The sequence below is a fragment of the Somniosus microcephalus genome, chromosome 3, assembly GCF_052327205.1.
Source record: "Somniosus microcephalus isolate GS21.2 chromosome 3, FLI_Smic_1.0, whole genome shotgun sequence".
Taxonomy (NCBI): domain Eukaryota; kingdom Metazoa; phylum Chordata; class Chondrichthyes; order Squaliformes; family Somniosidae; genus Somniosus; species Somniosus microcephalus.
Window position 1 is genome coordinate 20,962,462 of NC_140989.1, and position 72,089 is coordinate 21,034,550.

Genomic DNA, 72,089 nt, shown 5'->3' on the forward strand with positions numbered 1-72,089 from the left:
GGGAGGAGGCGGGTGGGAGGGAGGCCTGGGAAACCCGGCCGGCTGGTTAAAAATAGAACCATTGGTGTAACCGAGGGCAGGCAGCCTCATATAATATTTAAATGACCAACCCGCCTCCTGCGAACGGATTGGTTGCCCGTCCCTCGTCCCGCCTCCGTTAAAACCAAAAGTGGGTGAGTTGAGGCGTGTCGGGTTCCGGTTTCAGATTTTTGAGCTTTTTGACCTCCCACCTGAACCAAACCCACCTGTTTTTGGTGATTAAAATCCCACCCCCCCCCCTCCGAGTGTCCTCCCTCCACATTGATTCTGGCAGTCACTGAGCTTTGTCAGACATTTTCGTTACCTTTGAAAAAGCTGAAACATACATGAAAAACATTAGCAGCCTTCGTACAGGTTACCGGGATGTCTATCCCCACCTTTAAGGGCTGATTACTTGCAAAACGCTGCCCCCCCCCCCACACTCCCCACCCCCCTTGCGTGAACTTTCCCAAATATAAGCAGGAGGCAATGTTCCCTGTGAGCTGTGTGGCCGCGCCGCGCTCCAGGGGTCCCGCGTAGCCGGCCTGACGGCTTTTCAGTAGAAAAACCGCACATCATAGAATCATAGAAAGTTACAGCACTGAAGGAGGCCATTCGGCCCATCCTGTCCATGTCGGCCGACAAAGAGCTATCCAGCCCAATCCCACTTCCCAGCTCTTGGTCCGTAGCCCTGTAGGTTACGGCACTTCAAGTTCATATCCAACCACTTTTTAAATGCAATGAGGGTTTCTGCCTCGACCACCCTTTCAGGCAGTGAGTTCCAGACCTCCACCACCCTCTGGGTGAAAAAATGTCTCCTCAAATCCCCTCTAAACCTCCTACCAATTACTTTATTTCAAGTCGAAGTCCTTTTTTCAGAACTGGGAAAAGGCAGGAAATGAATCTGATTTTAAAGTAAGTTTAGGGGCTGGGAAATGGGGGAGGGGATGAAAGAACAAAAGCGAAGGTCTGTGATAAGATGGAAGGCAGGAGAAGAAAAGAGACATTAAGAGATATTCAAGGCGAGAGGAGATGGTAATGGGACAGGTTAAGAAACAAAGGATGGCTCTAGATGAAGTGTGAATTGTGCTGGAAGAATGAAAGACAGCTGCCCTGTGGGAGGGGAAAAAAAAGGCACAAACAAAACTGTGGATAAAAAATATAAATATGATAGGGGCCGAGGTTATGATCTGAAATTGTTGAACTCTATGTTGAGTCCGGAAGGCTGTAAAGTGCCTAATCGGAAGATGAGGTGCTGTCACTCGAGCTTACGCTGAGCTTCCGTGGAACAATGCAAGAGGCTGAGGACGGTGAGGTCTGAGTGGGAGTGGAGCGGAGAATTAAAGTGACAGGCCACCGGAAGTTCGGGGCTTTAAATCTATGCCCCCTGGTTATCGACCCCTCTGCTAAGGGAAATAGGTCCTTCCTATCCACTCTATCTAGGACCCTCATAATTTTATACACCTCAATTAAATCTCTCCTCAGCCTCCTCTGTTCCAACGAAAACAACCCCAGCCTATCCAATCTTTCCTCATCGCTAAAATTCCCCAACCCAGGCAACATCCCTGTAAATCTACACTGTACCCTCTCTACTGCAATCACATCTTTCCTGTAATGTGGTGACCAGAACTGTACGCAGTATTCTAGCTGCGGCCTAACTAGTGTTTTATACAGTTGAAGCATAACCTCCCTGCTCTTGTATTCTATGCCACGGCTAATAAAGGCAAGTATCCCGTATGCCTTCTTAACCACCTGTCCTGCTACCTTCAGGGATCTGTGAACATGCACTCCAAGGTCCCTGTGATCTTCTGCACTTCTCAGTGTCCTACCATTAATAGTGTATTCCCTTGCCTTGTTAGCCCTCCCCAAATGCGCAGTATTTTTAAGGGGCTGTGCAGCACAAGAAAAGATTACGGGGAACATTGGCAGGAGTTCCCCCACACTGTGTAAATGAAGCCAATTTTAAACATCGGGCAAGTCCAGTGCACTAACACCCAATTAGAAAGTAACACTCCAGAAGGTCTAAAGTAATTCTTTCAAGAGTCAAAGCATCCATAATGTGCTAATATTATGAGCATAAAGCTGTTAAATGTCGATGTCCTACCAGAATGTTTCCTGATTGCTATTTTAGATAATGGTTTTAGATAATTGGTATCCACTGCGGCGTGACAGCATGTTGGGACTGTTTTGTAAACACCACATTCTCCCTGTAAACCTCATCTCACCGGCAGAGGCTACTGAGTGTTATCGCTAATGAATTAGCTTTTAGATCAAAGTGGCATTGATTCGTTGGCACCATCACTAAACCCCCTAGCTGCAGGTTCAGTCCCCAAATGCAATGTGTCAGTCAATTAGCTCAAGGTTATAGCTCTCAGGAATCAGATGATGACCTGTCTCAAATTCCTCTCTCTCTCTCTCTCTTTCTGTTACTTCAGCACGGACATTAACCCTATCAGTGTCTCTATCCCGGAGCCAACCTTGGGCTTCGTGTTTAAAAAAAATAAGAATTAGGAGCAGGAGTAGACCATTCAGCCCCTCGAGCCTGCTCCACAATTCAATAAGATCTTCGACCTGAACTCCACTTTCCCACCCAATCCTCCGCCTGGCTGAACTTGTTCTCACATTCAGCAACTTCTCCTTTGACTCCACTCATTTCCTCCAAATCAAAGGTGTTGCTATGGGTACCTGCATGGGTCCTAGCTATGCCTGCACTTTCGTGGGGTATGTGGAACACTCTTTGTTCCAGTTCTACTCGGGTCCCCTCCCTCACCTCTTTTTCCGGTACATTGATGACTGTATCGGTGCCGTTTCCTGCTCTCGCCCTGAACTAGACAATTTCATTCACTTTGCTTCCAATTTCCACCCTTCCCTCACCTTCACATGGTCCATCTCCAACTCTTCCCTTCCCTTCCTCGACTTCTCCATCTCCATCTCTGGGGATAGTTTATTGACAAACATTCACTACAAGCCCACTGACTTCCACAGCCACCTGGACTACACTTCCTCCCACCCCGCCTCCTGTAAGGACTCTATTCCATTCTCCCAGTTTCTCCATCTCCGCCGCATCTGCTCTGATGATGCCACCTTCCATACCAGTGCTTCCGGCATGTCTTCCTTTTTCCTCAACCGAGGATTCCCCTCTACTGTGGTTGACACGGCCCTCGACCGTGTCCGTTCTATCTCCCGCACTTCTGCCCTCACCCCTGCCCCTCCCTCCTGGAACCACGATAAACTTCCCCTTGTCCTCACCTTTCACCCCACCAGCTTCCACATTCAACGGATCCTCCGCCATTTCCGCCACCTCCAGCGTGATCCCACCACCAAATGCATCTTCCCCTCACCTCCCCTTTCAGCATTCCGTAGGGACCGCTCCCTCCGTGACACCCTGGTCCACTCCTCTATCACCTCCAGCACCCCTTCCCCTTCGCCCGGCACCTTCACGTGCAAGCGCAGGAGATGCAGTGCATGCCCTTATACCTCCCCCCCTCCCACTGTCCAGGGCCCCAAACACCCCTTCCAGGTGAAACAGCGATTTACTTGTACTTCTTGCAATTTATTATACCGCTTTTGCTGCTCACGATGCGGTCTCCTCTACATTGGGGAGACCAAACGCAGATTGGGTGACCACTTTGCGGAACACCTCCGTTCAGTCCGCAAGCGTGACCCCGAGCTTCCGGTGGCCTGTCACTTTAATTCACCGCTCCACTCCCACTCAGACCTCACCGTCCTCGGCCTCTTGCATTGTTCCACGGAAGCTCAGCGTAAGCTCGAGGAACAGAACCTCATCTTTCGATTCGGTACTTTACAGCCCTCCAGACTCAACATAAAGTTCAATAATTTCAGATCATAACCTCGGCCCCTATCATATATATACTTTATATCCACACTTTTTGTCTGGCCTTTTTTTTTCCCTCCCACATGGCAGCTGTCTTTCATTCTGCCAGCACAATTCACACTCCATCCAGAGCCATCATGTTTTTTAACCTGTCCCATTACCATCTCCTCTCGCCTTGAATATCTCTTAATGCCTCTTTACTTCTCCTGCCTTCCATCCTATCACAGACCTTCCCTTTTGTTCTTTCATCCCCTCCCCCATTCCCAGCCCCTAAACTTGCTTTAAAATCTGTTCCTTTTCCTGCTTTTTTCCAGTTCTGACGAAAGGTCTTTGACCTGAAACGTTGACCCTGTTTCTCTCTCCACGGATGCTGCCTGGCCTGCTGAGTATGTCCAGCATTTTCTGTTGTTACCCCATATCCCTTGATTCCCCTAGAGTCCAAAAATCTCTCGATCTCAGCCCTGAATATACTCAACGACTCAGCATCCGCAGCCCTCTGGGGCAGAGAATTCCAAAGATTCACAACCCTCTGAGTGAAGAAATTCCTCCTCATCTCAGTCTTAAATGGCCGACCCCTTATCCTGAGACTATTCCCCCTCGTTCTAGACTCTCCAGCCAGGGGAGACAACCTCTCAGCATCTACCCTGTCAATCATAGAAACATAGAAGAAACATAGAAGATAGGAGCAGGAGTAGGCCATTCGGCCCCTCGAGCCTGCTCCGCCATTTAATGAGATCATGGCTGATCATCCAAACTCAGTACCCTGTCCCTGCCTTCTCCCCATGTCCCTTGATCCCTTTAGCCTTAAGAAATATATCTAACTCCTTCTTGAATATATTTAATGAATTGGCCTCCACTGCCTTCTGTGGTAGAGAATTCCACAGGTTCACCACTCTCTGGGTGAAGAAATTCCTCCTCATCTCTGTCCTAAATGACTTACCTCTTATCCTTAGACTGTGACCTCTGGCTCTGGACTCCCTGGCCATCGGGAACATCCTTTCTGCATCTAGTCTGTCTAGTCCTGTTAGAATTTTATAAGTTTCAATCCCCCTCAGAATCTTTATATGTTTCAATGAGATCACCTCTCATTCTTCTAAACTCCAGAGAGTATCGGCCCAATCTACTCAATCTCTCCTCACAGGACAAACCTCTCATCCCAGGGATCAAAATAGTGACCATTTGTTGCACCACCTCTGTGGCAAGTATGTCCTTCCTCAGCATTCCTGCCTCCGGGGTAGAAGGTTCAGGTTTCAAACCCCACTCCGTACAGTCCCGGAGTCCGGAGCCCTGGCTCTGGTTGACATTCAGCAGGATCCTTGTGGGTGTGGGTGGCCTCCCCTCGTTGTATGGGTTGTGGCAGCTCATAAAGAAGAGCAGGCGGGTTCTCCCCGGTGTCCTGGCCAGTATTTATCCCTCAATCAACAGATTATTAATTGCATTGCTGTTTGCTGTGCGCAAATCGGCTGCCGCGTTTCCTGCATTACAACAGTGACTACGCTTCAAAAAGGACTTCATTGGCTGTGAAGCGCTTTGGGACGTCTGGCGGTTGTGAAAGGTGCTATACAAATGCAAGTCTTTCTTTTCTTTTGCCATCGGCTGGTGTACAGGTGGTTACAGCCATGGAAGATGTGGCCTGTCAGACTGGTAATCAGCCTCCGAATCGTTCCACTACCTTGCACTGTTCTCCAGGGGAAGCTAGGATTTCAAGGAAACTGCAGTACACATCCCGAGACTTCGTCACTGGTTTCCTACGGTGCAGCGCTCGTGCCATCCAGTGGAGGGTTGAGGTATTGTAACCACATGGGCTGTGGGAGCAGATCTGAGACTGGAATAATGAGAGGAGCACTGGCAGAGCAGAGAGGGGAGCCCCGACTTCAGAGAGGGGCACTCGAGGGAACTGCAATCTGTGACACATCAGAGGTTCTCAGACAGTTTGTAATGGAAAAACATCTAGAAACCAAAAATATAATAAAAAACAGTCAGCACGGATTTCAAAAGGGGAGGTCATGCTTAACCAACCTTATTGAATTCTTTGAAGAAGTAACAGAAAGAGTAGACAAGGGTAATGTAGTAGATGTAATATACCTGGGCTTTTGAAAGGCCTTCGATAAGGCATAGTAGACTCATGACTAAGGTCGGAACATGTGGAGTCAGGGGGCAAGTAGCAGAATGGATAGCAAGCTGGGTACAAAGCAAAAAACAGAGAGTAGGGGTTAAAGGTATTTACTCAGACTGGCAAAAGGTGGGAAGTGGTGTTCCACAGGGCTCGGTGCTGGGACAACTGTTGTTCACCAGTTACAAAAAGGATTGGAACTCGGGAATCGGCAATACCATATCAAAATTTGCAGATGACACCATATTGGGGGTATAGTTAATACTGAGGAAGACTGCAACATACTACAAGAAGATATTAACCAGCTTGCAGAATGGGCCTGTAAATGGCAAATACATTTCAATGTGGATAAGTGTGAGGTGGCGCATTTTGGTGGGAGGAATAAGGAGGCCACATACACTTTGGAAAACATGGGTCTAAATATGGTAGAGGAGCAAAGGGATCGAAGGGTTCGGATTCACAGATCATTAAAGAAAGAAAAAAGGAAGGCTTGCCTTTCATGGCCTCAGGACGTCTCAAAGCGCTTTACAGCCAATGAAATACTTTTGAAGCGGAGTCACTGTTGTAATGTGGGAAACAACGTTAAAAGTTACAACGCAGGTTAACAAAGCCACAAAAAGTGCAGTGGGTCATTTTTAGAGGAATAGAATTCAAAAGCCAAAAAGTTACATTAAACCGATACGGAACATTGGTTAGAGCTCATTTAGAGTACCGGTCTCCATAATTACAAAGAGGATAGAGAGGCACTGGGGAAAGTGCAATAAAAGATCGACAAGGATGATACCAGAACTGAGAGGATATAACTATTAGGAAAGACTGAACAGGCTCTAGGAAAGAGAAGGTTGAGGGGTGACCTGATCGAGGTCTTTAGGATTATGAAGGGGTTCAATGGAGTAGACGTAGAGAAGATGTTTCCACTTGTGGGGGAGACCAAACTAAGGGCCATCAATATAAAATAGCCACTAATAAATCCAGCATGCAGGGAACAGTAGCGTAGTGGTGATGTCACTGGGCTAGTAATCCAGAGGCCTGGACTAATGATCCAGAGACGTGAGGTCAACTCCCACCACGGCAGCTGGGGAATTTAAATTCAATTAATTAAATAAATCTGGAATAAAAAGTTAGTATCAGTAATGATAAACAGGAAACTATCGGATTGTTGTAAAAACCCATCTGGTTCACAAATGTCCCTTAGGAAAGGAAATCTGCCGTCCTTACTCGGTCTGGCCTATATGTGACTCCAGACCCACAGCAATGTGGTTGGCTCTGAAATAGCCGAGCAAATCACTCAGTTGTAATTAACTGCTACGAAACATAATAAGAATGAAACCGGACGGACCACCTGGCATTGACCTTGGCACCGGCTTTGGACTTGGCAACGGCACACCCAGCCCAGTGCAAAGTCCTCCTCAGCAACATCTGAGGACTTGTGCCAAAATTGGGAGAGCTGTCCCACAGACTAGTCAAGCAAGAGCATGACATAGTCATACTCACAGAATCATACCTTTCAGCCAATGTCCCAAACTCCTCCATCACCATCACTGGGTATGTCCTGTCCCACCGGCAGGACAGGCCCACCAGTGGTGGCTATACAGTCAGGAAGGAGTGGCCCTGGGAGTCCTCAACATTGACTCCGGACCCCATGAAGTCTCATGGTGCATTGGGCAAGGAAACCTCCTGCAGATTACCACCTACTGCCCTCAGTACTCTTCCATGTTGAACACCACTTGGAAGACGCACTGAGAGTAGCAAGGGCACAGAATGTACTCTGGGTGGGGGATGTCAATATCCATCACCAAGAGTGGCTTAGCAGCACCACTGCTGGCCGAGTCCTGAAGGACATAACTGCCAGTCTGGGCCTGCGACAGGTGGTGAGAGAACCAACACGAGGGGAAAACCTACTTGACCTCGTCCTCACCAATCTACCTGTCGCAGATACATCTGTCCATGACAGTATTGGTAGCAGTGAACACCGCACAGTCATTGTGGAGACGAAGTCCTGTCTTCACACTGAGGACACCCTCCATCGTGTTGTGTGGCACAGCCACTGTGCTAAATGGGATAGATTCAGAACAGATCTAGCAGCAACCATCTTCAGCCAGGCTCCATGAATATCCCCATCCTCAATGATGGTGGAGCCCAGCACGTGAGTGCTGGGCAAGGCTGAAGCGTTTGCAACTATCTTTAGCCAGAAGTGCCGAGTGGATGATCCATATCGGCCTCCTCCTGAGGTCCCCACCATCACAGAAGCCAGTCTTCAGCCAATTTGATTCACTTCACGTGATATCAAGAAATGGCTGAGTGCACTGGATACAGCAAAGGCTGTGGGCCCCAACAACATCCCAGCTATCATGCTGAAGACTTGTGCTCCAGAACTAGCCACGCCTCTATCCAAGCTGTTCTGGTACAGCTACAATACTGGCATCTGACAATGTGGAAAACTGCCCAGGTATGTCCTGTCCACAAAAAGCAGGACAAATCCCACCCGGCCAATTACCGCCCCATCAGTCTACTCTCAATCATCAGCAAAGTGATGAAAGGTGTCATCGACAGTGCCATCAAGTGGCACCTGCTCACCGATGCCCAGTTTGGGTTCCGCCAGGACCACTTGGCTCCCGACCTCATTACAGCCTTGATCCAAATATGGACAAAGGAGCTGAATTCCAGAGGTGAGGTGAGAGTAACTGCCCTTGACATCAAGGCAGCATTTGACTGAGTGTGGTATCAAGGAGCCCTAGTAAAACTGAAGTCAATGGGAATCGGTGGGAAAATGCTCCACTGGCTGGAGTCATACCTAGCACAAAGGAAGATGGTTGTGGTGGTTGAAGGTCAATCATCACAGCCCCAGGACATCGCTGCAGGAGTTCCTCAGGGCAGTGTCCTAGGCCCAACCATCTTCAGCTGCTTCATCAATGACCTTCCCTCCAACATAAGGTCAGAAATGGGGATGTTCACTGATGACTGCACAGTGTTCAGCACCATTCACAACTCCTCAGATAATGAAGCAGTCCATGCCCGCACACAACAAGACCTGGATGGCATTCAGTCTTGGGCTGATTAGTGGCAGGTAATATTTGCGCCACAGAAATGTCAGGCAATGACTATCTCCAACAAGTGAGATTCTAACCACCTCCCCTTGACATTCAACAACATTACCATCACCGAATCCCCCACCATCAACATCCTGGGGGGGGTCACCATTGACCAGAAACAGCCACATAAATACTGTGGCAACAAGAGCAAATCAGAGGCTAGGTATTCTGTGGTGAGTGTCTCACCTCCTGACTCCCCAAAGCCTTGCCACCATCTACAAGGCACAAGTAAGGAGTGTGATGGAATACTCTACAGTTGCCTGGATGAGTGCAGCTTCAACAACACTCAAGAAGCTTGGCACCATCCAGGACAAAGCAGCCAGCTTGATTGGCACCCCATCCACCACCTTAAGCATTCACTCCCTCCACCACCAGTGTACCGTGGCTGCAGTGTGTACCATCTACAAGATGCACTGCAGCAACTTGCCAAGGCTTCTTCGGCAGCGCCTCCCAAACCCGCGACCTTTTCCGCCTGGAAGGACAAGGGCAGCGGACGCATGGGAACACCACCACCTCCAAGTTCCCCTCCAAGTCACACACCATCCTGACTTGGAAATATATCGCTGATCCTTTATTGTCGCTGGGTCAAAATCCTGGCACTCCCTCAATAACAGCACCGTGGGAGTACCTTCACCACACGGACTGCAGCGGTTCAAGAAGGTGGCTCACCACCACCTTCTCAAGGGCAATTAGGGATGGGCAATCAATGCTGGCCTTGCCAGCGATGCCCACATCCCAGGAACAAATATTTTTTAAAAATCCAATAGGGAATTCAGGAGAAACAGCTTTACCCAGAGAGTGGTGAGAATGTGGAACTCACTACCACAGAGAGTGGTTGAGGCAATTAGCAGAGATGCTCTTTGAAAGAGCTGTCCAATTAGTTCCACTCTTTCCCCATAGCCCTGCAAACATTTCATTTTCAAATCCCTTTTGAAAGTTACTATTGAATCTGCTTCCACCGCCCTGTCAGGCAACGCGTTCCAGATCACAACAGCTCGCTGAATAAAAAAAATTCTCCTCATTTCCTCCCTGGTTCTTTTGCCATCCCAGATGGTGGAATTGGACTCTGCCAATACACATGCCGTCTGCCTCAGGCCCTCCGAGATGATCCTCCGTACCTCCATGTAAGTGCAATGCTCACCCAGCACCTTTCCATTTTAGACCTCGGAGATCTGAGTCCTGAGTCTCTCAGGTCAGGAGCTACCCTCTGTGGCACCTCCACTCCTCAGAGTCAGCTCCACTTTCCCTCCCCACCCCCCACACACTGCCATCTGTGACTCCCTCAGTACCCTCCTGCCCTGTGACTCACCCAGTGGCAAACCCTCATCGGAACTATCTGATGTGCCAATAACTACCTGAATCCATGAGGTTACAACTTAAAACTAAAGGCTTTTATTAAGTAAGAATCTTGGCATCAAGTTAACACAGGGCAACCATCATTCATCACCGACCCAGCCCTTATGAGTAAAACCCAGCTCTTATAAATAAGACTCACACCAATCAGGAGGATCCATAAAGGCGGAGCTAGGGAGGAACATTAGTGGTTACACCTGTAAAACATTTACAGACATTAACAAGTACAACAACAGACAATCCAGAACACAGAGTTATTTCATCACACTATCATTCAAGATATCTACCTGGGGAATCTCGATAGATAGATAGATAGATGGATAGATAGATGGATAGATAGATGGATAGATAGATAGATAGATAGATAGATACAGACAGGCAGATAGAGACAGACAGGGAGATAGAGACAGATAGATAGATAGATAGATAGATAGATAGATAGACAGAAAGATAGATAGATAGATAGATACAGACAGATAGAGACAGACAGGGAAATAGAGACAGATAGATAGATAGATAGATAGATAGATAGATAGATAGATAGATAGATAGATAGATACAGACAGACAGAGACAGACAGACAGAGAGCTAGATAGATAGATAGATTGATAGATAGATAGAGGGATGGATAGAGACAGACAGACAGAGACAGACAGAGAGATAGAGACAGATAGATAGATAGCTTTTAAGCAAGTGCAGGGGCAGGGAATGTAGGGGAGGGGGAAAGAACAAAAGGGAAGGGTGGAAGGCAGGAGAGATTAAATGACAAAATGTTAATTTGCATTTATATAGCACCTTTTACGACCTGAGGAAATAACAAAGCATTTTACAGCCAATGAAATACTTTTTTTTGAAGAGTAGTGGCTGTTGTAGCGTAGGAAATGTGGCAGCCAATTTGCGCAGGGCAAGTTCTGTAAGGATTTAGAAATTGACATCTTTGGCTGCCTACTTTACCATCATGCCTTACGTAGTCAAATAGACCTCGTTTAAAGCTAAAAACAACTGCTGATGCATTAAGAGAGAACAAAGACTATTTGGAGCTTGCATACTAGTCCGAGGTTAATCACATCAGGAGGTCATCATCAGACAAGGAGGTGATTGTATCTGTGATTACCTGAAACAGTGGGGAAAGCAGAACTGGTAAACAGATAGCCGCTGATCACATTAAACGTCTGGGCTGTGTGTCAGACATCTTATTCTTCTGATGTGCCAAAAGGAAACAAAGGTTAACTTAATCAACAACAACAACTTGCATTTATATCGCACCTTTAACATAGTAAAACATCTCAAGGCGCTTCACAGGAGCGTTTATCAAACAAAATTTGACACCGACCCACATAAGGAGATATTAGGGCAGATGACCTAAAGCTGGTCAAAGAGGTAGGTTTTAAGGAGTGTCTTAAAGGAGGAAAGAGAGGTAGGGAGGGAATTTCAGAGCTTAGGGCCGAGGCAACAGAAGGCACGGCCGCCATTGGTGGAGCGATATTAATCAGTGATGCTCAAGAGGCCAGAATCGGAGGAGTGCAGAGATCTCAGAGGGTTGTGGGGCTGGAGGAAATTACAGAGATAGGGAGGGGCAAGGCCATGGAGTGAGTTGTAAACAAGGATGAGAATTTAAAATCGAAGCATTGCTTAACCAGGAGCCAATATAGGTCAGCGAACACAGGGGTGATGGGCAAACGGGACTTGGTGCGAGTTAGGACACGGGCAGCCGGGTTTTGGATGACCTCAAGTTTACGTAGGGTGGAATGTGGGAGGCCAGCCAGGAGTGCATTGGAATAGTCAAGTCTAGAGGTAACAAAGGCATGGATGAGGGTTTCAGCAGCAGATGAGCTGAGGCAGAGATGGAGTGGGGCGATGTTATAGAGGTGGAAATAGGCGGTCTTAGTTATGGCGTGGATATGTGGTCGGAAGCTCATCTCAGGGTCAAACATGACACCAAGGTTGCGAGCGGTCTGATTCATCCTCAAGCAGACAAGTCCGAAAGCAGTCATAGAAACATAGAAACATAGAAGATAGGAGCAGGAGTAGGCCATTCGGCCTCTCGAGCTTGTTCCGCCATTCAATGAGATCATGGCTGATCATCCAAATTCAGTACCCTGTCCCTGCTTTCTCCCCATATCCCTTGATCCCTTTAGCCTCAAGAAATATATCCAACTCCTTCTTGAATATATTTAATGAATTGGCCTCAACTGCCCTTTGTGGCAGCGAATTCCACAGGTTCACCACTCTCTGGGTGAAGAAATTTCTCCTCATCTCAGTCCGAAATGGCTTACCCCTTATCCTTAGATTGTGACCCCTGGTTCTGGACTCCCCCGCCATCGGGAACATCCTTCCTGCATCTAGTCTGTCTAGTCCTGTTAGAATTTTATAAGTTTCTATGAGATCCCCTCTCATTCTTCTAAACTCTAGCGAATATAAGCCTAATCGACCAAATTTGTAGGGAAATGGTGTTAGGGAAATTGATGGGATTCAGGGCCGATAAATCCCCAGGGCCTGATAATCTACATCCTAGAGTACTTAAGGAAGTGGCCCTAGAAATACTAGATGCATTGCTGGTCATCTTCCAAAATTCGATAGACTCTGGAACAGTACTCATGGATTGGCAGGTAGCTAATGTTACCCCACTTTTCAAAAAGGGTGGTAGAGAGAAGACGGGGAATTACAGACCGGTAAGCCTGACATCGGTGGTGGGGAAAATGCTAGAGTCCATTATAAAGGATGTAATAGCCGAGCACTTGGAAAAAATTGACCGGATTGGACAAAGTCAACATGGATTTACAAAAGGTAAATCATGCTTGACTAATCTGCTGGAATTTTTTGAGGATGTAACTGGCAAAATAGATAAGGGAGAACCAGTGGATGTGGTGTATTTGGATTTTCAAAAGGCTTTCGATAAGGTCCCGCATAAGAGATTAGCGTGTAAAATTAAGGCACATGGGATTGGGGGCAAGGTATTGACTGGGATAGAGAACTGGTTGGCAGACAAAAAGCAAAGAGTTGGAATAAACGGCTCTTTTTCCGAGTGGCAGGCAGTGACTAGTGGGGTACCTCAGGGATCGGTCCTTGGACCCCAGCTATTCACAATGGCCCAGAAATTCGGGTCGGGGGCTTCCCGCGGGTGCAAGCCCCCGACCTGCACTTACCTTGCACGTCGGCTGTTGAGCTGTGAGCCCCAATGGAATTCCAATCCTGGGCCTCCTCCAACTGCTGGCGCGCAGTGCTTGTGTATCCCAGGGGCGCAGTTAGTTCGATGCGTCCCCTGGGATCACGTGGGCCATGGAGAGCCAATGGTAGCAGGGAATGCTTCATTCATAAGTTTGTCAAACCTATAAATACTATAAACCCCAAAACATCACTAAATCTTCAAATACATTTTTAAAAAACATCACATTTTTAAAATAAACTATAAATTACATGAAATAACTATTTTAAACAATAATTTAAATTTTTGAAAAAAATAATTTTATTTTCTAATGGGGCTAAAAATAAACTTACCTTTCTTTAAAGTATTTAAAAATAATAAACCTGTGGAAAAAATGTTTTAATTTTAATTAATTCACCACTTACCTTGTTAAAAGCAGGCCCTGCGACTGCTTTTTATATGTCTAACTTCTGGAGACTTACCTTCCCGGGAAAACCTGCAAAAAAAACATAAGTTCAATGCGCAGACGCAGCCTCTCCTGCGCACGCGTTCCACCGCTTAACCCCTTCTTTCAGGGGAACGGAAGTGCCGGTTTCCCGCGCATGTGCAGTGCATGCACGAAACTGGCACTTCCATTGGGCTTACAGGTGAATACCCCGTGCGCACACATCCGTGGAGACCCAAATTTCTGGGCCATTATAGTTACCCAGACTGGTAGATGGGACCTCGGCTTATAGTCCCGTCTGGATGCCTGCATCCCCTACAATGCAATACAATGCCACATCATGTACCAAAGTTCTGGAGTGGGGCTTGGCTCAGAGGTGAGAGTGCTACCAACTGAGCCAAGTTGGCACTTGGGAACAAGATCACCGCTGAAGGAGACACATTCCACCTGCCTCTCCCTCGCCCAACTAATACTTTTCCCGCATCTGGTGTAGGCAGAGGTAGAAAATTGTTTAGATTGTACGATTTCAATTGTCTGTACATTTGGCCATCCTCAGACTGTTTCAAGCTTTGAGGCATGTCTCCCTTTTATAAAATAATACAGCACATGTGGAATAGGGGATGATAACATGTGCACTTGTATAAGTGGAGTCAGTGTCCCACGTGTTGACCTTTACTGCAAGGAGGTTGGAGTACAAAGGTAGGGAAGCCTTGCAGCAATTGTACAGGGCTTTGGTGGGAACACACCTAGAGTACTTGGTCTCCATACCTGAGGAAGGATATACTTGCCTTAGAGGCGGTGCAATGAAGGTTCACTAGCTTGATTCCTGGGATGAGAGGGTTGTCCTATGATGAGAGATTGAGTAGATTGGGCCGATACCCTCTGGGGTTTAGAAGAATGAGAGGTGATCTCATTGAAACATATAAGATTCTGAGGGGGGATTGACAGGGTAGATGCTGAGAGATTGTTTCCCCCGGCTGGAGAGTCTAGAACTAGGGGGCATAGTCTCAGGATAAGGGACCGGCCATTTAAGACTGAGATGAGGATGAATTTCTTCACTCAGAGGGTTGTGAATGTTCTACCCCAGAGGGCTGTGAATGTTCTACCCCAGAGGGCTGTGAATGCTGAGTCGTTGGGTATATTCAAGGCTGAGATCGATAGATTTTTGGACTCTGGGGGAATCAAGGGATATGAGGATTGGGCGGGAAAGTGGAGTTGAGGTCGATGATCAGCCATGATCTTATTGAATGGCGGAGCAGGCTCGAGGGGCCGTATGGCCGACTCCTGCTCCTAATTCTTATGTTTTTATGTTCACATAGCATTCTCCAGCCTTCTAGCTTTGACTGAGGTCAAAGCAACACATTTTTCCCCCCAGACTTTAATCGCTTGGTGCCATTTAATCTCCTGATGCCATTGATTTCTTGCCACCGGGTAACGGATCCACAGTCACCAGCAGCCCTTGGGCTCCCCCCAGTGTCCTGATCATCCATTCTTCACAATAGCAAAATACTGCGGATGCTGGAATTCAAAACAAAAACAGGAAATGCTAGGAAACACTGAGCCGGTCAGGCAGCATCCATGGAGAGAGAAACAGAGTTAACGTTTCAGGTCAATGACCCTTCGTCAGAACTGGAAAAAAGTTAGAGATGCTACAGATTTTAACCAGGTGCAGAGGCAGGGAAAGGGAGGAAAGAACAAAAGGGACGGTCTGGGATAGGGTGGAAGGCAGGAGTAGTTAAATGTTGCAAATGGGGATGGCAGAATCATCAACAGCTGCCGCCTGGAAAAATGGGGGCCGAGGTTATGATCTGAAATTGTTGAACTCGATGTTGAGTCCGGAAGGCTGTAAAGTGCCTAATTGAAAGATGAGGTGCTGTTCCTCGAGCTTACGCTGAGCTTCGTTGGAACAATGCAAGAGGCCGAGGACGGTGAGGTCTGAGCGGGAGTGGAGCGGAGAATTAAAGTGACAGGTGACCAGAAGCTCAGGGTCACCCTTACGGACTGAACGGAGGTGTTCCGCAAAGCGGTCACCCAATCTGCGTTTGGTCTCCCCAATGTAGAGGAGACCGCATCGTGAGCAGCGAATACAGTATACTAGATTGCAAGAAGTACAAGTAAATCTCTGTTTCACCTGTTCTCTCCGTCCTCAGCCTCTTGCATTGTTCCAACGAAGCTCAACGTAAGCTCGAGGAACAGCACCTCATCTTTCGATTAGGCACTTTACAGCCTTCTGGACTCAATATGGAGTTCGACAATTTCAGACCTCAACCTCTGCCCCCATTTTTTCAGGTGGCAGCTGTTGATCCATTCTTCACATCTGAACCTCGGTAATGAGTCTCAGCGACCTGTTTAATTGCGGGGGCCCCAGAAACTCGTTCGCTCCTGCCTCATCCGAAGTTCACGCATTCTCCAGCGGGGGGGGTCGCCAGAAAATTGATTCCGATCACTCACTTAAATAATTCATTCTCAGGATGGAGGCTTCGCCCATCCCTCATACAACTGAGTGACTCGCCAGGGCACCAGGACGGGAGTTAAGAGTCAACCACGTTGCTGTGGGCCTGGAGTCGTGTCTAGGCTCAGACCGGGTAAGGACGGCAGGTTTCCTTCCTTGAAGGACATGAGTAAACCGGTTGGGTTTTGCGGCAATCCCGACAGCTTCACGGTCACTTTACCGAAACCTGCTTTTCATTTCAAGATTTTTAAAACTGAATTCAAATTCTCAAACTGCCAGAGTGAGGTTTGAACTTATGGTCCTGCTGGATTATTAGCCCAGGCCTCTGGATTATTAGTCCCACTAGCATAGCCACTCGCCAGTGGTTCAGTGGGTAGTCCCCTCCCCTCGGAGTCAGAAGGTTTTGAGTTCAAAGTCCCACTCCAGGGACTTGAGCACATAAAGCTAGGCTGACGCTCCAGTGCAGTGCTGAGGGAGTGCTGCACTGTCGGAGGTGCCGTCTTTCAGATGAGATGTTAAACCGAAGCCCCGTCTGCTCTCTCAGGTGGATGTAAAAGATCCCACGGCGCTATTTCGAAGAGGAGCAGGAGAGTTATCCCCAGTGTCCTGGGCCAATATTTATCCCTCAACCAACGTCACTAAAAAAAACAGATGATCTGGTCATTATCACATTGCTGTTTGTGGGAGCTTGCTGTGCGCAAATTAGCTGCCGTGCTTCCTACATTACAACAGTGACTACACTTCAAAAAGTACTTCATTGGCTGTAAAGCGCTTTGGGACGTCCTGAGGTCATGAAAGGCGCTATAGAAATGCAAGTCTTTCTTTTCTTTTCATTACATATTCCCCGGCGGTCCAGGACAGCGTCACAACATGACGTGCATTACTGCCATTGCTCTTTGCCTGCCCAAAGGCCGATGATTCAGAGTCTTCAAACAACAAAGCGCGCCCCACACCTCATTGTATGTACCATTATTTCAGAAGGGTAGGAGAGATAAGTTAGGAAACTATAGGTCTAATAATCTAACGTCTGTTGTGGGGCAGTTACTAGAATCTGTTACTAGGGACAGAGTGACTGAGCAATTGGACAACTAGGAGCTGCTCTACAACAACAACAACAACAACATCAACAACCACTTATATTTACATAGCGCCTTTAACATAGTAAAACATCCCAAGGCGCTTCACAGGAGCGATTATCAGACAACATTTGACACTGAGCCACATAAGGAAATACAGAAAACTCTCTTTTAACCAGCACCTAAATATCCGGAAATCTCTCTTAACCGGCAAAATTCAGGAGTAGGTTCAGGTAAGTTTTACTGTATGATAGTGGCCGTGTAACCGGGGTTCCTGGGTCTGTGGCCGTGTAACCGGGGTTCCTGGATCTGTGGCCATGCAACAGGGACTCCTGGATCTGTGGCCGTGTAACCGGGGTTCCTGGATCTGTGGCCATGTAACTGGGGTTCCTGGATCTGTGGCCATGTAACCGGGGTTCCTGGATCTGTGGCCATGCAACAGGGACTCCTGGATCTGTGGCCGTGTAACCGGGGTTCCTGGATCTGTGGCCGTGTAACCGGGGTTCCTGGATCTGTGGCCGTGTAACCGGGGTTCCTGGATCTGTGGCCGTGTAACCGGGGTTCCTGGATCTGTGGCCATGCAACAGGGACTCCTGGATCTGTGGCCGTGCAACAGGGACTCCTGGATCTGTGGCCGTGTAACTGGGGTTCCTGGATCTGTGGCCGCGTAACCGGGGTTCCTGGATCTGTGGCCGTGCAACAGGGACTCCTGGATCTGTGGCCGTGTAACCGGGGTTCCTGGATCTGTGGCCGTGTAACCAGGGTTCCTGGATCTGTGGCCGTGTAACCGGGGTTCCTGGATCTGTGGCCGTGTAACCGGGGTTCCTGGATCTGTGGCCGTGTAACCGGGGTTCCTGGATCTGTGGCCGTGCAACAGGGACTCCTGGATCTGTGGCCGTGTAACCGGGGTTCCTGGATCTGTGGCCGTGTAACCTGGGTTCCTGGATCTGTGGCCGTGTAACCGGGGTTCCTGGATCTGTGGCTGTGTATGAAGCTCTCGTACCTTGGTAAGTATACCTCTCTGTAATCTGGACTTTTTGATCAACCGGCACCACGCCGGTCCCATCGGTGCCGGATAAAAAAGAGTTTCCTGTATTAGGAAAGTTGACCAAAAGCTTGGGCACGGACTGAAAGAGAGGCAGCATGGATCCGTAAAGGATAAGTCATGTCTGACAAACCTAGTTGAATTTTTGAGGAGTTAACAAATGTGGTTGATAAGGGAGTATCTATGGATGGTATTTATATGGACTTCCAGAAGGCATTCGACAAGGTTCCACATAAGAGGCTGTTAACAAAACTGAGAGTACATGGAATTAGAGGCAACCTATTGGCTTGGACAGGGAATTGGTTAGGAGTAGGAATAATGGGTATGTATTCAAATTGGTGGGATGTGACTAGTGGTGACCCCCAGGGATCTGTCCTGGAGCCACAGCTTTTCACTCTATTTATAAATGACTTGGATGAAGGAGTAGAGAGCCCTATATCTAAGTTTGCTGGTGACACTAAGTTAGGAGGCACAGTAAATAGTGCAGATGGGAGCAGAAAGTTGCAAAGGGACATTGATAGATTAAGGGAGTGGACAAAAATCTGGCAGGCTAACTTTGGAATTCTCTACCCCAGAGGACCGTGGAGGCTCAGTCGTTGAGTATATTCAAGGCTGAGGTCGATAGATTTTTGAATATTAAGGGAATCAAGGGATATGGGGATAGTGCAGGAAAGTGGAGATGAGGTAGAAGATCAGCCATGATCTTATTGAATGGCGGAGCAGGCTCGAGGGGCTAAATGGCCGACTCCTGCTCCTATTTCTTATGTTCTTATGTTCTTAGATGGAGTTCAATGTGGGGAAGTGTGAGGTCATCCACTTTGGACCTAAGAAAGATGGATCAGAGTATTTTCTAACTGGCGAGAAGCTCGGAACTTCAGAGGGTTGTGAATCTTTGGGATTCTCTACCCCAGAGGGCTGTGGATGCTCAGTCGATGAGTATATTCAAGGCTGAGAGCGATAGATTTTGGGACTCTGGGGGAATCGAGGGATATGGGGATCGGGCAGGAAAGTGGAGTTGAGGTCGAAGATCAGCCATGATCTTGTTGAATGGTGGAGCAGGCGCGAGGGGCCGTGTGGCCGACTCCTGCTCCTAATTCTTGGGCCAGAAATACGCGGCCAAAGGCGTGAGTGCGCTCGGGGTACTCACGCTTCTGGCCGTTGGAAATGCCGGCGTTCAGCATGAACAGCGCATGCGGGGAACGCCGGCATTTCCAGACCTCGAGCGCGTGCGACTGCACAGGCAGCGCTTGCGCAGTGAACTTCGTAGATTTCATTCATGAAATCCGTGAGGGTAAGTCCTCAGAATTTACACTTGAAAAAAGCCAGTGTAAAGTGGTTCATTGGCTGCGGAGGAAGAAACATTTTATCGTGGAGCTTCTGAAATGCAATATTTTTGTTTGGGAAAGGGAGGGAAGTTATTTTAAGAAATTTTAAGTAAGTTTTAAAGTTAAAATTTTTTTTTTTTTAAAAGGGTTTTCAGAACGGTAGGTAGAAGGAGCAATTGTGGCTGTGTGAATGGAATGTGAGAATGAGTTATGTATGTATGTCCACATATATTCCTTTACGTATATGTATGTATGTTTTATATTCCTTTACTAATGTGTATGAATGTATGTTTTTAATTATGATTTTCCAATAAGTTACTTTCTCTGAAAGTCATAATTAAATAATACATTCATACACATAAGTAAAGGAATATATACATAACACGCAAAGGAATATATACAGACATACATACTTTCAGAAGCTCCACGATAATAAATATCTTCCTCCGCAGCCTCTGGAGCAACTGTACCCATGCTTTTTTCATGTGTAAGTTGTAATGACTTGACCTCACTGAAAGCATTAATGAAAGCGGCGAATTATACTGCGCACGCGCTGCCTGTGCAGTCGCACGCGTTCTGCCTCTGAACCCCTTCGTTCAGAGGACAGGAAATGCCGGTTTTCCCCACATGCACTGTGCATGCTGAAAACCGGCATTTCATCCGGCCAGATGCGTAAGTACCCCGACCGTACTCGCACATTTGGAAGGGAATTACTGGGCCAACATTTTACATGTCAATAAAATGAAAAATTTAACAATTGCACGACTTGCCCCCTCGCATCTGCGACTGAGGGTCCAAGGAGGTGCATTGCGCAAGAGGTCATCATCGTACGTATCCTCACACTGTTCCCTTTGGGGAACTGTATGAAGTGGTGGAAGGATTTATGGCCGTGATTAACGCTCATTCCGTGACCGTAACCATCTTTGAACCAGCCATTAGGGTGGTTAGTCCTATGGCGGGAGGGTTTTACGGGCTCCCACAACCCATCTGAGGGGGGGGGGGCCACCAACACCCACGGACGCAAGTATCCCGCTGGATGTCCACCCAGAATTTAAAGTTGGAGCTCCGACTCCACTTGCCGGGACTGTCTGGAGTGGGGTTCAAAACCCTACTCCTTCTGGCCCAGCGGCGGGGATGCTTACTGCTACGCAAAAGGCCCACTCCGCACAAAAGGTGACACCCATACGTTTCCTGCGCCTTTTCCCTCCCCGTGACTGGAGCCCTATGCTGCCATTTCACGTTGCTAATCGGATTGGGCCTTTGTCATAGCGGTAGGATCCCCGCCGCTGGGCCAGATCAGGGTAGGGTTTCGAACCCCGCTCCAGACAGTCCCGGCAAGTGGAGTCGGAGCTCCGGCTCTAAATTCTGGGTTGACATCCAGTGGGATATTTGCGTCCGTGGGTGTGGGTGGCCCCCCCTCCTTGTATAGCTTGTGGGAGCCCGTAAAACCCTCCCGCCATAGGACTAACCGCCCTAATGCCTGGTTCAAAGATGGTTACGGTCACGGAATGAGCGTTAATCATGGCCATAAATCCTTCCACCACTTCATACAGTTCCCCAAAGGGAACAGTGTGAAGACACGTATGACGACGACATTGCTAAATAAATAAATGGAATTAAAAAAATTCTTTTAGGGCTTTTAAAAGTCTTTAAATTGCTTTAATTCTGTTTAAAACTACTTCAGATTACTCAAAATAATGTAAACATTTTAAAAAGTTTATAAAAGTTACCAAAATCTCCAAAAAAATTCCAAAAACCTATTTAAACTGCTGCTTTGCATGTAAAAATGGTTAGCAGCTTGACAGAAACATTGGGGGCATGTCCAGTGAAACTGAGACCTCAAGGGGCGTGTCTCACTTACACTGCACGCTCCTGGCTTCGCGCTGGCTGCACTCCTGGGCGGCGTGACGTCATACGCTGCCTGGGATTCTTCTTCTGGAAACACCAATTCCAGGCATCCCTGGAGCTGATCGGCAGTAGCGCGGGGTAAGTATAAATACGGGGCTTGCACGCGCTGCAAGCCCCATTCTGGAATTTCTGGCCCCTTATGTTCTCATGTTCTTATGAATTGTGGAGGATCAGAGACTTTTTGAGATCCAAGTACAGGAACCACTAAAAGCGAGTGGACGGGTACAAAAAATAATTTAAAATGCTAATGGAATGTTGGTCTTTATCTCGAGGGGGCTGGAATACAAAGGGGTGGAAGTTATGTTCCAGTTATATAAAGCTCTGGTTAAAGCACATCTGGAGTACTGCGTTCAGTCCTGGGCACCTCCCACCTCAGGGAGGATATATCGACCTTGGAGGGGGTGCAGCGCAGATTCAGTGGAATGATACCGGGGCTCAAGGGGTTAAATTATGAGGACAGGTTGCACAGACTGGGCTTGTATTCCCTCGCCTATAGTGTGGCGGAGCCACTAAAGGACTCAGATCATTTGTATATAATTCCCTTTAACAACATGTTAGCTACAGCCTGAGTCTGGATCTTTATTTATGCTGTTTACTTGTACAGAGCGTGATTACTTTAACAGCGCGGGTAAATGCAATGACGTCACGCCGTTCATCACGTGATCCCCCACTGGCGGGAAGAACGTGATGACGTCATGACGTCAACCACGGGACCGCCCCAGCAGTCCTCGTGGAGCCTCCGAGCTGAGCAGATCTACACTCGATGTTCTCCTGTAGTTACTTGTTTAAACCTGTTAGTTTCCATTAAACTTCATTTTGTTTGATCACCTGAGTGGACCTCAGTCTTTGGATAGGAACTAAACATTCCTACATTGGTGACCCCGACTTTTGCAAACGGTTTTCGCAGAAGATACTCAACATGGAAACGAACGCCGTTATCTTGAAGGTACCACAGTTCTGGGAGCAACAACCAGCCACGTGGTTCATCCAGGCTGAAGCCCAGTTCGCCATCAGGGACATCGTTGCGGATCAGACCTGTTATTATTACGTGGTCTCCGCCCTCGACAGCGCCACAGCCTCGCGGATCGTCAGCCTACTCGGTAGTCTGCCTGCTGATCGCAAGTATGACACGTTAAAGGCACGGTTGCTACAGGTCTTAAGGCTCACGAAGTCGGAGCATGCCTGCAGGCTGCTCGCTCCGCCCGGCCTCGGGGACTCCAAGCCGTCCGAGCTCATGAGCCAAATGCTCACGCTCCTCGGTTCCGAACCGGAATGCTTCCTCTTCAGGGAGCTATTCCTCAACCTACTACCGGAGCAAGTTTAGGCTGCCCTAGCCAGGTCCAAAGTCACAGACTGCGCGGAGCTTGCTGCCAAAGCGGACAAGATTTTCGCGGTGACACAGCAGTACTGCGCTACCACGAGGCGCCCATCCCCCACAGACGCTGCTCCAGCTCCTCCATCAGCGGGGTTGTGCTTCTACCACGCCCGTTTTGGCGCGAAAGCAAGATGCTGCCGCCCTCCCTGCAGTTTTTCGCTCAAAAAAGAAACATCTACAGCCACCCTGGTGAAAGAGGATCGGGTCTAACGAGCTCCCCGCGGCTGCGATGGCCATCGGAAATTCGGGAAAGCTTCTCTTCATCACTGACTCCCTATCTGGTCGACGTTTCCTTTGCGACACCAGGGCGCAGTGTAGCATCCTACCTGCATCACATCTCGATTTACTAGCTGGGGGCCACGGCCCCTCCCTCGAAGCGGCTAATGGCGCGGCCATTTGGACCTTCAGACGGCGGCGGGTCCAGGTGCGTTTCGGCGGCCAGCGTTTCCACTGGGAATTCATCACAGCCAAAGTCTCGCAGACCATCCTCGGGGCGGATTTTTTGTGTGCCAACGGCCTCCTGGTTGATGTCAGACACTGCCGGTTGATCAATGCGGCCACGTTCCACTCCATCCCGTGCCACCGCGGTAACGCCGTGCCGCGCACTGTCTCCTGTGCGTTCCCACCTCCAGATGACTTCACTCGCCTCCTCGGAGAGCTCCCAGATCTGACCAGGCCCACTTTCTCCTCCCCGGCCACTAAACATGGTGTAGAACATCACATCACCACTACCGGCTCCCCGGTTTACGCACGGGCCCAACGACTCGAACCCGGCAAGCTCGCAGCTGTGAAAGCGGAGTTCAACACGATGGAGTGGCTGGGGATTATTCTCCGGTCGAATAGTTCCTGGTCTTCGCCTCTCCACATTGTTCCAAAACCCGGCGGCGAATGGCGGCCATGCGGCGACTACCGACGCCTGAATGACGCCACTACTCCTGATCGGTACCCGATCCCGCATATTCAAGATTTCTCGGCCCATTTGGCGGGAAATACTTTATTTCAAAAGTCGACCTCGTCCGTGGTTACCACCAGGTCCCCGTGCACCCGCAAGGCGTCCCGAAAACCGCAGTCATCACCCCATTCGGCCTGTTTGAATTTCTGCGGATGCCGTTTGGCTTGAAGAACGCTGCACAGGCTTTCCAGCGCTCGATGGACTCCGTGCTTCGGGACCTAAAATTCATCTTCGTCTACCTCGACGACATCCTCATCGCCAGCCCTAGCAAAGAGGAGCACCTCTGCCATTTGCGCACCCTCGTTACACGCCTCAGTCAACACGGTTTGATTATCAACCTGGCCAAGTGCCAGTTCGGCCTGCAGCGGATTGATTTCTTGGGCCACCGCATCACATCAGATGACGCAATTCCCTTACAGACGAAGGTCGAGGCGGTTACATCTTTCCCACGCCCGCAGACCATCATTGCCCTGCAAGAGTTCTTCGGGATGGTCAACTTTTATCACCGGTTCGTCCCTAAGGTGGCGCTGCTTATGTAGCCCTTGTACGAGGCCCTCAAGGCCAAGTCTGGTAAGGATCCGATCAGCTGGACGGCCGAGATGGACCGGGCGTTCGTCGACACCAAAGACGCCTTGGCCAACGCAGCCATGCTTGCGCACCCACTTCCAGGTGCCACCATTGCCCTTACCACCGACGCGTCGGACTACGCAATCGGCACAGTGCAGGAACAGTGGGTGAATGGGACGTGGCAACCACTGGCGTTTTTCAGCCGTCAACTACGGCAAAACGAAAGAAAGTACAGCACTTTCGGCCGGGAGTTGCTGGCCCTTTTTCTAGCCATCCACCATTTCCGGTTCTTACTAGAGGGACGTCCGTTCACGGCGTTTGTAGACCACAAGCCACTAACGTACGCTATGGCCAAGACCGCCGAACCGTGGTCAGCTCGGCAACAACGTCACCTGACGTTCATTTCAGAATTCACCACGGACATTCAGCATGTGTCCGGCAAAGGCAACCTGGTGGCGGATTGCCTCTCCCGCGCCACTGTTCACGCAGTCCAACTCGGAGTCGACTATGCCCTCATGGCTGCGGATCAAGCCTCGGACCCAGAGGTCCAAGCATACAGAACCAGCCCCTCTAGCTTCCAAGTGGCTGACGTTAACTTCCATGCCGCAGGCACCACGCTACTTTGCGACATCTCCATGGGAGCTCCCCGCCCTATCATACCAGTCGTCTGGCGCAGAAAAGTTTTTGACGCCATACACGGGTTGTCACACCCTGGCATGAAGACCTCGCAAAGACTGATGTCATCAAAATTCGTCTGGAGGGGTATGCACATGGATGTCCGCGATTGGGCCAACACCTGCGTTGTCTGCCGAAAGGCCAAGGTACAGTGGCATGTAAAAGCTCCATTGCCCACTTTCGCTGTTCCGGAGCGTCGATTCGACCACGTGAATGTTGACCTCGTGGGGCCGCTTCCACCTTCCCAAGGTTTCACACACATCCTCACAATGGTAGACCACACCACTAGATGGCCAGAGGCAGTTCCTTTGGTTTCCACCACTTCGGCAGACGTGGCCAGAGCTTTCATCTCCTCTTGGGTTGCTCGTTTCGGGGTACCGGCGGACATCTCTACCGATCGTGGACCACAGTTTTCCTCTGAGCTCTGGAACGCTGTGGTGCAGGGGCTCGGCACCAAACTACATCGCACCACCACCTATCATCCACAGGCAAACGGCCTGTGCGAGCGATTCCACAGGTCGCTCAAAGCCGCTCTGCGGGCCAGTCTTCAATGCGCGGGATGGGTGGACAGACTTCCATGGGTCCTTTTGGGTCTTCGCACGGCGCCCAAAGAAGATTTGCAATCGTCCTCGGCGGAACTCGTATATGGCCAGCCACTACGAGTACCAGGGGATTTCCTCCCGTCTCCAACAGAGCCATGGTCCGCACCCCAGCAACTCGTCAGCCACCAGGAAGCAGGCAGATGTTTCGCTCCAGTGCCTACGTTGCATCACGACTTACAGAGCTCCCACGTCCCAACTGAGCTGTCCTCGTGGAGCCTCCGAACTGAGCACACCTATACTCGATGTTCTCCTGTAGTTATTTGTTTAAACCTGTTAGTTTCCATTAAACTTCATTTTGTTTGATCGCCTGAGTGGACCTCAGTCTTTGGATAAGAACTAGAATCTCCTACAATAGAAGATTAAAAGGTGATCTGATCGAGGTGTTTAAGACGATTAAAGGATTTGATAGGATGGATAGAGGGAAACGATTTCTTCTGGTGGGAGAGTCCAGAACAAGGGGACATAAATCATAAAAATAGAGCCAGGCCGTTCAGGGGTGATGCCTTCGTCACACAAGGGTAGTGGGAATCTGGGACCCTCTCCCCAAAAAAGCTGAGGGTGGGGGTCAATTGCAAATTTCAAAACTGAGATTGATAGATGTTTTTTTGGGCAAGGGTATTAAGGATTATGGAACCAAGGCGGGTAGATGGAGTGACGATACAGATCAGCCATGATCTCATTGAATGGTGGAACAGGCTCGAGGGGCTGAATGGCCTACTCCTGCTCCTATGAATTGAAGCAAGGAAGTTATGGCAAACCTTTATAAATCACTGGTTAGGCCTCAGCTGGAGTATGGCGTCCAATTCTAGGCACCCCACTTTAGAAAGGTTGTCAGAGGCCTTGGAGGAGATTTACCAGAATGATACCAGGGTGCAGGGACTTCAGTGATGTGGAGAGGCTGGAGAAGCTGGGATTGTTCTCCTTAGAACAGAGAAGGTTCAGGGGAGATTTAATAGAGGTGTTCAAAATGATGATAGGTTTTGTTAGAGTAGATGGGCAGAAAATGTTTCCACCGGCAGGAGGGTCAGTAACCAGAGGACACCGATTTAAGATCATTGGCAAACGAGCCAGAGGGGAGAGGATTATTTTTACGCAGCCAGTTGTTGTGATCTGGAACGCGCTGCCTGAAAGGGTGGTGGAAACAGATTCAACAGTAACTTTCAAAAGGGAATTGGAAAAATACTTACATACAGCACAGAAACAGGCCAACCGGTCCATGCCAGTGTTTATGCTCCATATGAGCCCCCTCCCACTCCTCTTCATCTCACCCCATCAATATATTATTCTATTCCTTTCTCTCTCATGTGCTTATCCAGCTTCCCCTTAAGCCCATCTGTGCTAGTCGCCTCAGCCACTCCCTGTGGTCGTGAGTTCCACATTCTAACCTCTCTCTGAGTAAAGAAGTTTCTCCTGAATTCCCTATTGGATTTATTAGTGACTATCTTACATTTATGGCTCTAGTTTTGGACTCCCCCCACAAGTGGAAACATTTTTTCTACGTCTACCCTAACATAATCTTAAAGGCCTCTGTCAGGTCACCCCTCAGCCTTCTCTTTTCTAGATAAAAGAGCCCCAGCTTGTCCAATCTTCGCTGATAAGTAGATCCTCTCAGTTCTGGTATCATCCTTGTGAATCTTTTTTGTACCTTCCCCAGTGCCCCTATATTCTTTTTATAATATGGAGACCAGAACTGCGCACCGTGCTCCAAGTGCGACCTAACCAAGCTTCTATACAAGTTGAACATAACTTCTCTGCTTTACAATTCTATCACTCTACTGGAAAAGGAAAAAAATTGCAGGGCTACGGGGAAAGGGCAGGGGGGAGTGGGGCTAATTGGAGAGCTCTTTCAACGAACCGGCACAGTCACGATGGGCTAAATGGCCTCCTGCCGTGCTGTAAGGACTGATTCTATGAAACGTGCTTCTGTGCAGTGCCAATATATCGCCACCGGGTGGCAGGCACGGCCTGCTGGAATGGCGCAGTTACAGTGAAGCCCCTGATGCAAGTTGGAATTGACAAGTCCTTCCAGTGTCTCTAAGAGAGATTACATGTCTCATTATTCAGATCTGCCATTTTAATGTCACTGAGCCAGCTCGTACTGAGGGCTGCGTTATGTCTCCTTGAGTACATTCTTGTGTGTGATTTTTTTTAAATGTGTTTTTCCTATTTGTGATTGGACGGGAGAGGGGGGAGAGTTCAAGGAAATGTTTGACAGATGGAAGTCACTGCAGCCTGGAGCTCCTGCCAGGCGATGGCTCGGTACAAATGCCCGCTGATTCCTGGCAGTTAGCGAGGTGGCGCCAGTCCACCATGAGCTACCGATGGTTGGCGGTGGCTCGGGCGCACATTTGTGTTAAGCCAAGGGTATCGAGGGGTACGGCACCACGGCGGGTAAGTGGAGTGAAGATTCAGATCAGCCGCGATCTGATTGAATGGCAGAACAGGCTCAAGGGGCTGACTGGCCTCCTCCTGTTCCTGTGAGGCCGCAGCGATGAGTCAAAGCAAAAAGGGGCGTGTTACTGGAGATGGAGCAGGCGCAGAACGGTGGAGGTGAGGAAGGCATACAGCGAGAGGAAACTTCAGATTCCCCAGTCAGTCCTTCGTGGCCTGTTCAAGGGCACGGTGGCTGAGGTCTCAATTAACCTATGGTTCCCGGAGGACCTCAAACTGTGGAGTTCTTTACTTCCCTCTGATCATCCTTCCTCATATAATCAATAAACCGGCATTCTTCAGGGTCGGCTGTGGCTCGCTTCTAAGTCAGAAGGTTGTGGGTTCAAATCCCTCTCCAGGGACTGGAGCACAAACATCTAGGCTGACACTTCAGTGCAGTGCTGAGGGAGTGCTGCACTGTCAGAGGTGCCGTCTTTCAGATGAGACGTTAAACCAAGGCCCCGTCTGCCCTCTCAGGTGGATGTAAAAGATCCCAAGGCACTATTTCGATGAAGAGCAGGGGAGTTATCCCCGGTGTCCTGGCCAATATTTATCCCTCAATCAGTATAACAAAAACAGATTATCTGGTCATTATCTCATTGCTGTTTGTGGGAGCTTGCTGTGCACAAATTGGCTGCCATGTTTCCTATATTACAACAGTGACTACACTTCAAAAGTACCTCATTGGCTGTGAAGCACTTTGGGTCGTTCTGAGGTCGAGAAAGGTGCCATATAAATGTAAATCTTTCATTAATTTACCTCACCTCATCTCCTACTTTTCTCAGCTTTCTGTCTGTCCTGCCCTGAGTCTTGGCACATGTTTCTAAAACTCTTTTTCTATCCATATTCTATCCCTCCCTTCCTCTCCTCTCCACACATCCCACCCACCTTCCACCTAGACGGCTATTCTTTATGTGGGAGCCCAGACAGTCAAGTGTCAGCAGGCGATTCAACTGTCAGGATCTTCCCCTCACAGTTGAACCCAACCAAGCCTGTCTTCAGCCGATGTCCACAGTTCCAGCCCGGATCACTGGGAAGCGAGCAGGAGTGTGGGACTCGCTTTCCTTTCTCGAACACATAATTGAGGCCAATTGAAGCACTCCAACCACCACCACATCGAAGACCAGCAGGCCGGGGATCGTAGCTGGGATCTTCCTGATCTCTCTGTTGCAGTCTTAACTAGCTGAGCCACTGGCAAAGAAGCAAGGTTCCTTGGCTTTAAGGAAATGCGCCGCAGGTGCAGCAGGCGGTTAAGAAGGCAAATGGTATGTTGGCCTTCGTAGCGAGAGGGTTTGAGTGCAGGAACAAGGATGTCTTGCTGCACTTGTACAGGGCCTTGGTGAGATCACATCTTGAGTATTGTGTGCAGTTTTGATCGCCTTATCTGAGGAAGGATGTTCTTGCCATGAGGGAGTGCAGCGAAGATTCACCAGGCTGATACCTGGGATGGCAGGAATGACGTATGAGGAGAGATTGGGATGATTGGGCTTATACTCACTGGAGTTTAGAAGAATGAGAGGGGATCTCATTGAAACTTATAAAATTCTGACAGGACTGGACAGACCAGATGCAGGAAGGAGTTCCCGATGGTCGGCGCGTCCAGAACCAGGGGTCACAGTCTAAGGATATAGGGAAAGCCATTTAGGACAGAGACTCACTGCCTGAAAGGGTGGTAGAGGCAGGAACTCTCACAACATTCAAGAAGCATTTAGATGAGCACTTGAAACGCCATAGCATACAAGGCTACGGACCAGGTGCTGGAAAATGGGATTAGAACAGACAGGGCTTGATGGCCGGCGCGGACACGATGGGCTGAAGGGCCTCTTTCTGTGCTGTATAACTCTATGGGGGAGAAATTCGGTTGGTAGCGCCACCGATTAACGCCTAAAGAGGCCGAGAAGTGGGGCGCTAGCCAATTTCCGGCTGGGCGCGGGGCGCCTAGCGCCTCGCCCCATATTGAGCATACATTTAGCGCCGGTGCAAAATCTTAGGATGTTGGGTAAGGCTTGACTGTGATGGCATCCTCCCCCCTGCAGTTGACTAGCCCCCAACCCTCAACATCGAGTCTTGTACATGAAGAATGACCATTCTGAACCCCTAAGTCCTATGTCTTAACCTCTGTTCCCTATTATTTGAGCCTTAATGAAGAGTTTGCCTGGGTCAGATTTGACAATCACCTTCACAATCTTGAAAACTTCAACTCGGCCACATTGAAGTCCCCTTCAAGCAGAACCATTTCTGAATCCGCTCCTCGTAACTTCAGCTTTCATTTGCTTCCTTCTGCACCCTTTCAAGGGCAATAATATCCTGCCTATGAATAGGTGTGAAGAACAGCGCTCAGCACTACAGTTGGAATCTGACCAGTACAGCCAGTTTTTATCTGTACGCCACTTCTCTGCTAATGACCCCAGTACCTTATTTACCCTCCATTACTGAAGACGTTATTGAATGAATATTAAAATGAACAAAACATTTTGTGGGTAAACAGTTTAATCCTCTTTACAACACATCTCCGTCAACACTAATAAAACCTACTGAACTATTCTCGTCGGAACAATTGTCACACTAACATATAATCAGCTGGCATTTCTCCATTGAAATTAAGCACTAATGCGCATTTAGTCAAATGCCCTGCACTCCATTCAATGCTCTAATTTATTGTGTGTAATTTATGTTACATATACAGGTCTCTTAATCCAACGTGCTTCCACTCCCGTCGTCACTGCTATCTTTGATTTATCTATATTAGTTTGGCCGAGGTTGTCTTGTACTGTTCACACCGAAAACAAAATGTACTGTATCTGCCACAGATGCTAACTGTGATATATTATAGTGCTGTGTCATCTTTCCGATGAGGAGGCCTGGTGGTGCAGTACATTCAAGCCCCATTGTGTTGTACTATGAGGTAGTGGGAGTTGGATTCATGCCCACATCATGGATCACCAGTCTCAGCTACGTCGCCCTGTGAGGCACCGAGCAGAGTTCAGCATTCCTCCGTAAGGGAAGGGGGGAAATATGGGAGGGAGGGTCGACCCGGGGACCTCCCCACCAAAGGGTCCCAGAGCAACACTGGTGGAGATCTGAGATGACATCATCCACTTGCTCTCTTGGCCAAGCCTAGTGGATGGTACGGGGGGAACTCACAGTTAGGGGAGGAAATACTTAAAGAAAAAACAAGATGTTTCATCCGCTCCAAATACTACTGAGGAACATTTAGGGGGTAACGTTCAACTCTGGTGAGGGTGGAAAATTGGCGGTAGTGAATTGGCCGCCTGTTATATACCTCGGCCTATATTCTTTTCCATTGAGATGAATTTAATATTCTCATCCTTGTTTACAAATCCCTCCATGGCCTCACCCCTCCCTATCTCTGTAAACTCCACCAGCCCTACAACCCTCCGAGATATCCGCGCTCCTCCAATTCTGGCCTCTTGAGCATCCTCGATTTTAATCGCTCCACCATTGGCGGCCGTGCCTTCAGCTGCCTTGGCCCCGAGCTCCGGAATTCCCTCCCTAAACCTCTCCTCTCTCTCCGCCTTTAAGACGCTCCTTAAAACCCACTGCTTTTCTGCCCTAATATCTGCTTATGTGGCTCGGGGTCACATCTTTGCTCCTGTGAAGCGCCTTGGGATGTTTTACTACGTTAAAGGCGCTATATAAATACAAGTTGTTGCTGTTGTATAACAAGCAGTCCCGTCAGTTACCCGGCACCACCCAGAGTGAAAATTACCCACTTCGAGTTCAGAACAGGGTGGGGCGGGGGTGGGAGGGGAACTGTAATTTCTGTAAAATCTATAACTATTGATTGAGACTATATTACTTGCATTGACTAATCTATGTGCACAATCAAGATTACGCCCAATTGCTTTCCTGTGCTATCACTCCAGTTTAACATGATTTACTGTTCAGCTATCCGTGTGGTTTATAGACCACTTTGTCCACAGCTAAGGAGTGTGTCAAAATAGTGCTACTTTTTACTCGTGCTCCTCTACATGAGGAAGTATGGAATAGGAAAAGGCCATTGATCGACTCATTGACTGTTCAAGTACAGAAACAGGCCATTTGGGTTTGAGGGTGGTTTTTTTGAGGAGGGGGTTGGCGGGCAAGGGGAAAAGGGGGTTGCGACGGAGGCGGCCGCACAGACAATCTGCGTCTTAGTGAAAAAGAATCCCTGCGTTCCTTCCGTACTCGTTGGAACTGAGGGTGGAGGAGGCAGGGTATGAGGGGTTTAAGAAGACAGTATTCACTAGAGCAAAGAAGCCCGGGGGTTATCTTTGCTCTACAGGATAATTCTGAAGCCGTGAATGGTTTTTGACGGAGGAGAGTGAGGACCGATCGTACTTGGTAAGGTCCAGCCCACCTGGTTAAACCACCTGTGCACCAGGTGCGTTCAAGTCTGCGACCCTTGGACTCGAGGGAGCTGTAGCAGGGGGGGGGCAACGACCTGGGTGAAATGGAATAACGATTTTACCGGGGACAAGAGCATCAAAGGTGGAGGTGAGGGAGTGGTTGAGCAGATCGACGCATACAGAAGTATCGTTAGATACTAGGCTTTTACCTATGGATAGATATTTCTTTTAAAAGCAACCGCCGGCCATAAGTGATCTAAAGACAGATGCAATCTCTGTGCTAGCAAGTAGCAAACCCTATATGGAAAGAACCTACTTATCTCGAAATGCATTGCTGGAATGATAACCAGGTAGGTTAGAGCGTTATCATCTGCATACAAAGAAAACACGGGGAACCCGCTTACCTTTGTACATCTGTCTGAAGAGAAGTCACGCTGAAACATATTGAATGTTGTTGTACTGCTTGGTCAACTGGAAAAAGACATTTCAAACTTATAAAAGATAATTTATTGATAAAATTCAAGTGTGCGCTGGATTCTCTATCTCTCCTTATCTCGGCACCTCAGCACCTGTGCTGACAATCCTTCACATAATTATATTTTTTTGAAAGCTTTCAGTGCAACAGCAGGGTGGAACCAATTGTGGCAGTCCATCTACTCTTCTGAGCACTAATGATTTACAGCAATGTCCGTTCCCCCACCCCACCCCCCCCCCCCACTCCCTCCTCTTCTCAGGGTGGCTGAGCCTTGTTATGGCTCCATGGGTGTCACCTGGCCTCAGATAGCTCGTCACTGCAGTAAGACGAGTGACCTCAGTGTCCCACATAAGAACATAAGAAATAGGAGCAGGAGTAGGCCATTTGGCCCCTCGAGCCTGCTCCGCCATTTAATAAGATCGGTAAGCCTGATATCGGTAGTGGGGAAAATGCTAGCGTCTATTATAAAAGATGTCATGGCAGAGCACTTGGAAAGCAGTGACAGGATCGGACAAAGTCAACATGGATTTACAAAAGGTTAATCATGCTTGACTAATCTACTGGAATTTTTTGAGGATGTAACTGGTAAAATAGATAAGGGAGAACCAGTGGATGTGGTGTATTTGGACTTTCAGAAGGCTTTTGATAAGGTCCCACATAAGAGATTAGCGTGCAAAATTAAGGCACATGGGATTGGGGGCAAGGTATTGACTTGGATAGAGAACTGGTTGGCAGACAGAAAGCAAAGAGTTGGAATAAACGGGTTGTTTTCCGAGTGGCAGGCAGTGACTAGTGGGGTACCGCAAGGATCGGTCCTAGGACCCCAGCTGTTCACAATATATATTAATGATCTGGACGAGGGAATTGGATGTAATATCTCCAAATTTGCAGACGACACAAAGCTGGGTGGGAGGGTAAGCTGTGAGGAGGATGTCGTGAAACTCCAGTACGATTTGGACAGGTTGGGTGATTGGGCAGAAACATGGCAAATGCACTATAATGTGGATAAATGTGAGGTTATCCACTTTGGTGGCAAAAACAGGAAAGCAGATTATTATTTGACTGGCAATAGATTGGGAGAAGGGGAAGTGCAAAGAGACCTGGGTGTTATTGTGCACCAGTTGCTGAAGGTAAGCATGCAGGTGCAGCAGGCGGTTAAGAAGGCAAATGGTATGTTGGCCTTCGTAGCAAGAGGGTCGAGTACAAGAACAAGGATGTCTTGCTGCAGTTGTACAGGGCCTTGGCGAGACCGCACCTTGAGTATTGTGTGCAGTTTTGGTCACCTTACCTGAGGAAGGACGTTCTTGCCATGGAGGGAGTGCAGCGAAGATTCACCAGGCTGATACCTGGGATGGCAGGAATGACGTACGAGGAGAGATTGTGTCGATTGGGCTTATACTCACTGGAGTTTAGAAGATTGAGAGGGGATCTCATCGAAACCTATAAAATTCTGTCAGGTCTGGACAGACTAGATGCAGAAAGGATGTTTCTGATGGCCGGGGAGTCCAGAACCAGGGGTCATAGTCTAAGGATAAGGGGTAAGCCATTTAGGACTGAAATGAGGAATTTATTCACCCAGAGAGTGGTGAACCTGTGGAATTCTCTGCCACAGAGGGCGGTGGAGGCCAGTTCATTAAATATATTCAAGAAAGAGTTGGATATATTTCTTGAGGCTAAAGGGATCAAGGGATATGGGGAGAAGGCAGGGACAGGGTACTGAATTTGGATGATCAGCCATGATCTCATTGAATGGCGGAGCAGGCTCGAAGGGCCGAATGGCCTACTCCTGCTCCTATCTTCTATGTTTCTATCATGGTTGATCTGATTTTGGCCTCAACTCCACTTCCGTGCCCGCTCCCCATAACCCTTGACTCCCCTGCTGCTCAAAAATCTGTCTAATCTCAGCCTTGAATATATTCAATGACTCCGCCTCCACAGCTCTCTGGGGTAGAGAATTCCAAAGATTCACCACCCTCTGAGAGAAGAAATTTCTCCTCATCTCCGTCTTAAATGGGCGACCCCTTATTCTGAGACTATGCCCCCTCATTCTAGATTCCCTGATGAGGGGAAACATCCTCTCAGCATCTACCTTGTCGAGCCCCCTCAGAATCTTATATGTTTCAATAAGATCACCTCTCATTCTTCTGAACTCCAATGAGTATAGGCCCAACCTGCTCAACCTTTCCTCATTAGACAACCCCTTCATCTCCGGAATCAACTTGTGAACCTTCTCTGAACTGCCTCCAATGCAAGTATATCCCTCCTTAAATAAGGGGACCAAAGCTGTACGCAGTACTCCAGGTGTGGTCTCACCAACGCCCTGTACAGTTGGAGCAAAGATTTCCCTACTTTTAAACTCTATCCCCCTTTTCTGTGGGGAAATCTCATAGGGTTCTCCTCCTATAACTACCCAGTGCCTGGGTGGGACCTGGTTGCCTTACCTGCACCACCCCCAGCCCCCCTCTTCCCCCACACCCTTCAATAGCTTGTCATGCTTTAAGAATGACACCTTAGATGAGGTGTCAGAGGAGATGGGAACCCATGTACAATACAATAATAATACAATACAAATCGCTTTATTGGCATGATAAGGTACATCTTATGTTGCCAAAGCATCAAAATACATTTATGGTTGAACACATAAACGCGGTTCCATTCATACAGTGTATAAACAGGTATATCCCTGAGTTTATAAATATATTTTCGCCTTGTTTATATATACTCTTGTCTTAGTTTACTGGTTGTCCCTCTGTTCATGGCAAGCTGTAACATAGTGTGCCGCCAGTGTTACACAGCTTCTCTCCTCCCCCAGTAGGAATGGGAGTTTTTGGTTGTCAGTCAGATTTCTGAATTCAGGGCATATTTGTGAGAATTTTTGATAGAAATTCTCTCTGATGCCCTGATATTTTCCACAGGCTGTGAGGAAGTGCATCTCTGTCTCAACTACTCCCTGACTGCAGTGAGAGCATATCCTGTCTTCTCTTGGCAGCCTGGTCTGCCTGTGTCTGCCTTTTTCGATCGCTAGGCTATGTTCGCTAAGTCTGTACCTTGTCAAGGTTCTTCTCAGTTTGTTATCCTTTACCATGGTCAGGTAATCAGCTATGTTGTATTGTCTGTTTAGGGCCAAGTAGCAATTGAGTTTGCTTTGGGTTTTTGTTGTTTCTGCCCAATATGACAGATATTTTTCCTTTTGCTTAGCGACGATTGTGTTGGGTCGAATTCTTTGTGTTACCCTGTCACTGTCCTGGGACTGGTTATTGTTAGTATTGTTATTAGTTACTTTATTGAGTCCCAGGACTAGTTGACTGAGGGTATTCTTCTTTATGGTCAGCTCTTGGCATTTCAGGGCGTCGTAGTGATGTAACTGTGTCACAGCAAGCGTTGGGCCATTCATGAGAGGATCTAGACAAATATAAATAAATACAGGTAGTGAAAAGTAATGTTTAATATACATATATATATATTATGCACCTCAGTGATCTGAAAAATCACCCGGAAAAAATTAATGTTAAACACATGAATATTCATGCGTATGCAAATTAGAATGCATAATCTCTGTAATTATGCAATACTAAAATGATTTGCTAAAGAACGTATGCTCAGTGTCACAGAATGAGGATTGTTAATGAAAATTCACCATGAGCAGAACTTATCCATCCCATTCCTTCTTCAAAGCCAGGTACAGGAAACTTTGTGATATCTGGCACCGACGGGACTGGCGTGATGCCGATCTATGAAAACTTCTGGACAGACCAGCGCTAATGTTGAAGGATACGGAGGTTTTCATCTCCGTATCTGACAACAAACATTGTTGCTTAGCAACAGCTTGTAAACAGTCGGCCCGTACCTTGGAAGCATCTCTGTAGCTTAGCAACAGCTTCAGAGAGGCTTTCCAGAGACTGACTGTTTAAAAAAATGCTAGGAGAAGAAAAAAAAAGAAAAAAACCTAACAAAACGGCTGCTGATTTCTGCCGTTAGATCGAGGTATCCGGCCATACAACCTCCGGATAAACCAAAGTTTCCTGTATAACCAACCTCATCATTGTCAATACCCAACCCCACACTCCCTGATCCCCAACTATTGTTAAGCAAGAATCCAGCATATTCACCTATTTCGCCCAAAGCTCCACCAGGCAGTCCTTCACAGACAGAATTCTCTCCTGTCTTACAGCACAGGTGCCATCACGTCCGATGGAGTATCCGATTATCTCAGCCTTTGCTTGTCCCTAAAAACTCCAAATGCATTCCCAACAAAATGTTTGTCCAGCTCCCTTTTGAAGAAGCTCATCATCTAAAATTGAACTGAGATACAGATTTGAGTCCCACTTTCCTCACTTTCTAATCTGAGCCACTTGAGCACAGTGTCCGCTTCGGCAGCACCCTTGCCTCTGAGTCAGAAGGTTGTGGGTTCAAGTCCCACTCCAGAGACTTGAGCACAAGAAATCTAGGCTGTCAATTCACTTCAATTCAAATCGCTTTATTGGCATGACAAGGTACATCTTATGTTGCCAAAGCATCGAAAAACATTCATGGTTGAACACATAAACACAGATCTATCCATACAGTGTATAAACAGATATATTCCTGAGTGTATAAATATACATTCATATAATTTGTATATACTCTTTTCTTATATTTAGTGGTTGTCCCTCTGTTTATGGCAAGCTGTAACATAGTGTGCCGCTAAGGTTACACAATTTCTCTCTTCCCCTAGTAGGTATGGGAGTTTTTGGTCGTCATTCAAATTTCTGAATTCCGGGCATATTTTTGTGAATTTTGGGTAGAAATTCTCCCTTATGCCCTGATATTTTCTACAAGCTGTGAGGAAGTGCATCTCTGTCTCCACCACTCCCTGACTGCAGTGAGAGCATATCCTGTCCTCTCTTGGTAGCCGGGTCTGCCTGTGTCTACCTTTTTCGATCGCCAGGCTATGTTCACTAAGTCTGTACATTGTCAAGGTTTTTCTCAGTTTGCTATCCTTTACCATGGTCAGGTAATCAGCCATGTTGTATTGTCTGTTTAGGGCCAAGTAGCAATTGAGTTTGTTTTGGGTTTTTGTTGTTTCTGCCCAATATGACAGATATTTTTCCTTTTGCGTAGTGACGATTGTGTTGGGTCGAATTCTTTGTGTTACGCTGTCACTGTCCTGGGGCTGGTTATTGTTAGTAGTGTTAGTAGTTACTTCACTGAGTCCCAGGACTAGTTGACTGAGTGTATTCTTCTTTATGGTCCTCTCTTGGCATTTCAGGGCTTCGTAATGATAGCAGTGGGGGTTGCTCATTCTTCACTCATTACTGAGGGAACGCTGCACTGTCGGTGGTGCCATCTTTTGGATGAGATATTAAATCTGCTCTCTCAGATAGAGGTAAAATATCCCATGGCACTATTTCAAAGAAGAGCAGGGGATTTCTCCCCAGCATCCTGGCCCAATCAACATCACTAAAAACAGATTACCTGGTCATTAAAATGTTGCTGTCTGTCGGATCTTGCTGTGTGCAAATTGGCTGCTTTGTTTCCTGCATTACAACAGTGACTCCACTTCAAAAAGTACTTGATTGGCTGTAAAGTGCTTTGGGACATCTTGAGGTCATGAAAAGCATGATAGAGATGCAAGTCTTCCTTATTCAAAGTTCTGTCTTCCCCCAGCAAGAGGGGAGTGAACATCAGAAAGGAGAACCATACCTGTGGTGATCTCTGGTTCGCCCTGGTTGATAGCATCATGGGTTCTCGTGACTGCAGCCTAATGCCAAGGTACATTTTTTTTTAATCGTTTATGGGATGTGGGCGTCGCTGGCAAGGCCAGCATTTATTGCCCATCCCTAATTGCCCTTGAGAAGGTGGTGGTGAGCCGCCTTCTTGAACCGCTGCAGTCCGTGTGGTGAAGGTGCTCCCACAGTGCTGTTAGGGAGGGAGTTCCTGGATTTTGACCCAGTGACAATGAAGGATCGGCGATATACTTCTAAGTCAGGATGGTGTGTGACTTGGAGGGGAACATGGAGGCGGTGGTGTTCTCATGCGTCTGCTGCCCTTGTCCTTCTAGGTGGAAGAGGTCACGAGTTTGGGAGGTGCTGCCGAAGAAGCCTTGGTGAGTTGCTACAGTGCATCTTGTAGATGGTACACACTGCTGCCACAGTACGCCAGTAGTGGAGGGAGTGAATGTTTAAGGTGGAGAATGGGGTGCCAATCAAGTGGGCTGCTTTGTCCTGGATGGTGTCAAGCTTCTTCAGTGTTGTTGGAGCTGCACTCAGCCAGGCAAGTGGAGAGTATTCCTTCACACTCCTTACTTGTGCCTTGTAGATGGTGGAAAGGCTTTGGGGAGTCAGGAGGTGAGACACTTGCCGCAGAATACCCAGCCTCTGACCTGCTCTTGTTGCCACAGTATTTATGTGGCTGGCCCAGTTAAGTTTCTGGTCAATGGTGACCCCCCAGGATGTTGATGCTGGGGGATTCGGCGATGGTAATGCTGTTGAATGTCAAGGGGCGGTGGTTTGACTCTCGCTTGTTGGAGATAGTCATTGCCTGGCACTTGTGTGGCACGAATGTTACCTGCCACTAATCAGCCCAAGCCTGAACATTGCCCAGGTCTTGTTGCATTCAACCCTATCAGCTGCAGGGGTGTCAGGCCAGATAGATGCACCAAATAAAAGGAGATGAAATTAAAGGGGTTGAGGGATTTACCCAACCACCTCCAAAAAATAAAGTTTTCAGAACATATTTTTAAATATGCTCCTTTAAGGCTCCTAATGCAATGTCAGCACATTTTCAGACCTCAATGATTTCCCCCTCGCCTCCCCCTAATATGTTTGTATAATTTGTATCTACATGCAGTGCTTAAACAGTAATCTGACTTACATCGTGATGTCTGGGTCATAACAAGGGTATGTTTCATAAATATTAAACAGTTAGCATCAATTCCCATTATCTTCTGTGGAAGAGGGGAACGCGAGCCCTCCTGAAGTGTGATAGCGACCGATAATTAGGAAGGCCTCAACCACACTTGGCTTTTTCTTAGTACCAAATATCGGTGTGGCCTCTGATAGCGAACTAATTGGGCTCCACTCTCCTTCGTTGCGAGACTTGAATGCTTTGCCTCATTCGGGGGGGGGGGGGGGGGGGGGCGGGCCTTGCAATTTACCTCCCAAACTTGCAGAATTACAGCTTGCGCTAAACGGCGCCAACAAATTCCTGCCCCCATCTAAATCTGCCAAAGACGGAGAAATTGCAAACTGAAGTTTTATCTCCTTGCTGTGTGATTGATTCGTCCTCTCTCTAAGGTTCTTGTGGCTGCACTTCTGTAAAAAAAAACAAATGCCCGTCTACTGAGAAAAGGCTGACACTTTATGAATTCTGAAGCTGCAAGTCTTTTGTCTCCTTGAACCATGATTCACACGTTGCTTAGCAACAGTAGCAGTAACAGCTGGGACACCCTTGATCTTGTTGTGTAAACTATCCAATATAGGTGAAGCTAGGTGGCACCATGGAAACGATAACAATGCATTGAATCAGACAGCTTAAAGGGGGAGACGAACTCTGGGTGCAATACCGGTTTATATTACCTGGCTCTCCAATCACCTTTACAGGTGAACTGAACCCCTAATCCCACCCCCCACTTCGCTCAACCTCCCGCCCCCCTCCCCCCACCCCCGCTCTTCCCCTTCTTCAGTGAATACACTGCTTTCATTATCATCCAAGCTGTTGATATTCACGGAAAAATGGTCCCGATCATGATCCTTGAAACATCGTCAAAATTCCAGGAATGCCTCGTAAGGAAGGCAGAGGTCCGGACTTTCCGCTGCTGCGCCGCCGTAATTTTATCGGAAGCCCAGCGGAGGCTTCCGTTTGCACGTAGGGGGCATAACCACGGCGGCAGGAAGTCAGAAGAAAGCCAGGGCCTTCCAGTGGGTAAAGAGCTGGTTGGAATGGAGTTTAGCCCCATATTCATCGGCCGCGACTGAAATTGGAAATGACGGTTAGTATGAGCCTGGGGCTGGGTTGGAGTTGGGGAGCATCGTGTCGGCAGGCCAGGATTAAAGGATGACCATGCGAAAATGGATAAATACTGTTTGGTAACCTCTGGGAATCAGGAATATTTATGCATAACCTTCCCTCAGAACTTTAAACGGATGGCACAGATTCCATGCATATAGTCTGTAGGAGAAATGGCCTTGACAAGTTTAGAAGGGGGTGATTTGATTGCAGTATTTAAAATTTATTTTTTATTCATTCACAGGATGTGGGCGTCACTGTCAAGCCCACCATTTATTACCCGTCCCTAATTAACTTTGAGAAGGTGGTGGTGATCTGCAGGAAGGATGTTCCCGATGGCGGGGGAGTCCAGAACCAGGGGTCACAGTCTAAGGATAAGGGGTAAGCCATTTACATAGAAAAAAAAAACATAGAAGATAGGAGCAGGCCATTCGAGCCTGCTCTGCCATTCAACGAGATCATGGCTGATCATCCAAACCCTAGCACCCAGTCCCTACACTGACAGCCATCCCACCCAAGCCCTATCCCCGTAACCCCATGTATTTAATCCCCCCTAACACTAAGGGTCAATTTTTTTATCATGGCCAATCAACCTAACCCACACATCTTTGGACTGTGGGAGAAAACCAGAACACCCAGAGAAAACCCACGCAAACACGGGGAGAATGTGCAAACTCCACACAGACAGTCACCCGAGGCCAGATTTGAACCCGGGTCCCTGGCGCTGTGAGGTAACAGTGCTAACCACTATGCCGCCGTGCTGCCTGAGAGGAGGAGGAATTTCTTCACCCAGAGAGTGGTGAACCTGTGGAATTCTCTACCACACAAGGCAGTTGAGGCCAATTCATTAAATATAGTCAAGAAGGAGTTGGATATATTTCTTAAGGCTAAAGGGATCAAGGGATATGGGGAGAAAGCAGGGACAGGGTACTGAATTTGGATGATCAGCCATGATCTCATTAAATGGCGGAGCAGGCTCGAGGGGCCGAATGGCCTACTCCTGCTCCTATCTTCTATGTTTCTATGTTATACATCTGAGTGGCTTGCTAGGCCATTTCTGAGGGCAGTTAAGAGTTAATCTGTGGGTCTGGAGTCACATATAGGCCAGACCGGGTAAGGACGGCAGATTTCCTCCCTAAAGGACATTAGTGAACCAGATGGGTTTTTACGACAATCCGATAGTTTCATGGTCACCATTACTGACACTAGGGGCCCGATATTCCTGGAGCCGCCAGGCGGGCTTTCAGGCGTGTGGGGGGGTGGGGGGGAAATTGTAAAAATAGGGGTTCGTGACCCCCCCGCCTGATTCCCCGCCCCGTCCGATTTTCACCCAGGCATTTCTGTCCGACCCGAATCAGTCCCGCCCGCAGCAGGCGGGACTGGTCTTCAGGCACCTTAATCACCAATAATTGGCATCTATAATGCCATTTTAAGGGGCCCTTGCTATTTTCAGCCTTTTCCCACGTTACACACGCCTGGTGGGAACCCCGCTGAGGAAACCTGGCGTGAACAATATCGGATTGCTGACTATCAGCTGCAGGTCAATCAGGAAAGAAGAGACTTAATCAGACATCATTTGTAGGTTGCAGGACCTTGTTGTTTCAGGCTTGGGGCAACTTGTTCCAGGCTTAGGCACAGCTGTGGAAGGTTGGAGCCTCACACATTTCTCCAGTGTGAGCTCCTGGGAAGCCCCTCTCGCCACCCTCACTCAGCGCTTCCTCAACTGAGGCACCTACCAGAAGCATGGGAGGCCTTTTTCTCCTTCCCCTCTTGGCATTAGAGGACCTCCAGCCCCATTCGTGAAATGACACACGCCACAACTGCAGAAGTTCCCATCAGAAATTTTATTTACAATAACCAACTGATGGCATTTTTCAAATAAACACAACATTTCACCCAAGTGACTACCCTTGTGACTATTAGTGTTTTATTTTCCTCTTACACGTGCTCCTACGTAGTGGTTCCCCTGTGGCTTCAGCAGATGTGGAGGCCCCTTGCTCACTTTCCTGCTGCTCCTGTCTCGACACCTTTGGCGGGCGTCCTCTGGGATGGTGAGCCTGTGAGGGCTCACCAGCAGTCTGCTGCTCCTGTTGGGTGTGGACTCCGGCGGGGCTCTGACCGAGGACTCTGCAGTGGCATGGAAGTGTGAGTGCTTGGAGAGGAGCCCCAACTTCCTTGAGGTCTGCCACCAACCTCCCTCTCATGGGTCAGGTCCCTCTCAGTGCCTGCAAGTGGCATGAGGGTGCTGCACATCAGGGGGGCCATGGGGACCCGTTTCTACAATGGCAGTCCTACTCAGAGGGCCTGCCATGAAGGTCTGGTTTCTCTGTTCAATAGCTGATCATCGCTCCTCCAGAGATGTCAGCCTATTCTGAACACTCACCATGTTTTCAACACTCTGGCGACTTAGCTCCTCCATGGCCGTAGCCATCCTCTCGTCTACTGTAGTCATCCTTTCCACGGAGGTTGCCATCCTTTCCGTGGTGATGCGTTCATGTGCCAATAACTCCACAAAGGCTCTGCTCATGTTCGCTATGGACTCCTCCATTTGCTCCACACTCGCAGCGACCCTGGAGACAAAACCTGCCAGAGACTCCTGCATCTGTGTATGGCGATCCATCACCTCTTCTCTTGCGGATGGACCCAGAGGCAGAGGGTCGACATGCAGCTAAGCTGAGCTGGCAGAGTCCTGCACCCTCCGACGAGGACTCTCCACTGCTGTCCCTGTCTCCACCTTCTGCTGATGCTCACTTGTGAGCTGTGATACACCAGGTGACAACACTACTCTATCTTGCGAAGATCCCACCGAGGTGTGAGTGTCTGCGCTGGTGCTGGGTGCGCTGAATTCTGCTGACGCTGCGCCCTTAGAGGTTGGAGCTTCCTCTGAGGAGTCTGGCTGCTCAGCCTCTTCCTCTTCCACAGTGGGGACGGGGGCTCTGGATGGTCCTGTGGGGGAGTAAAGGAAATAGTTAGAGAGATGTGATGCCAAGGTTACATGCACATTGGATTTTGCAGATGTTCATAAGTCCAAATGATGTAGCTTCAGAATCATAACAGCGACTCATGCTATGTCAATGAGAGAGATGGAAAACTATTCTGTCACCAGCTTGCGGGACTGCCCCTGTCTCTCCTTTCCCAACTTCCGCAGCCACATCAGCCCCGACAATTTCCAGCACTCCTTCCTCCCAGGGGGTCAGGTGGGCTATTGAGGGTGGGCCTCCTCCAGTCCTGGCTCGCTCTCTGTTGTTGTGAGCTCTCTTTTCCTGCAATGAGGGAGAGAAGTGGAGTTTGAATGAGAATGAAGGAGTGAATGTTGAGATTGCATAGCATAGATACTTAGAGGGAGACAAAGATGGTGTGAGGCTGCAAGACCAAGGGTCCTTCCTGTGTGTTGTCAGCTGTGTTCAAAGCATCAGAGTGAGAGGGAGTGTGAGGGCTACATGGTGGAATAGTTACGTGAATGTGAGCATGGAGCGAGAGGGAATGGGTAAGGGTGCATGGATGTGACTGTGAAGTGGGATGTGGAGGAAGAGAGTGCTAAAGCTGAGTGCTGGTGGGGAAAGGCAATGGGGATCAGTTTGAGGGTGTTGGAAACTTCATACTTACTTTTCCTGTATGGTGAAGGTCATGGAATCATTTCCGACATTGTATCCAGGTTCTTCTGGTGACTCCCAGCGAATTGACATCTGCTGTCACCTGCATCCATGCAGCCTTGGTCTCAGTGGGAGGCCTCTTCCTCCCTGACCTAGGGAAGAGGACCTCCCTGTGGGCCCTTACCCCATCGAATAATGCCTGCAGTGAAGCCTCATCGAATTTGGAGGCAGCTCGGGGTCTGGCACTGGCCACAGCTGCTGCAGGTTCCTCTGCCATCCTGTATGGTTCGTTTGGAAGCCTGCAGAGGAAGCAATGCTTGCTGTGGACCTTAAAAGCACCACGAATGATGACATCATACTGTGCGACTTTCTGACTGGAAATAGTCAATTAGCAAGGGTTCCCACACGCTGGAAATGAATTGGCCAATTGAGGGAAAAATGTATCAATCTGGCAGCCCCATTTACATTCGTGTGGGATCCCCGACATTCGGGGAACCCGACAATTCCCCACACCTGCAGGAAAATCGGCCCCTAGCTTTTTATTCCAGATTTATTTAATTAACTGAATTTAAATTCCCCAGCTGAGTCATGGTCCCTGGATTACTAGTCCAGTACCCTAACCACTATGCTACCGCACCCTGTTGAGGAAAATGATTAAAGGAGTTGATAGGGTAAATACAGTGAAACTGTTTCTTAACTATTAATCTTAAAATTAGAGCTAGACCATTTAGGAGTGAAATCAGAAAGCATTTCTTCACACAAAGGGTAGTGGAAATCTTGAACTATCTCTTCAAAAGGCTATGGGGAAGAAATTCGGTATCGCCCCATTTGGGGCACAATTATCGGCTGGGCGCAAAGTTTAGCGCCTGCCGCTTATTATCGCCTCCGACTGCAAACTTGGCTTCTATCGCCCCTAGAGGTGATTGGAGCGCTAAATCAGGCGCTACACACCTCTCCGAAGGCACTAACGCCGAGGAGCGAGGCGCTACCTCAGAGCACTGGCGAAGCTCATGTGATGTCAGTTAGCATTGGAACACAGGCACACTGGCGCCGGCCAGTTCTTAAAGGGGAAGGTCGATCTTGCTGTCCAGCTACACCCTGTGACATGAATCAACTGAGCGGCCTACAGGTGGCGCTGTCCAGGGAGAGTATAAATACTCGGGCATGGGCCCAGCTTGCGCAGGACATTCTTAACAGGAACTAGTGAAGGACACAACTAGACCTCCATGTTGTAAAACAGTTGATTAAAGCTTTGTTTAATGCTTAGACCAAGTGCCTAGTAGTTTTCTTACATCACCCTGCTCATTGCAGCCTTGAATCTCGGCCTGGAGAGGCCTGTACATCAATTCTGCTGGAAAGAACAATGGAGAGGCCCTGGGAAAGAGCTCAGAGTGCAGCCCCCACAGTCTCTTCCGAATCGATGCAAGGAAGGTCAAATCAAAATGAACCTGCAACGTGCTGCTCAGTACCCTGTAATGATATCAGCAAATAGTGATGGTATTTGCCTGTTTGATTATGATGCCTTACCAGCATATTTGCCTGTTTGATTATTTATGCCTTACCAGCAGAGGGCATGTGACAGAGGCAGAGTTTAGTTTTAGTTTCATTTTAGATGGATCTCTCAGATGGTGTCTCCTGTAATGCTGTTAACTGAGTTGAACATACTTTAGTTAAAAAGACATCTCTTTCATGAATGTGTCGTCATTGAACCCACATACAAATCAATACATGGTGTCAGAAGTGATTGAAAGAGATGAAGAGGAAAAATCTGAAGTTAAATCAGCTCTCCACATATTAGCAAGCCAAAAGAGAACATTGTTACTTACCATTGGAGAATAGCTAACGAAGTGAAAAATGGAAGGTTTACTCACACCGGCGGAGCTTCAGTTGACAGGTAATGTGGCTGAAAATTGGAGGAGATTCAAACAACGTTTGGAGTTGTATTTAGCGGCAATCAGAGCTGACGAGAAAAGTGATAAAATGAAAGCGTCAGTGTTCTTACATGTCATGGGTGATGAAGCGCTGGAGGTGTATAATAACTTCACATTCACTGCTGATGGAGACTAAATGAAGTTAGATAAAATAATGGAACAGTTTGAGGCCTACTGCATACCTAAATGTAACGTGATGTTTGAGAGGCACAAATTTATCACATGTGTACAGAAAACGGGAGAGACTATTGATCAGTATGTGACTGAACTGAGAAACCGAAGCAAAACATGTGAATTTGGGGGACTGACAGACTCGCTGATAAAAGACAGACTGGTGTGTGGTATTCCAGATAATGGTCTAAGGGAAAGACTGCTAAGAGAGCAAGATCTAGACCTGTGAAAAGCCATAGCACTGTGTAGGGCTACAGAGATTGTGAAGTCGCAGGCAAAGGAGCTGTTCAGTGACAGTAGCTGCAACGTGGATGCAGTGAGAAAGAGCGGACACAAACCGTTTAACAAAAAGAGCGCCAATGTGAAAAAAGAGGCGTGGCCAGCGAACAAAAATGAAAGGGGCAATCAAAAGTCATGTAGTCGATGCGGTACACAGCATACACCAAAAAAGTGTCCAGCATATGGTAAACATGCAATAGTTGCAACAAAAACAACCATTATGCCCGTTGCTGTAAGAACCAAGCGCAACAAAGCAAGGTCCATGCAGTAGATGAAAGCGAGATAGAGGAGTTCTATGTAGATGTTGTGTCTGAAAACAAAGAAGAAAAAAGAGACTGGATGTTGACACTAAAAGTGAATGACATACACATTCCATTTAAATCGGATACTGGAGCACAAGTTAATGTGATATCAGAGACTGTTTTTAAGAAAATTAGACCCAGACCAAAGATACATGGAATAAAAGTGAAAGTGACAGGATACTCAGGTACTGATATACCAGTGAAAGGAAGATGCATTGTCAAAGTGACACACAAGGGCAGAGAGCACACGCTAGCATTCATCGTGGTGCCAAAGGATGTGCAAGCCATACTAGGTTTAAAAGCCTGTGAGAGACTGAACCTGGTAAAGAGAGTCCTCGTTGTGGAAAGCGAGGGAGAGACAGTCTATGATGAACTCATGAAAGAGTACAACGACCTATTTCAGGGTCTAGGCTGCCTTCCAGGAGATCACATGATCAGAGTAGATAAAAGTATGCCAACGGTCATACATCCATGCAGAAAAGTTCCGTTTGCTCTTCAAAAGCAACTGAAGACAGAGTTGGACAGGATGGAAAGCCTGAACGTGATTCAGAAGATAGATGAGCCAACTGAGTGGGTGAGTTCCCTCATCGTAGTGGACAAAAAGAATGGAAAGCTCAGAATTTGCCTGGATCCAAGAGATCTAAACAGAGCAATAAAAAGAGAGCACTTCAAGCTTCCTGCACGTGAGGAAATCATGTCACAGTTTGCAAATGCAAAGTATTTCAGCAAGTTAGATGCATCATCAGGATTTTGGCAGATGAAACTGGACGAAGCAAGTTCAAGACTGTGCACGTTCAACATTCCATTTGGCAGATACAGATTCCTAAGGTTACCATTTGGCATTGCCTCAGCTCCTGAAGTGTATCACGAAACTATCCATATGATCTATGAGCACCTGGAGGGAGTTGATACCTCAATGGATGACATCATAGTATGGGGAACCACGAGAACTGAGCATGACGAGAGACTGAAAAAAGTGCTGGAAGCAACAAGGAAAACAAACCTGAAGCTGAATAGAGAGAAATGCCAGCTCGGGGTGACAGAACTGACATTCGTGGGAGATATCCTTAGCAGTGAGGGCATCAGACCAAATCCCAGAAAGGTGTCCGCCATTGAGAATATGCCAAAGCCACAATGCAAAAAGGACGTGCAGAGGTTTAATGGAATGATCAACTACATGGGTAAATTCATATCCAACCTCTCAGAAAAGATGGCGCCACTGAAAAGACTGATACTGTTGAACAACCTGATCACACAGCAGGTCAAAAGACTGATACTGTTGAACAACCTGATCACACAGCTGAGAAATCATCATCTAAGGCAACAACTCAGATTCAAGGACAATCAATCAGAAAATCCTCAAGACACGTGAAGCCTCCTGGGAGACTCATTGAGCAAGTTTAAGGACTCTTGTTATAGAAGGAAGTAATGTTATCTTATTCTTTCTTCAAGTTCTAGTCGGCGGGAATCCTGAGCGGCAGAGCGGGTTATAAAAGTCCCCAGAGACCAGGTAAGGTCTCACAGCGTCGGCGGGAAACCTGAGCGGCAGAGCGGGGTATAAAAGTCCCCAGAGACCAGGTAAGGTCTCACAGCGTCGGCGGGAAACCTGAGCGGCAGAGCGGGGTATAAAAGTCCCCAGAGACCAGGTAAGGTCTCACAGCGTCGGCAGGAAACCTGAGCGGCAGAGCGGGGTATAAAAGTCCCCAGAGACCAGGTAAGGTCTCACAGCGTCGGCGGGAATCCTGAACGGCAGAGCGGGATATAAAAGCCCCCAGAGACCAGGTAAGGTCTCACAGCATCGGCGGGAATCCTGAGCGGCAGAGCGGGGTATAAAAGTCCCCAGAGACCAGGTAAGGTCTCACAGCGTCGGCGGGAATCCTGAGCGGCAGAGCGGGGTATAAAAGTCCCAGAGACCAGGTAAGGTCTCACAGCGTCGGCGGGAAACCTGAGCGGCAGAGCGGGGTATAAAAGTCCCCAGAGACCAGGTAAGGTCTCACAGCATCGGCAGGAAACCTGAGCGGCAGAGCGGGGTATAAAAGTCCCCAGAGACCAGGTAAGGTCTCACAGCGTCGGCGGGAATCCTGAGTGGCAGAGCTGGGTATAAAAGTCCCCAGAGACCAGGTAAGGTGTCACAGCATCGGCAGGAAACCTGAGCGGCAGAGCGGGGTATAAAAGTCCCCAGAGACCAGGTAAGGTCTCACAGCGTCGGCGGGAATCCTGAGCGGCAGAGCGGGGTATAAAAGTCCCCAGAGACCAGGTAAGGCCTCACAGCGTCGGCGGGAAACCTGAGCGGCAGAGCGGGGTATAAAAGTCCCCAGAGACCAGGTAAGGTCTCACAGCGTCGGCGGGAATCCTGAGTGGCAGAGCTGGGTATAAAAGTCCCCAGAGACCAGGTAAGGCCTCACAGCGTCGGCGGGAATCCTGAGCGGCAGAGCTGGGTATAAAAGTCCCCAGAGACCAGGTAAGGTCTCACAGCGTCGGCGGGAAACCTGAGCGGCAGAGCGGGGTATAAAAGTCCCAGAGACCAGGTAAGGTCTCACAGCGTCGGCGGGAAACCTGAGCGGCAGAGCGGGGTATAAAAGTCCCCAGAGACCAGGAAGGTCTCACAGCGTCGGCGGGAAACCTGAGCGGCAGAGCAGGGTATAAAAATCCCCAGAGACCAGGAAGGTCTCACAGCGTCGGCGGGAAACCTGAGCGGCAGAGCGGGGTATAAAAGTCCCCAGAGACCAGGAAGGTTTACCAATCTCCAGCCTCTGAACTCGGAGGGAAGGAGAGAGGTAAAAAGTAATCCAAGTGTGACGTCACCAGAAAGCAGATAAGTGATTGGTTGGTGAGTATTTCTCCCTTTTAAGCTTAAATCTCTTTGGTTTATAGTTTCTAAGGTGTGATATACACCATCTAGAATCGGGGCAGAGGATATTTAAGAATAATATTAATAAATTTAATTAATTACATAGAATGGGAGATCAGGCGATGTGTTGCTGCTGCAATTTGTGGGAGCTGGTGAACAACATTGATGCTCACGGTGATCACATTTGCAGTAAGTGTTGGCTGCTCGAGGAACTCCGGCTCCGTGTTGAAGAGCTGGAGACCGAGCCTCAAACACTGAGACACATCAGGGAGGGGGAGAGTTACCTGGACTCTGTGTATCACGAGGTAGTCACACCAATTAGATTAATTAATTCAGATGTAGTCCGTGGCCAGGGTCAGGATGGTGTGACTAGAAGTGAGGCAGGTACGGGGATCCAGGAGGTAGTGTTGGAGGAGCCGCAGCCCTTGCACTTGTCCAACAGGTTCGAGGCTCTTACTCCCTGTGGGGACAGGAGCAGGGACTGCAGGGAGGATGAGCAACCTGGCCACAGCACCATGGAGCAGGCGGCCATTCAAGTGGGGGGAGTTAAAAGAAATGTTGTAGTGGTAGGGGATAGTATCGTTAGGGGGATAGATAGAGTTCTTTGCAGCCGAGAGCGAGAGTCCCGAAGGCTGTGTTGCCTGCCCGGTGCCAGGGTTAAGGACATCTCCTCTGGACTGGAGAGAAACTTGGAGTGGGAGGGGGAGGATCCAGTTGTCGTGGTCCATGTTGGTACCAACGACATAGATAGGACAAGGAAGGAGGTTCTGCTGAGGGAGTTTGAGCAGCTAGGGGCCAAATTAAAAAGCAGAACCACAAGGGTCTGGATTATTACCTGAGCCACGAGCGAATTTGGCTAGGACAAATAAAATTAGAGAGTTAAATGCGTGGCTCAAAGACTGGTGTGGGAGAAATGGGTTTTGCTTCCTGGGACACTGGCACCAGTACTGGGGCAGGAGGGAGCTGTTCCGTTGGGACGGGCTTCACTTGGCCAGTGCTGGGACTAGAGTCCTGGCGGATCATATAACTAGGGCTGTAGAGAGGGCTTTAAACTAACTAGTGGGGGGGAGGTTCCTAGAGAGCAAATAATAAAAATGACAACAGAGAAGGTAATAGACTTAGGTAGCAGTGGGGAAATTAAAAACCAGAGCGTGTCAGGAAGGGGCAGAAGGTATGGAGTAAAAGGTAAAGTAATAAAAAGGGCAAAGGCAGGAACTAAGTGGCATAAAACATCTTTGAAAGTTCTCTATCTGAATGCACATAGCATTCGTAACAAAATAGATGAGTTAATGGCACAAATAACTACATATGGGTATGATCTTGTGGCCATTACAGAAACATGGCTGCAGGGTGACAATGCCTGGGAATTAAACATACCATGTTATTTAACGATCAGGAAGGACAGGCAGGAAGGAAGGGGAGGTGGGGTGGCTATGTTAATAAAGGAAGGAATCACTGTAATACAGAGAAATGATATTGGGTCAAAAGATCAGGATAATGAAACAGTTTGGGTGGAGGTAAGGAATAATAAGGGGAAAAAAACACTAGTGGGCGTAGTCTATAGGCCTCCGAACAGTGGCAACTCTGTTGGACGGAGTATCAATCAGGAAATAGTTGAGGCTTGTAATAAGGGAACATCTATAATTATGGGGGATTTCAACTATCATATTAATTGGACAAATCAAATTGGGCAGAGCAGCCTTGAGGATGAGTTCATTGAGTGTATTAGGGATGGGTTTCTTGAGCAGTATGTAACTGAACCGACCAGGGGGCAAGCAACCTTAGATCTGGTCCTGTGTAACGAGACGGGATTAATTAAAAATGTCCTAGTAAAGGATCCCCTTGGAATGAGTGACCATAACATGGTTGAATTCCATATTCAATTAGAGGGTGAGAAGGTTGGATCTCAAACAAGCATGCTAAGCTTGAATAAAGGAGACTATGAACGTATGAGAGCGGAATTGAGTAGAGTGGATTGGGAAAATAGATTAAAGGGTAAGACGATACATGATCAGTGGTGTACATTCAAGGAGTTATTTTACAACTTCCAAAAAATATATATTCCACTGAGAAGAAAAGGGTGAAAAAGAAAAGACAGCCATCCGTGGCTAAGTAAAGAAATTAAGGATAGTATTCGACTAAAAACAAGGGCATATAAGGTAGGCAAATCTAATGGGAGGATAGAGGATTGGGAAAACTTTAAAAGACAGCAAAAAATAACAAAAAGATTGATTAAGAAAGGGAAGATAGATTATGAAAGTAAATTAGCAAAAAATATAAAAACAGATAGTAAGAGTTTTTATAGTTATATAAAAAGAAAAAGGGTGGCTAAAGTAAATGTTGGTCCCTTAGAGGATGAGACCGGGAAATTAATGGTGGGAAATATGGAGATGGCAAAAACACTGAATGAATATTTTACATCAGTCTTTACAGTAGAAGACACTAAGAATATCCCAACACTGGACAAACAGGGGGCTAAAGGGGGGGAGGAGCTAAACACGATCAAAATCACTAAGGAAGTGGTACTCGGTAAAATAATGGGACTCAAGGCAGATAAATCACCTGGACCTGATGGCTTACATCCTAGGGTCTTGAGGGAAGTGGCGGTAGGGATTGTGGATGCATTGGTAATAATTTTCCAAAACTCCCTGGACTCGGCAAAGGTCCCGGCAGACTGGAAAACTGCTAATGTAACACCCTTATTTAAAAGGGCAGTAGACAGAAGGCTGGAAACTATAGACCGGTTAGCCTAACATCTGTGGTAGGTAAAATTTTGGAGTCCATTATTAAGGAGACAGTAACAGGACATTTGGATAATCATCATTTAATAGGACAAAGTCAGCATGGTTTTATGAAGGGGAAGTCATGTTTGACAAATTTGCTGGAGTTCTTTGAGGAAGTAACGTATAGGGTGGATAAAGGGGAGCCAGTGGACGTAGTGTATTTAGACTTCCAAAAGGCATTTAACAAGGTGCCACACAAAAGATTATTGCTTAAGATAAAAAATCACGGGATTGGGGGTAATATTCTGGCATGGATAGAGGATTGGCTATCTAACAGAAGGCAGAGAGTTGGGATAAATGGTTCATTCTCAGACTGGCAATCAGTAACTAGTGGTGTTCCGCAGGGGTCAGTGCTGGGTCCCCAACTCTTTAAAATCTATATTAACGATTTGGAGGAGGGGACCGAGTGTAACATATCAAAGTTTGCAGATGATACTAAGATGGGAGGGAAAGTAGTGAGTGAGGAGGACATAAAAAACCTGCAAGGGGACATAGACAGGCTAAGTAAGTGGGCAGAGATTTGGAAGATGGAATACAATACTGGAAAGTGTGAGGTTATGCACTTTGGCAGGAAAAATCGTAGAGCAAGTTATTATCTTAATGGCAAGAAACTGGAAAGTACTGAAGTACAAAGGGATCTGGGGGTCCTGGTGCACGAAACTCAAAAGGTTAGTATGCAGGTGCAGCAAGTGATTAAGAAGGCCAATGGAATGTTGGCTTTCATTGCTAGGGGGATAGAATATAAAAATAGGGAGGTATTGCTTCAGTTGTACAAGGTATTGGTGAGGCCGCACCTGGAATACTGCGTACAGTTTTGGTGTCCATACTTAAGAAAGGACATACTTGCTCTCGAGTCAGTACAAATAAGGTTCACTCGGTTAATCCCGGGGATGAGGGGATGGACATATGAGGAGAGGTTGAGTAGTTTTGGACCCTACTCATTGGAGTTCAGAAGAATGAGAGGCGATCTTATTGAAACATATAAGATTTTGAAGGGGTCGGATCAGGTGGATGCGGGTAAGATGTTCCCAATGATGGGTGAAACTAGAACTAGGGGGCATAGTCTTAGAATAAGGGGCTGCTCTTTCAAAACTGAGATGAGGAGGAACTACTTCACTCGGAGGGTGGTAGGTCCATGGAATATGCTGCCCCAAAAAGCTGTAGAAGCTACATCATTACATAAATTTAAAACAGAAATAGACAGTTTCCTAGAAGTAAAGGGAATTAAGGGTTATGGGGAGCGGGCAGGAATTTGGACATGAGTCTAGGTTCGGATCGGTCATGGCCCTGTGGGTAGCGGAGTGGGCCCAGGGGCCGTGTAGCCTGATCCTGCTCCTATTTCGGGTGTCTAATTCGGTTAGATTCAGGAGATGGTTCTGTGATAGTGGATTGGTGGTTAGGATCAGATCAGCCATGATCTTATTGAATGGCGGAGCAGGCTCGAGGGGCCGATTGGCCTACTCCTGCTCCTATTTCTTATGTTCTTATGTTCATGTGAACACACAAAGCAAGGTTAAAAAACCTTGATTATGATAATGATAATGTAAGTTCATTAATTGTTACAGTTAAAATGCAGAGTAATACAAAGAAAACATGTTGTTAGATAAAAGTAAAATGCTTTTGTTTTAAGAAAGGGAGATGTAATGATATCAGCAAATAGTGATGGTATTTGCCTGTTTGATTATTTATGCCTTACCAGCAGAGGGCATGTGACAGAGGCAGAGTTTAGTTTTAGTTTCGTTTTAGATGGATCTCTAAGATGGTGTCTCCTGTAATGCTGTTAACTGAGTTGAACATACTTTAGATAAAAAGACATCTCTTTCATGAATGTGTCGTCATTGAACCCACATACAAATCAATACATACCCAAAACTCCTTCACACAATGTTGAATCTCTCCAGAAGTCGCTCAGAATCGCCCTCTCTCTCTCAGAATGTGTGGTGCAAAAATGTCACCAACAAAAAAAGGCAGGAAGCAGCTGCCTTTAAATAGCGCTCCCCCAGTCCCTTCCCGACTGCAAAACGTTCCCCTCTACCTGTCGTTACTAGCGGCAGGCGGTAAGGCAGGGGGCGCCACTCAATATCCAGTCCGGGGCGTTGCACGCTCGACTGACGTCACGATCTGCGGGCACAGGAGATCGTGGCGGTAGTATTTAGTGCAGCCGCAAAATGTCTGGCCAATTTCACGTGAGCACTAACGGGAGGCGCTAATCAACCGAATTTTCCCCCCTAGGGGTTCAATTGAAATTTTCGACTGACAAGTTTTTTTTGGGTAAGGGTATTGAAGGATATGGAGCAAAGGTGGGTAAATGGAGTTGAGATATGGATCGGCCGTGATCGAATTGAATGGCAGAACGTGCTCGAGGGGCTGAGTGGCTCTGCCTGTTCCGATGATAGGTCCAGTGTCTGACTGTGGTCATGCGAAACACTGACGTCCTGGTCTGTGTGAAAGTGGCATTACACTGAAGGGACACTATACGGTTCAGATGATGAATGGAAACCTCGGACCCCAATGCAGTCCCTCGGTTACCATGGCATCGATTAGCGTGGGGGTGACTCAAGTTCCTTGGTTGAAATTTCCTTCAGGAAAGTGCCTTTCAGAACACTGCCCCTAGCACGTATGTTAAAGTCCTGAGGCATGCGTGTCACAGATGCAAAGTGTCTGGCGTGCAAAAATCCTGATTGGCTCAAGTCTCCCAAGTACCAATCAAGAACAACACTTAACCCTTTTGTCACTGTCTCCGAGCGCATCTGTTATATCTTCGACCCCGCACCTCCCAAACCCGCCACGTCCACCATCTAGAAGGACAAGGGCAGCAGACGCATGGGAACACCACCACCTCCAAGTTCCCCAAGTCACACACCATCCTGACTTGGAAATACATCGCCGTTCCTTCATCGTCGTTGGGTCAGAATCCCGGAACTCCCTCCCTAACAGCACTGTGGGAGTACCCTCACCGCACGGACTGCAGCGGTTCAAGAAGGCGGCTCACCGCCACCTTCTCAAGGGCAATTTGGGATGGGCAATAAATGCTGGCCCTGGCAGCAACGCCCACATCCCAGGAACAAATTAAAAAATAATATGATTTCTCTTTCAGCTGAACAGCATATCTTCAAAAGCCATGGGAAATCTACCAGTTTCATAATGAAATACAGAGACATTTTAATATATTTACAGACTTTCTTTAATTGGAGGTGATCTTACTTGAAGGCGTTGTATCTTAGAGTGTAAGGCAGAAGCAGGAGTATGACCGCAGTGTCTTGTCCTTAAACTGTTCAGCAACATAAATGGGTTCAGCACCACACCCAAGCAGGCCAACTGTGTGTTTAAAGCAGACAGACCTTAGCAGGGTAACTTATCTCATTTTTTCATCTGCAGCCCGTATTTCGAGTCCCGTTCACCCATCACTCCTGTGCTCACTGACCTACATTGGCTCCCGGTCCGGCAACACCTCAAATTTAAAATTCTCATCCTTGTGTTCAAATCACCTCCATGGATTCAAGCTCCCTGTATCTATAACCTCCTCTAGCTCTACAAACTTCTGAGAACTCAAAAAAGTTCCTCAAATTCTGGTTTCTTGCGCATCCCCTATTTACTTTGCCCCAGCATTGCCAGCCAAGCCTTCAGCTACCCGAGTCCTAAGCTCTAGAATTCCATCCCCAAACCTCTTTGCCTCTCCACCTCTCTCTCTTCCTTTAAGATGCTCCTTAAAACCAAGCATTTGGTCACTTGTCCTAATGTCTCCTTCTGTGGCTCGCTGTCAATTATTGTCTAATTACACTTCTGAGAAGCTCTTTGGGATGTTTTACTTTGTTAAATGCATTACATAAACTCACATTTATCCACATTATACTGCATCTGCCATGAATCTGCCCAATCACCCAACCTGTCCAAATCATACTGGAGTTTCTCAGCATCCTCCTCACAGCACACACGCCCACCCAGCTTTGTGTCATCTGCAAACTTGGTGATATTACATCTAGATCCCTCATCTAGATCATCATTAATATATATTGTGAATAGCTGGGGTCCTAGCACCGATCCCTGTGGTACCCCACTAGTCACTGCCTGCCACTCGGAAAAAGACCCGTTTATTCCAACTCTTTGCTTTCTGTCTGCCATCCAGTTCTCTATCCAAGTCAGTACCTTCTGTTTCCTGCCCTAGCTGCCGCTTGACCAGCAAGGCCCTGGTTTAGAACCAAAAACCTTGTGAAACTCCTGGCATCCTGTCACGTGAGGCACAACCTGGTGTCATAATGGATAGTTGGCAGTGTTTAGGAAAACAATGGTGATTGCTTATATAGCACCTTATCATGTCTCTTAAAAAGTCTCAAATCGCTTCACGTGCAATGCATTAATGTTGTCATTCAGTGGTTAGTGTTAAGTAGGAAAATGCAGCAGCCATTGTTGTACATCAACAGCAATCATTGGCCGGTCAAACTGTTTTTTTAGTAAGATAGCAAAATACTGCGGATGCTGGAAATCCGAAAAAACAAAGAGAAAATGCTGGAAAAACTCAGCAGGCCAGGCAACATCCGTGGAGAGAGAAACAGAGTTAACGTTTCAGGTCGAAACCCTTCATCAGGACTGAAAAACACAGGAAATGAAACATTAAAAGGCCAGTTTGGGGGCTGGGAAATGAGGATGAAAAAACAAAAGAGAAGTGAAGAGACATTAAGAGGTATTCAGAACGAGACGAGATGGTGATAGGACTAGTGGAGAGACAAAAGACAGCTCTAGATGAGGTGTGAAATACGCTGGCAGAATGAGACAGCTGCCATGTGGGAGAGAGAAACAAATGGGAGAAGGGCCAAAACAAAAGTGTGGATAAAAAATATAAGTAAAAATGTAATAGGGGCCGAGGTTATGATCTGAAATTGTTGAACTCGATATTGAGTCCGGAAGACTGCAAAGTGCCTAATCGGAAGATGAGGTGCTGTTCCTCGAGCTTACGCTGAGATTCCGTGGAACAATGCAAGAGCCCGAGGACGGTGAGGTCTGAACGGGAATGGATCGGTGAATTAAAATGACAGGCGACCGGAAGCTCAGGGTCACCCTTACGGACTGAAAGGAGGTGTTCCGCAAAGCGGTTACCCAATCTGCGTTTGGTCTCCCCAATGTAGAGGAGACCACATCGTGAGCAGCGAAAACATTATACTAGATTGCAAGAAGTACAAGTAAATTTTAATCTGTTTCATTTCCTGCGCTTTTTCAGTCTTGACAAAGGGTTTCGACCTGAAACGTTGACTCTATTTTTCTCTCTCCACGGATGTTGCCTGGCCTGCTGAGTTTTTCCTGCATTTTCTGTTATTACTTTGTTTTTTCAGTAATGTTGGTTAAGGGAGAGACGTTGGTCAGGGCACTGAGAGAGTTTCCTGCTCTTTTTTAAATAGTCCACCTGAACCATCAAAGGGTCTCACAGCATAGTGTCAGCTGTGGTTCACTGGGTAGCACTCAGTGGTTGTGGGTTCAAGTCCCACCCCTCAGAGACGTAAGCATAAAAATCTAGGCCGACGTTCCCAGTGCCAGTACTGAGGGAGTGCTGCACTGTCGGAGGTGCCGTCTTTCGGATGAGACGTTAAACCGTAAGCCCCATCTGCCCTCTCAGTGGATGGCAGGCGGTGACTAGTGGAGTACTGCAAGGTTCAGTGCTTGGGCCCCAGCTATTCACAATAAAGGCACAGAAATTCGGGTCGGGGGCTTCCCGCGGGTGCAAGCCCCCGATCTGCACTTACCTAGCGTGCCGGCCGTTGAGCTGTGAGCCCCCGTGGAATTCCGATCCGGGGCCTGCTCCAACTGCCGGCGCGCAGTGCTTGCGTATCCCAGGGGTGCAGTTAGTTCGAAGCATCCCCTGGGATCACGTGGGCCATGGGGAGCCAATCGGCGCAGGGAATGCTTCATTCATAAGTCTGACAGGAAGTGCTGTCAAACTTAGAAATACTACGGGCCCTTTCTTCTTACAAAACATCACTAAATCTTCAAATAAATTAAAAAAAAACATCACATTTTTTAAATAAACTATAAATTAAATGAAATAACTATTTTAAACAATAATTTAAATTTTTGAAAAAATAATTTTATTTTCTAACGGGGCTAAAAATAAACTTACCTTGCTATAAAGTATTTAAAAATAATAAACCTGTGGAAAAAATGTTTTAATTTTAATTAATTCACCACTTACCTTGTAAAAAGCAGGCCTTACGCCTACTTTTTACATTTCTAAATTCTGCAGGCTTACCTTCCCGGGAAAACCTGTAAAAAAAAACAAGGTTCGATGCACACGCGCAGCCTCTCCCGCGCATGCGTTCGACCTCTGAACCCCTGCTTTCAGGGGAACGGAAGTGCCGGTTTCCCGGGCATGCGCAGTGCATGCAGGAAACCGGCACTTCCATTGGGCTTACGGGTGAGTACCCCGTGCGTACTCACCCGTGGAGACCCGAATTTCTGGGCCATTATATATATCAATGATTTGGATGAGGGAACCAAATGTAATATTTCCAAGTTTGCTGACGACACAAAACTAGGTGGGATTGTGAGTTGTGAGGAGGATGCAAAGAGGCTTCAAGGTGATTTAGACAAGTTGAGTGAGTGGCAAATACATGGCAGATGCAGTGTAACGTGGATAAATGTGAAGTTATCCACTTCGGTAGGAAAAACAGAAAGGCAGAGTATTATTTAAATGGTGATAGATTGGGAAATGTTGATGTACAGATGGAACTGGGTGTCCTTGTACACCAGTCACTTAAAGCAAACATGCAGGTGCAGCAAGCAGTTAGGAAGGCAAATGGTATGTTGGCCTTCATTGCAAGAGGATTTGAGTACAGGAGCAAGGATGTCTTACTACAGTTGTACAGGGCCTTGGTGAGACCACACCTGGAGCACTGTGTGCAGGTTTGGTCTCCTTACCTAAGGGAGGGTATACTTGCCATAGAGGGGGTGCAGCGAAGGTTCACCAGACTGATTCCTGGGATGGCAGGACTGTCGTATGAGGAGAAATTGGGTCGACTAGGCCTGTATTCACTAGAATTTAGAAGAATGAGAGGGGATCTCATTGAAACGTATAACATTCTGACAGGGCTAGACAGACTGGATGCAGGGAGGATGTTTCCCCTGGCTGGGGGTCTAGAATGAGGGGTCACAGTCTCAGGATACGGGGTAGGACATTTAGGACTGAGATGAGGAGAAATTTCTTCACTCAGAGGGTGGTGAACCTGTGGAATTCTCTACCACAGAAGGCTGCGGAGGCCAAGTCACTGAATATATTTAATAAGGTGATAGATAGATTTCTAGACACAAAAGGCATCAAGGGGTATGGGGAGGGGGCGGGAATATGGTATTGAGATAGAGGATCAGCCATGATCATATTGAAATAACAGAGCAGGCTCGAAGGGCCGAATGGCCGACTCCTGCTCCTATTTTTCTATGCTCTATGTTTCCATGTAAAAGATCCCATGGCACTATTTTGAAGAAGAGCAGGGGAGTTATCCCTGCTGTCCTGGGCCAATATTTATCCCTGAACCAACATCACTAAAACAGATTATCCGGTCATTATCACATTGCTGTTTGTGGGAGCTTGCTGTGCGCAAATTGGCTGCCGCGTTTCCTACATTACAACAGTGACCACACTTCAGAAAGTACTTCATTGTCTGTACAGCGCTTTGGGATGTCCGGAGGTTGTGAAAGGTGCTATATAAATGCAAGCCTTTCTTTCTTTTTAATGCCTCGCCCAAAGGACAGTATTTCTGACCTTGCAGTGGCCCCTCCAACGCTGCACGGGGCCTGTCAGTTTTCTATGTACTTCAAGCCCTGGAATGAGGTTTGGATCCCACAGCCTTCTTGATTCAAGAGCAAGAGCGCTACCCCACTGAGCCAAGCTGACATTTGAAAATGTCTGAGAGGATGATTCAAGAGTGTGTGTGTGTGTGTGTGTGTATGTGTGTGTCTCGCTCCCTCCTGCCGCATTTGCTGTTGCAATTTATGACGTCACCAGGCCCCCTCGCGGGCCTTGTACCCTGCTCCTAGCCCTCTATTATTCTCTGTGCAACACCATGGTAATAATCACTTGGAAACAGTAATAATTGCTTTACGTAACCAAACAATTATTCACTGGTGTTAAGACTGGCGGTCGGCCAAGAAAAACACAAGTGTAAGAGATGCGACTGCATTAACCGTTAGGTTCAGATAATCACGATTGGTTAAGTTCCGTCAATTAATGTTTTAGCTGGAGCTTGATTGTCGTGTTGACTCAAGTGGCACCTTCCTTGTTTTTATAGTGCGTCCTTGATGGGAGCAAAATGGCAAAGATATTTAACTCTTTAATGGGTAACTAATTGCCAGCGGTAAAGGCGTCGTGTGTGTGTGTGTGTGTGTAAGTGGGGAGGCTGCAGTCTGCAGATGGCGCTTGTTAAAGCCTTCATCACCCGAGAGATTGGCGCTGCATCCTGCTTCAATCACAGCGCTGCACTGTGCTGCGGCGAGAGAGACATTTGTGTTGCTCCAGGGACGATTGCTTTCCTAGTTTATCTATTATTCATAAAGCTTAATTAATTAGCGATGATTTTCATGCACTGTGTTTCTTGGAGTAATGTGGCCTTTTTTAACTGTTTCCATTCAGGATCCACGAAGGAGCGAATGCCGTAGCCACGATGCAAGAAGCTGTAGATTTTTTTTATAGGCACTGCCCCTGTGCCAATGCTTAACCCACTTCTACTAAATTCCTCTCTTGCATTTTCCTAGTGCACGGGTTAACCCATCCATATGGGAGCAGTGCCAGGTGGAAAATCAACACCGCCTGGCTTTTTAAAAATTCATTCATGGGATGTGGGCATCGCTGGCAAGGCCAGCATTTATTGCCCATCCCTAGTTGCCCCTTGAGAAGGTGGTGGTGAGCCGCCTTCTTGAACCGCTGCAGTCCGTGTGGTGAAGGTGGTCCCACAGTGCTGTTAGGGAGGGAGTTCCAGGATTTTGACCCAGCGACGATGAAGGAACGGCGATATATTTCCAAGTCAGGATGGTGTGTGACTTGGAGGGGAACTTGGAGGTAGTGGTGTTCCCATGCGCCTGCTGCCCTTGTCCTTCTAGGTGGAAAAGGTCGCGGGTTTGGGAGGTGCTGCCGAAGAAGCCTTGGCGAGTTGCTGCAGTGCATCTTGTAGATGGTACACACTGCAGCCACGAGGCGCCGGTGGTGGAGGGAGTGAATGTTTAAGATGGTGAATGGGGTGCCAATCAAGCGGGCTGCTTTGTCCTGGATGGTGTCAAGCTTCTTGAGTGTTGTTGGAGCTGCACTCATCCAGGCAAGTGGAGAGTATTCCATCACACTCCTGACTTGTGCTTTCTAGATGGTGGAAAGGCTTTGGGGAGTCAGGAGGTGAGACACTCACCGCAGAATACCCAGCCTCTGACCTGCTCTTGTTGCCACAGTATTTATGTGGCTGGTCCAGTTAAGCTTCTGGTCAATAAAAGTAATATAAGGGTTAAGTCATGGCAGTAGAGCTCGGACCTGTGTCATGCTCCTCCTGTAACATGTGGGAAATCAGGGACGCTTCCTGTGTCCCTGACGACTATGTGTGCAGGAAGTGTGTCCAGCTGCAGCTCATGTGGGACCGCATGACGGCCCTTGAGCTGCAGATGGACTCACTTTGGAGCATCCACGATTCTGAGAGGGGTGTGGATAGCACATTTAGTGAGTTGGTCACACCGCAGGTTAAGGCCAGCGTAGACAGTACATGGGTGACCAAAAGGCAGAGCAAGGGCAGGAAGGTAGTGCAGAAATCCCCTGGGGTTGTCTCCCTTAGCAACAGGTTCACCGCCTTAGGTACTGTTGTCGGGGGGGGTGACACATCGGGGGAAGGCACCAGCAGCCAGGCTCATGGCACCATGACTGGCTCTGTTGCAAAGAAGGGAGGGAAAAAGAGTGGCAGGGCTATAGTAATAGGGGATTCGATTGTAAGGGGAATAGATAGGGGTTTCTGTGGTCGCGACCGAGACTCCAGGATGGTATGTTGCCTCCCTGGTGCAAGGGTCAAGGATGTCTCGGCGCGGGTGCAGAACATTCTGGAGGGGGAGGGGGAACAGCCAGTTGTCGTGATACATGTTGGTACCAACGACGTAGCTAAAAAAAGGGAAGAGGTCCTACAAGTAGAATTTCGGGAGTTAGGAGCCAAGCTAAAAAGTAGGACCTCGAAGGTAGTAATCTCTGGATTACTACCAGTGCCACGTGCTAGTAAGAGTACAGAGAACAGGATAGTTAGGCTAAATACGTGGCTTGAGCAGTGGTGTAAGAGGGAGGGTTTTAAATTTTTGAGGCATTGGAACCAGTTTTGTGGTAGGTGTGACCTATACAAAAGGGACGGTCTACACCTGTGCAGAGATGGAACTGATGTTCTCGGGGTAATTTTTGATAAAGCAGTTCGGGAGCATTTAAACTAGTATGGCAGGGGGCTAGAAACCTATGTAGTGAAATAGAGGAAAGTGAAAGGCAGACAGAAATAAATGATAAAAGGGTGAGGAACAAAAAACAAAGGGCCAAACTAATTCATAAAAAATGTGAGCATAAAAAAAGCCTGAGGGTTTTATACCTTAATGCGAGAAGCATCAGGAACAAGGTAGATGAATTAGCTGTGGAAATAGAGGTTAATAATTATGACCTAATTGGGATTACGGAAACATGGTTGCAGGGTGAGCAGGGCTGGGAGCTTAACATACAGGGGTATTCAGTATTTAGGAAGGATCGACAAAAAAGAAAGGGAGGAGGGGTAGCATTGCTAGTAAAAGAGGGGATAAATGCAATTGAAAGGAAGGATATTAACTCAGTTAATACAGAATCTATATGGGTGGAGCTAAGAAATAGCGAGGGGCGAAAAACATTAATAGGAGTGGTATATAGGCCTCCAAATAGTAAAATAGAGGTTAGGGAGGGCATCACGAGGGAAATTAGAGAAGCGTGCAATAAGAGCACAGCTGTCATCATAGGTGACTTTAACTTACATATAGATTGGACTAGCCTAATCAGTAAAAATAATGAGGAGGAGGAATTCCTTGAGTGTTTGAGGGATGGTTATCTGGATCAATATGTCGAGGAACCAACTCGGGAACAGGCTATATTGGACTGGGTACTGTGCAATGAGAAGGGACTAATCAGTAATCTTGTTGTACGGGGACCCTTGGGTCAGAGCGATCATAACATGATCGATTTCTCACTCGAAATGGAGAGCGAAGAAATTGACTCAGAGACTAAGGTCCTGAATTTAAACAAGGGGAATTATGATGCCATGAGACGGGAACTGAGTAGGTCTGATTGGACAACGTTCCTGGGAGGACTGGAGGTAGATAAACAATGGCAAACATTTAAAGATAGAATGACAAAATTGCAAAAATTGTTTATACCAATCTGGCATAAAAGGAAATCTAAAAAGGTGACTCAACCGTGGATAACAGGGGAAATTAGAGACAGCATAAAATCCAAAGATAGGGCGTATAAAATAGCCAAAAAAAGCGCCAGAGCGGAAGATTGGGAACAGTTTAAGATAGAGCAAAGGAGGGCAAAGGGCATAATCAAGAGGGGCAAAATAGCTTACGAAAACAAGCTGGCGGAAAATATAAAAACTAACTCCAAAAGCTTTTATAAGTATATCAAAAGGAAAAGACTGGTGAAAACCAAAGTTGGTCCATTGCAGTCAGATACGGGGGAATATATAATGGGAAATAAGGAAATGGCAGATCAACTAAATGCATACTTTGGGTCAGTCTTTACGAAGGAAGACACAAAAAACCTCCCTGGGATATCGGGAAAAATAGGGACATTGGCAAAGGAGGAACTGACGCAAATCAATATCTCTAAGGATATGGTGTTAAGGAAGCTAAAGGGATTGAAGGTGGACAAATCCCCAGGGCCTGATAACATGCATCCTAGGGTACTGAAGGAGGTGGCCCTAGAGATAGCGGATGCACTAAGGATGATTTTTCAGAATTCATTAGACTCGGGAACAGTGCCGATGGATTGGAGGGTAGCTAACGTTACCCCACTATTCAAAAAGGGGGGTAGGGAAAAAGCAGGTAATTACAGACCTGTAAGCCTTACATCAGTTGTGGGCAAAATGCTGGAGTCCATCATTAAGGATGAAATAGCGGAGCACTTAGCAAATGGGGACAGGATAGGACAGAGTCAACATGGATTTACAAAGGGTAAATCGTGCTTGACTAATCTATTGGAATTTTTTGAGGGAGTAACTGGTAGAATAGATGGGGGAGAGCCAGTAGATGTGGTGTACCTGGACTTCCAAAAGGCCTTCGATAAGGTCCCACATAAAAGATTAGCATGGAAAATTGAGGCTCATGGGATAAAGGGGAAAGTTTTGGCGTGGATAGGGAACTGGCTGTCAGATAGAAAACAGAGAGTTGGAATAAACGGCTCATTTTCTGAATGGCAGGCAGTAACAAGTGGGGTACCACAGGGATCTGTCCTGGGCCCCCAGCTGTTCACAATTTACATTAATGACCTGGATCAGGGAGTCGGATGCAGCATTTCCAAATTTGCAGACGACACTAAACTAGGAGGGGGGGTGGGCTCAGAGGAAGAGACCAGGAAGCTCCAGAGCGATTTGGACAGACTGGGCGATTGGGCGGATAAATGGCAGATGCACTATAATGTGGACAAGTGCGAAGTTATCCACCTTGGGTGCAGGAACGGGAGGGCAAATTATTATTTAAATGGCAATAGATTGGGAGAGGGGGAAGTACAGAGAGACCTGGGTGTTCTTGTACACCAGTCACTGAAGGCGAGCATGCAGGTGCAACAGGCGGTCAAGAAGGCAAACGGTATGCTGGCCTTCATAGCAAAAGGGTTAGAATACAGGAACAGGGATACCTTGCTGCAGCTGTACAGGGCACTGGTGAGACCACACCTCGAGTACTGTGTACAGTTTTGGTCGCCTCATCTGAGGAAGGATGTTCTTGCCATGGAGGGGGTGCAGCGGCGATTCACCAGGCTGATACCAGGAATGGCGGGAATGACCTATGAGGAGAGACTATGTAGTTTAGGGATGTACACACTGGAGTTTAGAAGATTGAGAGGGGACCTCATAGAAGTGTATAAAATTCTGACAGGTCTAGACAGACTGGATGCAGAAGGAATGTTTCCCTTAGCGGGTGAGAACAGAACTAGAGGACATAATTTAAGGATAAGGGCTAAACCATTTAGGACAGAGATGAGGGGGAATTTCTTCACTCAGAGAGTGGTGAACCTGTGGAACTCATTGCCACAGAGGGCAGTGTACGCCAGCTCATTAAATATATTTAAGAGGGAATTAGATATATTTCTACGGGCAAAAGGGGTTAAGGGTTACGGAGAGAAGGCGGGGACGGGATACTGAATTAAAGGATCAGCCATGATCTCATCGAATGGCGGAGCAGGCACGAAGGGCCGAATGGCCTACTCCTGCTCCTATCTTCTATGTATCTATGTAATGGTGTCTGCTGGTGTGCAGTTGAATGGCTTGGTTGCACAGAATTAGGGTAAGTGATGTGTTGCAGCAATCAACTGGCTGCATTCTGCTCAGGAACTGGTGTTTTCACTGCCTCTGGCACCTGCGATGTAAAATTGAGGTACGCGAGCAGTCAGTCTCACTAAGTATAGAAATTCACCGGGTCTGTCGTGGCATGTCGCACTGCGGTGAATCGCTTGTCCTACCTATAATAAATAAGTGAGCACAGAGTGCCCTGAGCAAACCAGTAAGAAACTGCTGCATCAGATGGGTCGGAAGGGCGAGTGTTACAATGCAAGTTGTACAGGGCCTTGGTGAGACCACACCTTGAGTATTGTGTGCAGTTTTGGTCGCCTTATCTGAGGAAGGATGTTCTTGCCATGGAAGGAGTTCAGCGAAGATTCACCAGACTGATACCTGGGATGGCAGGAATGACGTATGAGGAGAGATGGGGTCGACTGGGCTTGTACTCGCTGGTGTTTAGAAGAATGAGAGGGGATCTCATCGAAACTTATAAAATTCTAACAGGACTAGACAGACTAGAAGCAGGTAGGATGTTTCCGATGGTCGGGGAGTCCAGAACCAGGGGTCACAGTCTAAGGATAAGGGGTAAGCCATTTAGGACAGAGATGAGGAGGAATTTCTTCACCCAGAGAGTGGTGAACCTGTGGAATTCTCTACCACAGAAGGCAGCAGAGGCCAATTCATTAAATATATTCAAGAAGGAGTTGGATATATTTCTTAAGGCTAAAGGGATCAAGGGATATGGAGAGAAGGCAGGAACAGGGTACTGAATTTGGATGATCAGCCATGATCTTATTGAATGGCGGAGCAGGCTCCAGGGGCCGAATGGCCTACTCCTGCTGCTATCTTATCTTCTATATGCAAATATCCTCTTGTGCACAATGATAGTGAAGTCCCATTGGTGACTAGGATCTAAATCAAGGGACATCTTTCCCCCTTGAGGATAGGGAATGGAGAAAAAAAGAAGAGGATTGTGATTTGAGAGTTCTATGCCCAAAGTATTGCAGTAAAAATGCTCTGGGATCATTACTTCCTGCCTAGATGTTACACTGGTAATCCACTTACTTTGGTTAAATAGATAACGCGAGACAGCAGGATAAAACAATAGTGTAAGAGGGACCTGGGTGTCCTTGTACACGAACCACTGAAAGTTAACATGCAGGTACAGCAAGCAATTAGGAAAGCAAATGGTATGTTGGCCTTTATTACAAGGGGATTTGAGTATAAGAGCAAAGAAGTCTTACTTCAATTATGCAGGGCCCTGGTGAGACCACACCTGGAGTATTGTGTACAGTTTTGGTCTCCTTACCTAAGGAAGGATATACTGGCCATAGAGGGAGTGCAACGAAGGTTCACCAGACTGGTTCCTGGGATGGGGGGATTGCCCTGTGAGGAGAGATTGAGTAGACTAGGCCTATGTTCCCTAGAGTTTATAAGAATGAGAGGGGATCTCATTGAAACATATAGGGGAAAAAATTCTGTCATGCCCCCTTTGGGGCACTAACTTCGTCAGGGCGCTACTTTTAGCGCCCCCAAAACATTAGTGACTCTGTGCCGTAAATTGAGTGGTAGCGCCCCAAGCAGGAGGTGGGGTGCAACTGGAAGCGCTCCCCCTCCTTCCTGGAGTGCTACCATTCGATATTGTGGCACTACGTGCAACAGCGCCATGTGCGTCAGCACGTAGCGCCACGGTATCACAGGCCTCCCTCCTCTGATTAAAGGGGAGGGCCTAGCACAGCGCGCACCGGGGCCCTGCTGGACCACCGGGGAGCGAGGTGCCGACAAAAGTCCCCGGCACTCAAGAGGAGCGATCGTGGCTGGCACCCTGCAGTAGGAGGCCGGGTGGGGGGTGGGCAGGTGCTGGCAGGCGGCCCCCAAAGAAATGGCCGCCCAGCACCTGCCCTTTAATATGCGCCACCACGACCGCAAAAACGACCCCTGACCCTGTCGGACATATCGTCCAGCGGTACATCAGGGGGCATGAGAGATGTTTGCGGCCGGGGCGCTGCGCACGGCGATGATGTCATCGCCAGAGGCGCAGCGCTGCAGGGCGCTACCGGCTACTGCCGCTAACCTCCCGCTGAAGGCGTTAGCGGCACCGCGCCCGGGCACTAGGCAGCAGTTGTTGCAAGCCTCAGAGTTTCCTCATCAGCTAGGCGATGGACATGTAGCTTCAGGTTGGTGGTAAGACCTACACAGGGGAGCTTGCGACACAACAGTCAACTTGATGTTCCAGCCAAATAAATCAAATGCCATGGACCAAGATAACGGCATCAATTGCTTAATCCAGAGTGGTGCCTGCTTTGAGGCTGATTGCCACTTTAGTGTAGTCAGTAGCAGGTCAGTCTAGGCTGCAGCCTGCCTTCTTTACAATCATTTCCCCTTTTTGCCACACATCCACTTCACATCTTGGTCCTGGATTTCGCACATTGGCTGCCTGACTGACCAGAACTGTTTGGACGTGTTTTATTTTATTCATTCCTGTGATGTGGACGTCGCTGGCAAGGCCAGCATTTATTGCCCATTCCTAATTGCCCTTGAGAAGGTGGTGGTGAGCCGTCTTCTTGAACCGCTGCAGTCCGTGTGGTGAAAGTACTCCCACAGTGCTGTTAGGGAGGGAGTTCCAGGATTTTGACCCAGCGACGATGAAGAAACGGCGATATATTTCCAAGTCAGGATGGTGTGTGACTTGGAGGGGAACTTGGAGGTGGAGGTGTCCCCATGCACCTGCTGCCCTTGTTCTTCTAGGTGGTAGAGGTTGCGGATTGTATGTGCTTTGTGTCTTTGCCAGGAAGTATATAAAAGTGTTGAGCCATCCTCCTATTTTCCTGTTCTACCTCCCCTGCACGTACTTTAAAAGCCCAACCCAGACAAGGAACTCGCTGTGGGTTTTGCCAATTGGCATATCTCGATTTTCATGGGCCAAAGCCTTGTGCTTGACATAACCTCACTGCGCAGCCTGCTAAGATCAATCTCCTTCTGTCTGACATAAATTAACCTCACAGCTAAATTGGATTTTATTGGATTGTGCATGTCTTCATTCCCAAGCTAATGATGCTATTGCTGTACCGTATGTGCAAGATCAAAATTTGGGTACTAGAAACATAGAAAAATAGGAGCAGGAGGAGGCCATTCAGCCCTTTGAGCCTGCTCCACCATTCAATATGATCATGGCTGATCCTCTATCTCAATCTAATTTCCCGTTCTCTCCCCATACCCCTTGATACTTTTTGTGTCTAGAAATCTATCTATCTCCTTCTTAAATATATTCAGTGACTTGGCCTCCACAGCCTTCTGTGGTAGAGAATTCCACAGGTTCACCACCCTCCAGTGAAGAAATTTCTCTTCATCTCAGTCCTAAATGCCCTACCCTGTATCCTGAGACTGTGACCCCTCGTTCTAGAGCCCCCAGCCAGGGGAAACATCCTCCCTGCATCCAGTTTGTCTAGCTCTGTCAGAATGTTATACGTTTCAATGAGATCCCCTCTCATTCGTCTAAATTCTAGTGAGTACAGGCCTAGTCGACCCAATATCTCCTCATACGACAGTCCTGCCATCCCAGGAATCAGTCTGGTGAACCTTCGCTGCACTCTCTCTATGGCAGTACTCCCAGTAATCCACTGACAACCATGGGGTACTTCCTTCATGGTGGATAACGGAAATTCCACTGTAATAATCCTGGTCATGTGTCAGCCATGGCTCAGTGGGCAGCACTCTGGCCGCTGAGTCAAAAGGTTGTGGGTTCAAGTCCCACTCCAGAGACTTGAGCACAAGATCCAGGCTGACACTCCAGTGCAATGCTGAGGGAGTGCTGCACTGTCGGAGGTGCAGTCTTTTGGATGAGACATTAAACCGAGGCCCCGTCTTCCCTCTCAGATGGACATAAAAGATCCCGCGGCACTATTCGAAAAAGAGCAGGGGAGTTATCCCTGGTGTTCTGGTTAATATTTATCCCTCAATCAACAATAGATGATCTGGTCATTATCACATTGCTGTTTGTGGGAGCTTGCTGTGTGCAAATTGGCTGCTGCATTTCCTACATTACAACAGTGACTACACTTCCAAAAGTACTTCATTGGCTGTAAAAGCGCTTTGGGATGTCCAATGGTCATGAAAGGCGTTATATAAATGCAAGTCTTTCTTTATTTTCATAATTTAGAATCTGCTATGAAGACTTTGTGTTCCTCAGGTTAAAGAATAGCAAGGCTAACAGAAGTTTGAACAGAAGTTGTCAAATTATGAAGGGTTTTGATAGGGTGAATAAGGAAAGACTACTTCCTTTGGTTGGTCGGTCAGTGATGAAGAGTTGTCGGTTTAAGAGTGTGCGAGAAAATAGGAGAAATATCTTTCTCCTTCACTCCAGCTGTCCTTGTCATCTCATTGACTGAGTCTCCCAAATTAGTGCCAAATTATGGGTATTCTCTGATGTGGACCTGTCTGTGAGGAACTGGAGTGAAACAATACGAAGGCATTTCATAAAAGACTCAGGAGTGAAATGTCTCCTTTAATGAAGAATGAGAAGATGCCTACCTTTCTCTCTCATTAACAATCCACTAACTACATTTCAGGAGAGCACAGCTTTGAAATCTAGAACTTCCAAGAAAGGGATTTGTTTCAGAGAAATATTACCTTCTCCAATCTTTCATTAAAGGACAAATTTTAATCTTTAGCAAAGGGGCCAAGCGGATGTGGATAATATTCTTGCACAATTAACCCTGAACCCAAGTACCAAGTACTTTTAACGGTGTTACTTTCTCATTGCATATTCGAATAATAGATTAATATGAGAAATTATTACTATGAGTGATCGAGTAACACCCACTAACATCCAGTTATTAAAGAAAGGCTTGCATTTCTATAGCACCTTTCATGACCACCGGATGTCCCAAAGCACTTTACAGCCAATGAAGTACTTTTTTGAAGGGTAGTCACTGTTGTAATGTAGGAAATGCGGCAGCCAATTTGCACACAGCAAACTCCCACAAACAGCAGTGTGATAATGACCAGATAATCTGTTTTTTGGGATGTTGATTGAGGGATAAATATTGGCCAGGACACTGTATTGGTTTCTATGTGGGTTCAATGACGACACATTGATGAAAGAGAATGTCTTTTAATCTAAAGTTTGTTCATCTAAGTTAACAGCATTACAGGAGACACCATCTTAGAGATCCATACAAAACGAAACTAAAACTAAACTGCCTCTCTCACATGCCCACTGCTGGTAAGGCATAAATAATCAAACAGGCAAATATGCTGGTAAGGCAACATAATCAAACAGGCAAATACCATCACTATTTGCTGATATCATTACATCTCCCTTTCTTAAAACAAAAGTATTTTACTTTTATCTAACAACATGTTTTCTTTGTATTACTCTGCATTTTAACTGTAACACTTAATGAACTTAGATTATCATTATCATGATCAAGGTTTTTTAACCTTGTTTTGTGTGT